This window comes from Miscanthus floridulus, chromosome 2 (assembly GCF_019320115.1).
Source record: "Miscanthus floridulus cultivar M001 chromosome 2, ASM1932011v1, whole genome shotgun sequence".
In the NCBI taxonomy this organism is placed as follows: Eukaryota; Viridiplantae; Streptophyta; class Magnoliopsida; order Poales; family Poaceae; genus Miscanthus; species Miscanthus floridulus.
This window is the reverse complement of record NC_089581.1, coordinates 128,593,473-128,665,561: the sequence shown is the minus strand read 5'-3', so window position 1 is coordinate 128,665,561 and position 72,089 is coordinate 128,593,473. Positions and strand designations below refer to the sequence as shown.

Sequence of the window (72,089 nt, the reverse complement as noted above, 5' to 3'; positions counted from 1 at the left end):
GGTCAGTTTCCTTGCTGCCCTCACCAACCTCAGTGTTATATTTGACATCAGCAGCACTAGTGAAGCCATGGCCCTCTATCTTAGCAACCACACTATTAGCTTGGTTCACCCCAAGTGGCTCACTAGACCCTAGGGCATACCTACTAGTGGCCATAGCACTACCAAAAATGGTCTCCATCTCAGTGTAGAACCTGATAGGTGTGTTGAGGAACTCAGCATCCTTAGGGTGGTCCTACAGTCAATGTATTGGATTAAATAAACAAGGAAGAAGAGAAATAGTGACTACAAGTGTGCATGACTCAGTTTCTACCTTGCAATGGCCTAGGTAGTGCTCAGGTGAAAGGTCCTTGTTTAGTTTTAGTAATTGAGTGACAACCTAGGTGGACTAATTGTGTTTAATGTGAGACACATAGGTAATTAGTCCATAGGTACATGTGTGTGAGCAACATATGCCATGGAGATAAAAATGGTTCGAAGATGTTGCAAAGCTCACACATGTGATGAAGGATCTCATTGCATACGAGACATGACATTGAGTCATGTGACTAAGGTGGAGAAGATCAAGACAAGACTTGGCTCGACGGACCGGTTGCAAATATGAAGGCCAAGTTGAGTGATGACTTGGCACCGATGGACCAAAGCAACAGAGAAGAGCAAGTGAAGTTAAGATCAATGAACCAATACAGTCATGTGATGATATAAAGTGGATCATATCATTTGTGATTGATTGGTGCATATGTTGCATCAACATTAGAGGAGATGGAGTGAAATGTGCAAGGCAAAAGTATATTTGTAGGGCATTTCATTTCACCGGTCAAAGGTTGTGTAGAGAAGTTTATGACCGGGTTTAGGATAGATGGCCGTACTATTAAGAGGGGTAAACTTGTTTGCATATCGGTCATCTAGTGCCACTCGAGTGATCTAACTTTGCATCGTTGCTAGGATCGAGTGGCATGGTAAAAAGAGTGCTAACCCTTTGGAAAAATATTTGTGAAAAGCCAACACCTTGTGCACGTGTGTTACTTGTTAGCAATCTAAATTAAATCAAGTACTTAGGTTCGCTAGCTCATGAATAAACTCATACACTACCACTAGATTCAACTAATCATTCAATCAATTGTGGTAGGCTATGAATTTTAAAATTTTATTTGTCATGCATGATCCTATAAAGCATGTACTATATGCACTAACTGTATACTAGTAAGGGGTGAAAATGATCATACACATTACAATGAAACATTTGCTATGTTGGAGTAGAGGATAGTCACATAGATTTCAATTCATCACTCCAAAAGCAATGTGAAGTCCAATTATTAGCATGGTGAAGACCAATCATCAATATAAAGTACATTCTTCACCCATATGAATTGAAACCACTAATGATCAAGTACACTATCTTATTGTGGTTGGCTTGCTTCTTTTCTTGATCAATGCTTGTATGAGAGCATCAATGTGAAAATACTACTTGAAATATCATGATTAACTCACTTTTGGATGTTGCTTGCTTTTCTTAATCAACCCTTTTGATTATTTCAACTAAGCATCTCAAATGTTCCTCGGATCACCACTTCCATATTAGCCTTTCAAGAACCACACTTGGTTTACCTACACATAGGCGGCAAGTCCCTACACTAGGGAGAAATGACCTCTCTCTAAAGAACCATTCTAGATACTCACTTGAATTGACTTTGTTTGATTGATCCAAGTGATGGACTTAACTTGATGAGTAATCATGAAACCTTCTTTAAGTCATTTTCTTTCTATTTGTTTACGTTCATTTTTTTCTACCAAATGATTTCCAATTGTCATTAGAACTTAACCTTCATCTTCATCTTGAGCTTGGTCTTGATCTTCCATTTGAGTACTAAATGTGTGCCAAGTACAACATTGGCAAGATAACCCTTGTAAGAGATGTGAAGAAGCTTATCATTGGTTCAAACCGGACTTGGAAGCTAAGGCAAATCAATTTAGTTCAAGTCATCTTAGAAGCTCATGATAAGTAACAAGAGTACAAGCATAAGACAATAATGCAAATGGATATCTAGTTTGGATTGTTTCAAGTGGCATCTAGACTCAAGTATTTCATCAAGAATTCACAAGTGGTGTCTAGATTAACTTACAAGTGATATCCTATAAGTAGTACTCATAAAGATAGCAAATGTTCAAGAAATATTTTTTATTGACAAATCAATCATAAACGTGGTATCACATCTCTACACATGGTATCATTCATACAAGATGGTGGTTACACAAGTGATCCTCAACTTTAAGTGATCATCAAATGAAGAATGCTTTCATCATCTAGAAGAGCTCAAGATTATCAAGTGAATGACCCATGCTTGGACATAGGGGGAGGAGCCCCACTATAGTTGGTATCAAGGTCATAAGATCCTACACATGGTGTCTAAAGAGCTATACAAGTGGTGTTCATAAAAAATGCAAGATTCTAGCCTCAACCATCTTTGCATCAATAAGATGCACACCTTTTATGGAAATTGATAACAAAGGGGAAGAGATTGTACAAAGATATGAAAGCTTTGGGAGAGTTTGAGACAAAGAAGTAGAGGTTGGACATGGACATGGATAAAGAGGAAGCAACATTGAGGAATTGAGAAGGATCAAAATTCTTGGACAAGAGAAGCACATAAGTAGGGGGGCAAGCTCATGAACTTGTGTTTGATTGCATTTGATAAGTGCATATTCTTGTGCTTGCTTGCATTACATAAGTTTTTAAATTTAATATGCATGATTGTGTGTTGTATGTTAGTTGTAGAATTTGAATGATGAAACGATAACTAGCATGCATAGGATGGTAGCTAGACTTGTTTTTCTACATGTGGTACTAGAACCTTGCTTATAATGTTGATCTCATGGGGTTTCTAGTATTTTTGTTGTCTAGCTACTCATGGTGCTAAGGATGAACTTATAAGTGCAACTCTGATTGGTATCACGCTTCAAAGGTTAGTTCTTTACACCTTAGCATCATTGGTAGTAATTACTCTCCCACAATTCCAATCTATAGCATATGTACGAGCTTCAAACCAAACACTCTAGCACTATCTGTAGGAGGAGCTAATACTACCATTTTGGATTTGTGGTACTTGTTCAAAATCTTTACACATGGTAAAATTGCTTGGGCAAGCAACATAAATCCAAAAGTGCTTAATTTCCATATCTTTATAGAGTTGTCATCAATTATCAAAAAGGGAAAGATTGAAAGGTTCTTGTTTAGGTTTTGGTAATTGAGTGACAACATAGGTGGACTAATTGTGTTTAATGTGAGACACACAGGTAATTAGTCTATAAGTACATGTGTGTGAGCAACATATGCCATGGAGGTGAAAATGATTCAGAGATGTTGCAAAGCTCACACATGTGATGAAGGAGCTCATTGCATATGAGAAATGACATCGAGTCATGTGACTAAGGTGGAGAAGATCAAGACAAGACTTGGCTCGACGGACCGGTTGCAAGTGTGAAGGGCAAGTTGAGTGATGACTTGGCACTAATGGACCAAAGTAATGGAGAAGAGCAAGTGAAGTCAAGATCGATGAACCAATATGGTCATGTGATGATATGAAGTGGATCATATCATTTGTGATTGGTTGGTGCATGTGTTGCATCAACATTGGAGGAGATGGAATGGAATGCGCAAGGCAAAGGTATATTTGTAGGGCATTTCATTTCACTGGTCAAAGGTTGTGTAGAGAAGTTTATGACCAGGTTTAGGATAGATGGCCGTACTATCAAGAGGGACAAACTTGTTTACATATCGGTCATCTAGTGCCACTCGAGTGATCTAACTTTACATCATTGCTAGGATCAAGTGGCATGGTGAAAAGAGTGCTAACCCTTTAGAAAAATATTTGTGAAAAGCTAACACACGTGCATAAGGTGTTGCTCACTTGGTGGTGTTAGCATATTTGCAAAGATAAAGAAGTTGGTGAAGAAGTCGAGGCAAAATCGGGCTTGGGGTGCTGCCCTGGGGGCACCGCTACCCCCTGTCTCGTGCACCGCCACCCCTATAGAGGTGACCGGCTAGGAGGCTGAGAGCAGCATGTTGCCCTAAGGGCACCGCCACCCCTAGGGTGGTGCCCACCTAGACTTGGTGAAGTATAGCAGGAGCCGGGTGGTCACCGGAAGTGGCGGTGCACACCACCATGGTGAGGGCGGTGCACCACCAGGTGTAGTTCGATGCCACCGCCTCTTTTTGGCAGAGAGCGAGGGAGCAGGGTTGGTCACTGCCATGGTGACGACGGTGCACTGCCCTATTTTTCTCGAGAGTAAGGTTTTCACGGGGTTGGCTTGGGAGGTCACCGCCTTTCTAGCCATTAGAATTCGATCATTGGAAGGGGCACCGCTATGTCCGATGCCAGGCACCGTCATGTCCGGTTCCCTCGTAGAAACCAACAGCTTTGCTCCAACAGCTCTATTTGGCTTGGAGGCTATAAATAGAGGTGGAGCACGAGCTTGGGCTGGTTGCTGAGCACCCTTAAGCCTTGGTGGCTTGTGTAGGTGTGCTTGGGAGCCCTCTAACTCACTTGTGCTTGATAGTGATTATCCGATCGAGTGAGTGAGCGATTCTAGTGCGATTGCATCATGAGGTTGCATCGAGTGGCACTACGTGATTGAGTTGTAAACTAGTGGTGCTTGTTACTCTTGGAGGTTGCCACCTCCTAGACAGCTTGGTGGCTTGTGACTCCGTTGAAGCACGCGAGAAGATTATGCGATGCTTCGGAGGAGGATTTGTGAGGGGAGATTGTGCTCACCCCACTGGGGATCACGAAGAGCAACTCTAGTAGAGCGAGATGCGAAGGGCGATAAGTGGTCCAGCTGGGATCAAGTGCTAGAGCTTGTGGTAAGCACTCCACGTGGGAGAGTGTGACTTGCGGGTCACCACTAGCAAGAGGACCGGTGGCAACCTTGGAGCTTGTCTTAACAGGTGACTGGCTTGTTGTCAACCAAGTGAACCACAGGATAAAAATCACCATGTCATCCTTGTCTTCCCGTTGGTTTGTATTCCCCTTACACAAGCTTGTAATTACATTTATATACATTGTGCTTGTGTAGTTGCTCTTGTAATTAGTTAGCTTGAGTAGCTCGCTAGTTACCTTCTTGCTTGTGTAGCATAGAAGGCGCTCCCTTGCGCAACTAATTTGGCTTGAGTAGCCTTGTTAGTTGCATTGCTTAGTTTGTGTAGCTAAGTAATTTGAGCTCTATAATTTGGCTTGTGTAGCCTTGTTATTGAGCATTGCTAGTGAACTTAGGGGCTTTGTACGCTTTGCATCACTAGTTGTGTAAGAGTTCCCTTGGTTGCTTAAAGTACTAGTTGCATAGGTTTATGTGACCTTGCAAGCTAGAATTGTTAGGTGAGCTCTAGCTAGCCCAGCACCTTTGTTGCCTATTTAGGATCTTTGTAAGGTGCTTGAAACTTAGATAGAGGGGTGTAGTCTTGGCTAGACTGATAGTTTTAATTCCACATTTGTTTCGGTTAGCCGGTGCATTTAATTTTTAGAAAGGACTATTCACCCTCTCTAGTCCACCATCTCGACCCTACATCAGGTTCCAGCATTATGGCATTGGTCTCATGATCAAACAGTGCACTACTAAGGTCCTTCAACTTGCACACCCTAGCCCACTTTTGCCTCCACTTCCTCAAGTGATTGTACACTTGAGTAGGGCTGACAGCTTCACCACTATACTCCCTAAGAGCCTTTGCCACACAGTTGACATCCTTATCCTTGAAGCACTTGTCAGTCCTACTGCCATCAGATACTATCTGGGACATCCTCCTAAGGACAAACCCAGAGATGTTGTTATTCCACCTCATGGAGGGCCTAGCACTAGCAGCACCCCCTAGGTAGGCACTACCTCAAGTGCATCAGCTCCCTCATCAACCACCTTAGGTGCAGCAACACCCCCTAGCTAGCCCAGCACCAGCCACACTAGCCATGTCAACAACTAGCACAAATCCAGCCATCCTAATAAGGTCACCATACATGACATCAAGCCAAGTATCAACAACAGATAGAAGATGAACAAGAGATACAAGATGAACAATAGATAGAAGAATTACAGCAGGTTAGTCTCAATCATGTCTATGATAACAGAAACATCATAAATATTACAGTAGGATTGGTCTCAATCATGTCCATTAGTTATTACACATGAGCAGTACACCACATGAGTTCCATATCCAGGGTCTACAAGCTAAAATCATACATGAATGGAAAGCATGAATCAAATCCTAGCAGTACCCCTAGTAGCCCACATGGCATTGTAAATGCCATCCCTCTTATTAGACATGCCAGTTGAGTCCTGGGAAAATATATCTCCCACATGCTAGGTTTCATGTGCCTTAGGCTGGCTCCCTAGAAAGCCCTCCTCTCCTAGGACAACGTCATCAGTGTCAAACCCAAGGATCTAATTATAGAGAATGCAATAGGGCAGTACAAGCTTCACTTGTGTCTTGTATGTGTGGAATGGTTTGTTGTCTAGTATACGAAATCTGTTCTTGAGTGCACTAAAAGCTCTCTCCATTGTCACCCTAAGGGATGAGTACCTTAGGGTTAACAACTCCTTAGCATTGGTAGGATAATTGCGGCTCCCATATTCAGACATGTGGTACCTCACCCTTCTATAGGGAGGGAGGAAACCAGTGCGACAAGCATAGCCAGCATCTACAAGGTAAAACTTCCCTACAAGTGCACCAAAAGATATACTACAGTGAATGTGTGTGACTGTTTAAGGACAATAGTGCATGGACTAATGAATCAACACTACATGGACTAATGAATTTAGTTACCTTCTGGTACAATGAACCCATCATTTCTCTCAATTGCATCAGCTAGGATGAGGGCATCATGGGCTGATCCCTCCCATCTAGCAAGTACATATGTGAACTTGAGGTCAAAGTCCACAGCAGCCATCACATTTTATGTGGGGTTGTGCTTTCTACCCCTAAAAGCCTACTACATGTGTCTAGGCACCCTTGCCAACACATGTGTGCCATCAAAATGGCACTAACACAGTCCTATAAATGTTTTAAATAGGGGATAAGTCCACAGATGAACAATTGGTTGAACCTAAGGCATATAAGCAAGTTTAACGAGTACCTGCATAAAAGGGTACCATCTTTGGCTACCCATGATTTTGGGATGTGTGGCAGTGCTTGGAGGTCTGATCATATTAGTCCTAAGCTCACCAACAGCATAAAGAACTTGGTGGAAGACTCTACTAACTGTCTTAATAGACCTCCTAAAGGACTGGTGAACTACCCTGAACCTCTAGTTGTGACCAACCACATGGAGGAACATTGCAACCTGCTCCTCAATAGAACACCCACTAATTTCTGGAACAAGGTCTCTACCTCTAAAAAGATTGCATAGAGCAAAAAAAAGGGAGCTCTGGTCATACACAACATAGGCACTCATCATCAGCCTATTATATATCATTTGGAGGGTTCCTAGCCTATGCTACTGGCCTAAAGACCTAGGACCATAAGGTATAGGCTCATGTTGGGCCCTAATTCTTCTAAGTCTAGTGATGAAAAAGATAGCATCACCACAACCATGGCAGCTGCTTGCCTAGGACATCATCTCACGCTGTTCAGTTGGATCCATCTACATGCATTTAACATTCAAATGTATAACTCAGTTCTAGTAGATCCTGGCTGGCCTCAACATGAAAGTGTTAGCATTCACAGCAAGATAAAATAGCATGGCTATATAAGAAAAAATGCCTCTTGTGCATTGGACATATTCATCATTGACCATATCAAACTACTAACAATTCAGCATACACGCGAAGCTACTACAAAAACGTATTCTTAGCAACAAGACCAACATCATTGACCAAGATTAACATTCCACAGACACAAATCGAAACCAACAAGGGCAAGAGGAAACCCTGGAATCAAATTAATGGGGGATAGGGGTCGATTTCACCTCGGGGGAGTTGACGGTTAGTTGAAGTGGCGCTAGACGGAGAAGAAGAAGAGCCAATGGTGAAGAAGTAGCAGATCTGGTACGGGACGAAGTAGATCCACCCGAACCAACACCAGACACACCACCGCAACATGGAGAAGACGAAGGAGGAAGACGACCGCCTCTGCAGTGCCCAGCAGGAGACGCAGCAGCATCGCGGCCAAGCGGATCCCAACCGGGGAACGGAGACCAAGCTCGGAGAGGAAGAAGACAGGCGCGCCTCATACCACTGCACCATCACCGCCGGTCACTCAACGCGAACGTTGTAGGGAGAGATGGGGACGACAGAGCGAGAGGAAGGAGAAGGAGCCAGCGGGGGAGGGCGACAGCTTATAAATATGGCAGTTTTCACCGGGGAGGAGCGCGCGCGGAAGTTTCAGGGTTCCCGCGCGAGCCGCTGCTGTCGCCCCAAAATCGCCCTGCGTGAGGACGGAGCGAGCTGATCCCGGGAGAAACGAACCCTAGGGGCATTTCCCCGGGTGCAGGAGAGAGGGGATTTTGCACGCCGCGAGTCGGGCCGGAAGCTGAGCCAAGTGAATCAAACAAGCCCGTCTGCAGCTGGAGGACGTAGGGCCACCCCAAAGCCCAATATCAAACACGCCCATAGTATATTGTATTAACTAACTATTGAGCTGCCAATTGATTCGATTCCCTGATCACACGAAGCAATGCAAGTACATGCTCTTGATTTGGGGCACGCGGTTACCTGCTTAGCACATTTGTTTACTTGGAGCGTATATGCATGTTGGTACGCTGCTGATACTTCGAAATTAGATCAAGCAAAGCACGCATGCATGGGGCAGAGAAATCAACAAAGGAATCGTATCGATCGATCTGTACAAAAATGGCCACTGACAGCTGCAGTAGCTTTCTTCTTCGAAAACAAGGAGGGAGGGGAAAAAAGGCTACACCTACACAGGTTTCGCCGTGGCTTCCCGTACACCGCCGGTGCCCAAAGTCTCGGCTTACCGTACACATGAGAGCAGAGCAACACACTTCCCTGCACCGGCGGTGTACGGGAAGGCGTGCTCTGTTCCATGGTCCATGGACCATGTCCAAGGCTCGTCTGCTAGCTCCTGGGACCTGGCCACCTGGGGTGCATCACCTGTCAATTCAATTTACCATCGACTCGCGGTGCACGGCCCAGATCATCCGCCATGACATGGACGCGTGGACCGGCTCCACGGGCTCAGCCACTGCACGCCGGCCGCCACAGCGAGCAGAACGACACCGGCTGCCCCTTCCACCGCAGCGCCACCGCGCCGGCCGCCCCCGACGCCAACATCTCCCAACCGCCGTCGTACTTCCTCAGCAGCGACTTGGCCGACTCCACCGCCTCGTCCCCGAACGCGGACTCCTCGAACCCAGCCGCCGCCATGCGCTCCCGCCACGCCTCCCTCCCTGCCCCCGCCGCCTCCGACGCGACGGACGTGCCGGCCTCGGCCTCCAGCAGGCGCCTCTCCTCCCCGTCCCTCCCCTTGAACGCCGCGGACGTCGACTCCAGGAACCGCCACAGCAGCTCCAGCCTCGCCGTGAACTCGCCCGCCGCGGTGCCGTCGCCCCCGCCGTCGAGCTCCGAGACCACCACCAGCTCCGGGTTGAGGCCTCGGACCTTCCTTAGGATCTCTGTCCGCTCGTCGGCGCCGGCGTGGCCGAGCCGGAACTGGAGACACACGACGAGGGCCTCGCCCGGCGGGGAGGCCAACCCATGATGCACGGAGTCCAGGGAGGCCGCGCGGCTGATGGCGAGCTGCAGGTTGATGGACTTGGCGTACCGGAGGAGGTGCGGCGAGAAGTCGTACCCCGGAGGCGACGACGAGAAGGGCGCCGGCGGAGTGGCCGCGGGGCCCGCGACGGTGAGGCGGACGGAGGGCGGCGCGCGCCCACCGGGCAGCCGGGTCAGCGACTCCAGCAGCGTCGGCCACTGCACGCCGTGCGAGACGCCGAGGTCGACGACGTGGAGCGGCCGGGGCTCCGCGGAGCCGCCGCGCGACGCGGCCTGCGCGATGGCGGCGTTGGCCAGCGCGTTCGGGAGCGCGAACCACGGGCTCACCTCGTGGAACCTGATGAGCGACGCGCGGAACAGCCGCAGCTCCGCGCCCGCGAACGCCGGCGTCGGGCACTCGCACGTCGGCACCCGCACGGTCGCTGCGGCCGCGGGGCCAACGGCGGCGGGGAGCCTGCGGGCGAGCGCGCGCAGCCCGTGCGCGGCCAGCCGGTGGTTGGCGTCGCCGGAGAAGGAGGCGAGCTCGCCGAGCACGTAGAACAGGTGCTGCACGCGCGACAGGTTGCCGGCCTCGACGGCGGCCGTGCACGGGTTCAGAAGCTGCTCCGCCCACCTCGTGTCCCGGTCGGATCCCGCTCCCCCGCCCTTGGAGCTGCCCTTCTTGCTGCCGCTGCCGCTACCGGCACCTGGCCTGTCCTGGTCCGCGCGGCGACGCTGGTTGCTGCCACTGTGGGCGGACGCCCTGTGCGCCGGGGACTTGCGCTTCCTGAACGAAGGTTCCGACGGTGACGACACGGCCGGTGACGCAATGCTTGGCGAGGTGTGCGCCAGGGGCGGACTGGTCGTCGTCAGCAGCGGCGCCGGGGGCGAGAGCGTCTGCGCCACGACGCTGCCAATATCATCTTGCTGCGCCGCCGCGGGATTGGACCACCACCCATAGCCGGCGCCGGCGATGTCGACATCCGCGGTGAGGAAGGAGATGGAATCCTCAAGCCAGTTGAAGCCGCTGTTGGTCGTGGTGGCGGCGAGCTCCGGGTGCTCCTGCTCGTGGCAGCTCATGGGCTTCATGCATGCAATCTTGCAAGAAGATGAGATGTGCATGGACATGCACCAAAAGCAACTACAGGTGGGAGTGGATCCGCTTGGCGTTTGCGTCTTAGTTAGGCCTTTGCTTTGATTTGTGAAGCTTAATCTAGGGTTTGATGAATTGATTGGAGGTTAATGAGGACGGAGCAGAGATCAGTGGCCTTGTTTATGCATTGGTGGGGTTATTTTAGGGTTCTGCCCTCGTGGAACTGACATATTCCCTACATTTTGGTGGCATATGGCTCTGTGAAGTACACCATACAATACCTCTCGAGATTCTGAGCTCGTCGTAATTAACAAAAGGACCTCAGCAAACTTCGCTTAACATAAGGCAAGCTTGATTGGCTGAATTTGAATGTTCAACTCCAACTTCTTATGCTTCTCAACTGCTGTTCTAGATGACTAGATAAACCATGTATGTCCCCATTATGAAGCAGAGTATTAAGGCCCGTTTGGCACGGTTTCTCTATCGGCTTCTGGAGCTATTTAGAGTCATTTTGTGCCAAACGGGGTAAAATAAAATGGCTTCACCTATGAAGTCCCTTAAATCGTGCTCTTACATATGTTTGAGGTGGGATGGAGCCAAAAATAGTGGATTGAGGTGGGATGGAGCTAAAAATAACGGCTTCACCTTTGTCCTGGTGAGCCTCATGAGGTTCTGCGAGAGCATGTTTTAAAAAGTTTTATATGCGGAGCTGTTTTACCAACAGTTTACCAAAACGGCTCAACCAATGAAGTTGCTCACGGAGGTGAAGAAAAAAAAAATCATTTTCACTGGCAAAGTGAAACCGTGCCAAATGGGATCTAAACATAGTCTTACAAGAATCTAATAAAGAAAAAAAAGAGAGAGGCAATTTTGACGGACAAAATTGAACCATGACCGGAAATTCCTGAGTGTTCTGTTTTTTAATTTTTTGCGAGGAGAGTGTTCTCATTACGGTTCAGTACCATTTTTACTACTAGTGTTCTGATACTCCATCTATCTATTTTGAAACGGAATCTCAAGCTTTGAACTCCCTTCTTTCTTATAATATGAAGCATTGCTCTTGACTCGGTTCATTCAACCCTTGCTTTGGTGACAATTGTATATTTACTCTGTCTTTGAGACATCACGGTTGCTGGGAAACATTGCGACAGTAATGCCGAAGCAGTTTAATGGTGGAATTGCCGCCCCCATTGGATGGGAGCCGGAGAAGGGCGGCTGTCACAGCATTTCGGTACAGGGATTAAGAGTTTGGTTGGAGGGCGACAGGAACGGCCACTACTCGTTAGTTGGTACGCCTATGTAACTTGTTGCTTGGATCCATACTAAATCTCAAATGATTGGGATCCAAATGACACCATCACAGGTGCATGCGGCCTGATGTGGGGACACCCATCCCTGCCCTGCAAATGCTTATACTGCTGCTGCTGCCTCGATTGCTCTTTGTTTAGTTTTTGCTGACAGGTCGGATGAGCTCACTTCGATCTATCAGCGGTCGACAGATGTTCATCCTGAAAACTGCGATGCGTATTTTAGTTGATTCTCTCTTTATTCTTTCTGAGTATTGGTATGTGCAGACCCCAGAATTTAAATTAAAATACAATGCGCTATTAAGAGGTGTGACTTGCAAGCTTGAAATTTTCTGCTTCTTCTGCATAATTTTGGAGACACAAGAGCGCGCATTGGTCATCTGAAATGAAAAATAGCACTATGCTTCTAGTTGGTATGCAAGCGCGCGCGGCAAACCCAAATGTGTGCGTTTGAAGTTTTCAAACAACTCTTGTTTTCCATGAAAGGCCACACAGCTGGACTCTTTTAGTGCTTGCAAAAGGTAACTGCAGGCTGATTGGTTCCTGTCATAAGCACAAATTCAGCAAGCTGGACGATTTTTTGCTTTCTGGAATGCTTACAACTCCACTAATATACTTATTCAATTGTGAAACTGTACGGATGGTGATGGTAAAATTGTCATGGAAGATGCACACAAGCAGTAATGCAGTACTATTCAGACGGCAGCATGTCTTTTATATTGCTCCGTCCAGACATATCTTACTCCAAATCCATCAGTCCTGTGTCTTGGCCACAACACTGGATACTGTACTAAGATAGCTGTTCCTTTGTTCTATTGTGATGGATGCTATGGTAGTTTTCACTGATCTAGCCAGCAATTTTATCCATATGCCTAACTCCAATTCCCTTCTTATCGTCTTCTCAGATTTCTCATTGAGTTTCTTTTTTTTTAAAGTAAAATACCAGGAGCTTTCTCTTTCAAATTAAGACAGGAAAGGGAGCTTTTAGACAAAATACAATTTACAGCCAAGGCTGCAGCAGCACAGCAAACCGGGACGAAGATAAGGCTTAGACAGGCCTCGAACACAACCAAAGCAAGCAAAGCGAACTGCATGGGGTGATCTCGTCCATGTTGAAATATGAAGTGAATTAGCCATCTTCTCCATGAGCTTAAGGTTTTCGATTGAATTGGTCGGTGCATACAACTCAATATGATATCAATGGTTGCTCGATCTTGTTCGACATCGGAGACTTGGGGAAGCCCCATGTGAGAGGGAGTATTGAAATATAAAGTAAATTGCTCATGTTCCCTATTAAGTTAAGCTTTTGGATTGAACTGGTCAGTGCATGCAATTTAATAGTCCAAAAATATGGAAGACAGTCATGTCTATTGATTGGTGACTAGTAGGGAAATTGCATGTAATTATACAAATTCTGATAATAATCATTCGATATCATTGCACAAAAAAATTGATAAATATTTTCGCAGCTTTCAGTGGCTCCACCTCTTCCTTGTATAATTCCACTTGGAGGTTGTTGACCTATCGGTACTCTTCTTGATATAAGCTACATGCTAGCAATTGACCTGTTTTATTTCGAGTGTCCTTCTAGATATCAGTGCAAAATATGTTATTTGCTTGTGTTTTAACTAATTCTTTGGTGTAAGTAGTTGACAAATAAACGATGCTTTCCTTTTTATGATCTGCAGGAGGTTACGTAGATCTAATTTAGATTCTGACAAATTGTATATAAACAATGGTTTCCTATGTATGATTTGCAGGAGGTTGCGTAGATCTAATTTAGATTCTGACAAATTGTATGCATCTCAGCACATCTGGCGTAAGCTTTAAACTTTCAGACTAGTTGCCTGTTTTTATATTGCCAATCCCAAAGTAGGGATACTTCGCAACTTGTATGCAGTTAAAAAGAACCAAGTGACAGTGATATCTTTGACTCTTCAGTCTTGATCATTTCAGTGCCTGCTAAACTATGCACCTTCATGCAGGTTACTTATTGAATCTTTCGGCGTGAATGCTTTGCATTAATTTGCACTGCACTTTACGTTGATCTGAATTTATCATCTCCTGTTTCTATCAAACCTGTTGTCTACCTCAGCTCCACATGTTCAGACTTCAGACTGAACTCAGTCTTCATGCTATCCAAATTCATGGGGGAAATTGTGGAGCTGTAGTAAGAACACAATCCAGTGCAATGATTCGTCGAACTTAGACGCAATAATGGTACTGCGATTAAACAAAACATGTCCTTGTCCATATCCTAAGCATTGAGACAACATAACACAATTAAATTAGACCACAGACAGTAACCGCCTCGCATTTTTCTTCCACTCACAATCATCCATGTCACTGGAGCCTTGGCAGCAAGGGAGCTCCTGTCCACTTGAAACCCAGGACCACATCTATGAAAACCATACAAACAATTTTGATATAATAGTCTCCATGTTGCGTTGGGCGAATGCAAGGTTGGCACACAAGACCTCATCACCTCAGTGTAAGCAACAGACTAAATTATTCAAGATTCTTGTGGTGACGTAGCGGGGCAGGAATATACCCCTATCAAATCCCTTGTGCCTTCATAATAAAAATGGAATTTGGTTTCAGAGCAGAAATCTTATATCTTGACGTTGGCGATGTGGATGTGCCCATTGTTTATAGGGCGTATTCTGCAAGTACCTGAAAGAGGAAAGAGATAGTACTCTTTTTTTTTTCTGAAACGAACAAAGAGATAGTACTTTCCTTCCCTCATCGATTGATCTGGATTTAAAAACCTGCAAATTGCACCGTTTTGTCATTTGTGGTGTGGTTAAGGCAAGTGTAGTACAACCTTGCAGCAAGTACAAAAGCTGAATCACAAGAGGCTTGTACTGATGAAACCAGAACAAAAATGAGAAGCACGTTCAGTGAAAAAGTCCGTAAGGTAGACAGCTAACAGATGGAGTTTAATAATTTCCTTTGACGTAATATATGTTTCTTGGAACAATTCAGCCTGAGCAATGAGTGACACCATCTTGTGGCAAGTAGCTGTCCTTAGAAAGCACTGCACATACAATATTGGCTGAAACACAATAGTGTTAATTGTGTTTCAGTCAATAATACACTGTATACGTCGCCTTCTGAAATTAGATATGTTTTTCTCCCTTCTCTCAGTGCTCACACGCCAACTTGCAGAGACCAGCAATGCTGGTTGTTTTCTCGACCAGAAACATCGGTTGACACCACAGGGTTAGGGTTAGCTGAAGTCGGCTGCCCTTCCCTGCCCATGAAATCGACGGAAACCATAAGCAATGAGTGCTGATGACAGACCAGTGAAGAAGGTCAGACTAACTTTGGATGGGTGAAAGCAAAGTTAATCTCTTCTAAACGCTGAGTGAGAGAGCGAACAATCAATGATTCGCTGATGGCCTATTGACCACGGAGTAGTGAACAGAACAGCATATGAGGTAAGCAGGTAAGCTTGCTTGAATCTATCATGCATGTTTCTTGAACCATCCTTGTGATGTTGCCTCGAGTCAGCACTAATGCACCATCATAAGCATAAATAGCATCCAGAGATGTCGCTGTCGGAGAGGCATCTTGCCCCATTCATTGTCGTAAGCAAATTGAAGAGCTCTGAATAGCTTAATCAAGTTTGCATGACTGCATAAGAAACCAAGCCACCTGGCCAGTGGAATGGAAACACGAAGTAAGCTGCCCCTTGCCTCTAGCTTCTTGTGACTTTACAGATCTGGCCTCCTCTTCTTTTGTTAATTTATTTACTTCTTTGCCCAGCTCTTTGGTGATAGCACAAGATTACTCTGTATACTTTGGCAGGTTGCGGTGGCAGGCAAAATGAGTCTGCATCTCAACTTTTGCAACATTCTAACATCTATAGATGCACTGTGGATATGCATCATTCAGAAATTTTCAAACTTCTAGGTCTATGTTTGTACGGCGTCCTCTTTTTTTAGTCAAACAGGAGGGGTAAAAACACCCCTACTGGACTTTTATTAAAGAGAGTAAAAACAGAAGTCCAAAAAGAACGAAGTTATGAAACAAAAGAAAGAGAAAGAAAATGAGAAAGATTACATCCGAGCTTCTAACCATAGACTAATAAGGGGGAAGTATTTCTGCTTTGCCGGATGGATAACCATGGCAAACTCCTTCCTAAAGACACACTTGGCTTGCTCCACCGTGGGCACAATTCTTTGGAAGATAGCATCATTACGAATTAGCCAAATACTCCAGCAGAGAAGTATAATAATATCCATGAAGAAAGGAACTCTTAACTGGTGTTTAAAGGTTGTGAGCACATGTATGACAGAATGAAGAATTGATTATTACCGTCAAAGTGGATATTAACAAAGTTCCAGCAGGCAAGAGCAAAAGGGCATTGAAGAAACAGGTGGTCCAGAGACTCTTCATGATCAGTAGCAAAGAACGCAAGTGTAAGACTGCAACTCCACATTCCTCCTTTTCAACAAATTTCTTATCCAAAAACGAACCTTTTGAAGAAGCCAGAAGAAAACCCTGTGCTTCGGTTGACAAGAGCATTTCCCAAGCCATGAGAAAACACCATAGCAAAAGGTTACTGAAGGTCTGAAGCTGCCTTCGAGCTGCATTAGTTTTCCTTGTTTATCACAACTTTAGCTAACGGCATAAAGTTTGCTGCTTTTGTGATAGAAAAGGAAACAATACAACATTTGTTCTTTGAATGCCATTATGCCCATTTTCTTTGGCGCGCAGTCCATGTTGTGTTTGGTATCAAGCCGCCCCGACATTCTTACCATCTATTTGGCAGTTGGTCGAACTTCGGGGGCAAAAACCATAATATAACCTTATTGACTAGGGCTGCAGCTCCTTGCTGGGTAATTTGGCTAACAAAGAATGATACAGTGTTTAATAAATGTCATCAAAAAACGTTTTTGCAGGTCGGGACGTACTGGCTTCGGTTCTAGGCTCTGTTGTAGCTCATGGATGATCACAAACATGGGATGCTTGAGGCGTGTCAAGTCATAGAATCTTGTGCCATGGAGTTCTTCATATCCAATAGATGGCCTTTCATTTTCCATTTACAATAATATTGTGGAACTGTTGTAAGTGTTTAAAGTGAGTGTATTTGTTTAACTTCGGACAAATGCCTTTAAAAAAAAAGATGACTGAAGTTGGAAATTTCCATTATAAAAAAAAAAGACTAACGGCTGACCGCGGATTGTCTTCATCTGGTTCATTTGCGACCTGGTACGAAGCTGGATAAGAAATGTGATGCTAGAGCCTAGAGCTGGTATGGTTAAAAGAGCGAGAAGAGATTTCAACAAAAAGGCTTACTGATGGATTGCTGCTGATCTTGCACTGGAAACAGGCTGCTATAACAGTAGAGAAAGATGCACCAGAAAGCCGAGAGGCCCATGGGCCAACATGATTGTTCAAGGAAAGTATGAAGACTGAAGAGCGAGAGCTCAGAACGGTTGCATTGACTGTTACAGGCCCAGGCATCTCATGTAGTTCTTGCTAAACCAGCAATGCATGTCTTGTAAACAAAATTTAAATCTCGTGCTGTTTTTCCAGGCATAGGGTGTTAATCTAATCTTTGAATTGATTACTATCAGAATGTTATGTGCTTTTGTGTTAAACTTTGTAGTCTGTGTACACTGATATGCAGAGATTGGGAGTGCTTTCAAGAGTGCTGTATCAACTCAATGTAACTGTCTTGAATTTTAAAATCTTCCTAGAAATAGCAGCAAAAGTGGCCCCCATTCTGAAACATACATCTAGAAATAGCAGCAAAAGTGGCCCCCATTCTGCATATATACACGAGTGAGTACATTACTTTAGAAATAGCAGCAAAAGTGGCAGCACAGAAAGACCATGCAAGAATGTACACTATTATACAAACACGCAGCAGCAGCAGCAGAAGTTGATAGCTTGATAGTTGAAGCAATACCAAAAGGAACCCTATTACCATGCCATAGCCTGATTGCATATTGCTTATTGCTCTTCTTATCTAGCAGTACTGCAGTAGTTCTTCTACACCTTCAAAATGTACATACAGGTCGGTTCTAGTTCTCGTTGCAGGACAATTGCTGAAAGGCGTCCTTGATCGCTGCTATGGCCGCTAGGTACTTGCTCCTGCGCTCCAGGTACAGTCCCCTCCCGCACCAACCGCTGCCCGGTGTCGTCCATCTGCAGCAGCGTCTGCTGCTCCAAGCGGTCATCGATGAACAAGCGTGCGACGAGGAACGAGAGCGAAGCAGCGGTATGTAGGCTGTGGAGCTGATCGCCCTGATGATACGGCAGTGGTTTCTGGTTCAGCTTGTCCGAAAGCATGGCCACATTCTTGAGGTGCTGTTCCACCTGCTGCATCAGGCTACCCAAGTCACCCTGTGGCACAGAGTCAGAGCCTTGGTGGTGGTGGTCACTCAGCACCTGGATCCTTGCAACCACATAGGGCTTTGTCCTGACGATGTCGATTACCCGGAAAGCGGTCTTTGCCCACGCAGGTGAGGAAGAAGCGGTCGTCGGTGAGCCTCTCGCACTCCACGACATGGACGACGCACCCGACGTCCGCCATCCTCCCGCTGTTGCCCGCCGAGCAGATGACCCCGAACCAGAGGCCCTGCTGGAGCAGGGTGTGCATCATGATGCGGTGCCTGAACTCGAACGCCTGCAGCTGGAGCGTGGCGCCAGGGAAGACGACCGATGGGTACATGAGGATGGGGATCTCGGCGGTCTGGTCTTTCGGGGTCTGAACAACCTCGTCCATGCAGCCGTGCAGATTGGCCTTGCATTTCAGCAATGGTGTACGGAGCTGCTGCTTCTTCGTGGTCGTGGCAATGGCAACTCTTGTTTGTTGTGGTGGGTCGGGTCTTGGAGGAAGCTTTGGCTGGTGAGGAGACAAGGACGATGGACTGAAGCTGTGGCTGTTTGGCCTTGCCAATTTGGATGGAAGGTGCAGGGTCCTGAGGGCCATTGTATATGTGTTTCCTTCACTCAGAGAGTAAGAGTAGCCTGATCAACTCTGCACAAAACAAAAGGAGTTGGTATATGTCAGGTGGCGGAATTTCCAGCAACAATCTTACACAATCAACTAGTACAAGTAAAAGGACAACTCACAAAAGACAATTCACAATTTTTGTTTCTATAACAAAACAATGAGAAAATTGCATGTTGCCTGAACATCCAAAAAAAACCAGACAACTGAACGTGCATAAACAAAAGAAGAGATACATATACAATAGTATATATATTCAGTAAAAAGATTTAGCAACAAAAGGATTACCCTTTGCATACAGATTGAGAACATATGCCTGTTCGCTTGCTGATAAGCCATGGCTGACAGTACTGTTGGCTGATTTGTTGTAAGAGAAAAATATTCGTTGGCTGGAAAAGTACGGCTTATAAGGGGTGATAATCCTATGTCTGATTACAGGGAAGCCATGAAACATGTATCTATGATGATTGCAGCAGGTTTGTTTGAGTTGCAGAGATGGAAGTTTTTAGAGTTGTTGGAAAGCCTGCACCTATGTGCAGTTGGTACCGATTGCGGGAAAGAAAGAAGAAAAAAGAAAAGAAAAATGTCTGTTGTGCCTATCATCATATAAATAAATAAATAGATGAAAACCACTGCTAGTCCTCCTGAAGTGAGTAGCTTGCAATTGCAAGTGAAGCAGGCTGAACATTTGAGTTAGGTGTTGTTGGATAAGGAGTCGTCCTCGGATGATGTAGACGGCGCGGGGAACTAAATAATCGAGTACGAGTAGCAGCTCCGAGGCTAGGCTGCACATACTTAAAATGGCGTGGCGTGTTGGTTTGTTGGGTTAAGAGGAATCGAAGGGCCGATCCGTAGTAAAACACACACACTCGGACTAGGCGCGACAGAAACAAAACAAGATGCAGCAAAACTAGGCGCGCAGGCAGGATCTTGAGACCTGGTTTAGTTGCAGAACAAAGGTTTGCCGTTTGCCGGGGACACGGGCGGAAGCACGCAGGAAATGGAGGAAACGGGTGGTGTAGGGATAGGGGTTGTTTACCTTGGTGGTAGTCTGACGGACGGCGATGAGGATCCAGGTCGTTGCCGGGTTGCAGTTGCAGCACGCAGCAGAGAGCCGAGGGGACGATGGACGAAGAGTGGAGAGAGCACAAAGCAGGGAGGGGAGGTGGGCGGAGAAAGAGGAAGGTAGGCAGGCGAATGGATAAAGAGCAGAGGAAGATCCGATTCCTCCGATGATAATAATAATTTATACTTCTAGATAGATAAAGGCTCGCACTTATACATCCCAAACGCTAGTAAATTCTCCAATTGCAAGCAAGGACCGGCAGTCGCTGGCGGTGGTCCCGTCCCGTACTGGTCGCTTCAATCCAATCCACGCCTCCAAGGCTCCAAGTAGTGGGATAGGAATAGGATGGGTTAACGGCTGGTCGCCATCTTTGGCGGCAGCACAAAACGTCGGCGTAGACAAAAACAGGGTGCCGTGCCACCTATCTGTTGGCGCCGGCTGCCGTGCCGGCCGTGGTGGCTGCCTCTGGGCCTTTGCCACCTTTGCCGGGACTCTCTGCCTCTGACGAGTCCCCAACAGCCAGCTGGCCAGCCATTATGACGTGGACAGAGAAAAAAAAATAGAAAGAGAAATAGTCACTAACGATAAATAAATAGCTGATCTATTTCACATAATCTAATAATCTAAATTAATTCCCACTGACTTGACTTGGGTCCCTTGTAACTTCACATCACATGATCGTTCAATTCATTCGCAGTGGGATTCCATTTTCAGACAGCGATCTCCCCTATCTCAGACACAGCAACATCTCCATCGCTCACCCTTTCTATTATTAAAGCGTCTAAAAAATAGATGCATGCTAGTGCTCTCCAGGTCCGGACCGCTACGTTGCTCCAAACATCTACGCCAAATATCTTCACCAGAATCTAAAAAGCACAGGGAGGGGAGCGCTTTTGCCTACTTTTGCCTTGATGTTTCTTTAATAATGGACAAAGTATCTAGCTTCATTCTCTAAAGAGATAAATCAGACCAAATTATTACAAGTTAACTACGGCAACAACCGAACCACGTTTACATAAAAATCTGACCCATAATTCAATTCTTGAAATAAATGGCTATCCAAAGAATAGAAGACATGCATAGCCGCATTCTCTAACTTGCTGCATGTCTCTAACACCAACTCCTTCTGCTCCTCATGCCGTTGTATGTGGGTTCATAAATGAAGCTAGTGTGTTTCCCTGAATAGGACCTGCAAAAGAGTTTTTTTTGTCGATATTTATCAAACACAAATTCATTCTTGTTAGCCATATAGACCAATAGTTTAGCGACCACGATAGCTCCAGGCCAACGGAATGTCCACAATCTCCAAAAGGACCAAAACAAAGCACAACAAACTTTACCAAAGAGTCTGTCTACCCAACAACCATGTGTTTTATTCAGTTTCAACACATGAATTTTTTTGCACCATCGAATTAAGATTCAACAGCCTCCATCCTCCTTCTACCTCCGGTCTTTTTCTACCTCCAGCCTTCTTCTACCTCTAGACAATCATAAATCACAAGATCATAGATCCACAAATCATAAGAAATATTTTTTTCTATGCAAGGACAAAAAAAAATCCCAGTCGGCAGTTACCTCTGCAGGCCGGTGTAGCTTGGCAAGAACTCTGCGGTCTGGCAGTTGCTGTCGCAGGCTAGCAGAAGCTGTTGTGCAGGTGTGGTGTAGCGTCGCGCAAGGCAACAAAGGTGTTGCTGTTGAGCACCGCAGCACGCACGACGCACTCCGTCACGTCGACTACAGTTGAAAAGAGAGGGAGAGACGGACAAAAAAATCCATGTGTTTTTTTTTGCTAAAACACATGTGTGTTGTATAGCATTTCTATTACCAAAAGAAGATAAGGCCACAGAAAGGGTCGAATCAGTCGAAGGGACCAAGAAGATCCCATTGTTCCATGAAAAACCTCAACCTCATGGCTCTCCAATGTGGTTCTCGTCAAAAAAAGGAAAGTGGCGAATGTTCATGAACTTCTCCTGCCTAGACAAGGCATGCCTGAAGGACAACTTCCCACTGCCTAGAATCGACAAGCTGAGTTGTTTAGAGTGCCATTTGGTCCTTGGACTCCATATACAAGATATGACAACTCCCCAATGGACTGGAGATGTGGCATCTGGCCAAGCTCGACAGAGCACTGACCCTTCGAATCACTCCATTCGAGAAACACAAGCTGAGAAGCTGAAACAGTAGCACTAAGTAGGTCACTAAAACCTCGTTCCATGCCATCAACTTATGCTTAATTGGTAATATAAATGCTATAAACTATAGTCATAGGACTTACTTCTAACCATTACCACAAGTTTTGATGGCTATGTGAGTGGAGGAACAAGGTGACTATGGACATGATAAAAACACTTCATCAAATGCCCATTTTGACTACACCACGTCAAAGAGCTCGCCAAGAACATGAAATCAAGCTTTGGTTCACTCAATTCAGAGTTCAGACGATAAAGTTACGCCTTCTAAAAGATTGCAACACGGGTGGGACTGGAATTGGACACAGAGGGAGATTGGGCGACCCTAATTAGGCTTGGGCGACTTGGACCTATGTCCAATGGCCATCAAACTTGGTCCAAAGCCTCTTCACTCAACAAGAAGCCCAAGGAAAAGCATTGGTCACACCAGAGGCCCACATGGGGCGTTGGGCGACCCAACCCGGGCTCATCCACATCATCGATCATCTCCATCAATGAAGAAACACACTTAGGAGGCATCCCACACGTTCATTCAATGACGGTTCACATCAAGAGATCAAATGGATCCATGTGGCCTCTCCCAAAGATCCATGGGCCCACCAACCGAAGGAAAATAATTCCACCATGATGACACTTCATACCCAAGCAAAAGGAGAACCAAGGATTAGTGCACTGTCCCAAGATTGACGACAAATGTGCTAGGGTGGCGTCGGGTGACCCCACCTAGGTCAACCAATCTAGGGGCCCCACCAAACTGCCTTGGGCTCCTTCCAACCGATTCCAGGAAGCCCCCTTAACCGTTGGATGGAAAGTCGGTGGAATGGAGGGTCAGCCAACCCTCAACGAGGTTGTCCTAACCCCACCATGTCAGCTCCACCGATGTAACACCCCAAAATACATTTTATATGTCAAGAAGCGTAAAATGGTAAAAGGTACGATGGGAGTTTTATAGAGTGTGAAGGCACTAGTTTGGTTTTGGATAATTGATGAAACCTTGTGTACTAACCCTTGTCCTTAAGTGTTATGATTAAGATAGGGTTGTACACACCAACTGGTGGACCTAGATGATGGTCATGGTGATGGTGGTGGCCAAACTTGAAGATCAAGAGCTCCAACTTGGAAAAGAAGAAATAGAAAAACAAAAACTAAGTGTTGATCAAGGTAAAGGTAACAAATAGGTTTTTGTTTTGGTGATCAAGACACTATAGAGAGTGTGATCACATTTAGGATCGATAGCTGTACTATTAAGAGAGGAAATCTTTGGCTAAACGGTTATCGAGTGCCACTAGGTGACATGATTCTTGCATACGTACTAGGGACCTAGTGTGCTAACTATTAACCCTTGTAAAATGCTTTGAAAATGCTAACACACATGCAAAATGATGATACACAATGTGCTTAGCACTTGGGAGCAAGGGTAAAGAAATACAAGTTGTTTTGGAGGTGAAAAGGTCAACATGACCCTGGTGGAGAGCAACAGGACCATTGTGGATGGTCCTATTGGTCTATGTTGAACATTGATGGTTCTTGGATGGGAATTCTGTATTGATCCTTTATTCTTTGGACCAAATATGCATTTGGGATGTGTAGCCCTCTGCATAAGCTTTCCAAAATATCCAAGATCATAGAAATCGGAGTTTGGAGCTAAGAGTTATCGTCGTTTTAGCGCTTAGGACTCGGGCTTAGGACCGGGTCCAGACCATGTCATCTAGGTCTGGTTCTACGGTTCGGACCATGTCACTGTAACACCCTAGTGCTACATTGTAACGTTTTGCTGAAACATTTCGTAAGCATCTGATTTATGTGCATTGGTGTATGATAGGTTTTATAATCCATGTTTGGCTTGGAAACATTTTTACGAAACGGGAAAGCATAAGGTTATGTTTCGTGTCACATAACGCGTTTATTACCTTAATTGAATTATTGTTAACGCTAAATGTTATAAAACGTTTCGTGAATGACGATAAAAAGGTTGCGGCCGATGACATGGATGGCTAGCGCGTATGTTCCGGGGGTCAGGTTTGGGGATTCGACGCAAAACCTTTCAAATCGACGTCCTCCGCGTAAGTGTTTGAAGTGGTCGACGAAGCCATCTTCGGCATTAGTTGTAGAACAATTGGTCTAAGAAGGAGAGCAATGTCGCGACTGATGGTGATGGCTAGGTGTACTCCTATTCGCATCGAGTAATTAGATTAGCGTTTGGAACATGGCGTACGAAATTTCTAGTTGCTTTAAAAATCGTGCACGCCATCTGGCTGAGCGCTGGGCGTGGTCACCACCTCGGGTGGCTTGCCAGCGCGCTCTGCCGCGCGGGCCTGAGCCACTGCTGCGCTCGGCTGCGCTCATGACGCCGTCCACACGCACGAACCGCGCGTACTGACCACCTGCTCGCTGCTACCGCCTGTGCGCTCTGCCTCGCTGCTGCTCGCCTCGCCAACCGACGCGTCGCGCTCGGACACCGGCCGTGCTCTGCCTACCTTGCCCTGCCCCCGCTGTGGCCATGGTAGGGCGGGGTCCCGCGTCCGCGTCGCTAGCGGCTGCGCTCGGCACCGCTCAGTTGACCCTTTGGCCACTTGCGTGTTTAGAAAATTGCCGTTGCGCTGTCGCCTCGGCGTCGCGTCCGCCGTGTCCTTGCCTGACGCCGACCGCAGACGTGCCATGCCAAGGCTCGTCGTTTGCTACAGCGGCCATGCGGACGGCTGTCAGGAGCACGCCCTGGGGTTCCCCTTAGCCAAGCACAGCTGTACCTCGTGTTGACGATCGCAGACGAGCCATGCCGCGCCAGGTGTTCCTCTGTCTCCGCTGTCCCCTTGCCGTCGTCACGTTTCTTTCCAATTCACCGATGCGGTTGCACCACGTTCCAATTGGTCTTGCCTGTAGCTCCATTGGGCAGCCGGTAACCCTTCCCGTCCCTCATGGCAGCCTGTAGCGCTGTCCTATGCGCCAATTTTGAAGGGCCGAGCTCTCGGGCCATTAAGACCCGAGGTGCTGCGCCGTCGGTTTTCATCGCCCCCATAGCCGCTCGGCCAAATTCCTTGCGCCACTAGCCTCCCCTTCTGTCGGTTGTCACCATGCTCGCCCTATCCTAGACCCTACCGCCGTAGTGCATCCCGTGGCGTGGCCGTGCCATTGCCATGCTCTGCTGCTCTCATCGCGCGCACGTGGCCGGCTTGGCCTGAGCCATCTCCGATCGCTTCTTCCCATCTTCCAGTTCTGTGGTGAGTCGCTGGTACTCGTCCACTCCTTGTTTTGTCCCAGCAGTGTTATTGTTCACTGGAACAACATCGCCGTCCTTGCAGGTTGCCCACCGTCGTGGTCCATGCTCGCTGCGACGTCTCGGCGCCTGTGTCTCCGCCGGGTGGGTTGCGTTCGCACGTAGGTGAGTATCGGCCCTTTATTTTGGTATGGAGAGGACCGGGGTGGCCGGCGTAGGCATCCAGTGCCGCGCCGTCATGCCGGTGTGTGCTCTGGATGGCCAGGGACCTCCTCGCGGTGAAGAAGATGAAGTGGGAGGGTGCTGGTGTAAAATGGTAGACTAGCGAAACAGTACCGTTGAGCTCATGGTAAATGCTGAGTTCGTCAGGGGTGTTCGTGCATTTTTACCGCTGCGCGCAGGCCTTCCCCTTCGCGGGCCGTTGGCCATCTGGGCCATGCCTCCACGTGGGCCGCGCGCCTGACTACTGTCGTGTGCGGGCAGGATGACGAGTTGGATCGGGCCACGCGTCTTGGGCCGGCCAAGAACGTTTCGATTTCTCTATTTCATTGTATTAGAAATTGTTTATCTATTTAGGTTATGAGCTAAACTTCAATAATTAGTAGTAAATTGCATGGTTGTCCAAAAATAGCGAAACAAAGTTTGTTAGGTTCGCAAAAATGTCGACTACATGTTATTACAGTTGGTTCCCCATTAGTGGTTAGGATGGTAGGCCCATAAGCTTAAAGTAGAGGGCTTAGCGGTATATCGATCTTTAATTGCAAGAATTGTTGTGGTGAACCGACGATAACTTTAGCTTTGAAATCGTTACCGTAGGTTCCTTAGGCATTTATATACTTGCTATACAAATGGTAATCATAGAACGAGTCGTTGGATGACGTAGTTGTTATCCTTGATTTATCATAAACTGACATTAGGAGTATGAATATCCGTAGTCATCGTAAGAATGTAGGACACGGTCATACTTGTTAGTAGTACTGGTATGTGGCTGAGACTTTAATAGGTAGACCTCACTTAGTAATGTAATGGAGGTACTTTTGCATTGAGAATTGTTGTTGCCATAGTGTAATCATTGCATCGTCATTTCATGTAGATCACGAATAGGTAGACTTCATACCCGTCGGTGATCCGGAGTACGACGAGGTGATCGAGGAGTACGAGGAGGAGCTTTTCACACAGGAGGGAGCCTAGGAGCCTGTTGGTACTGACCTTGCTGACCCGGCACCTGCCCAAGGCAAGCCCCGGTGCATAACCCCTATTTTTAAATGATCACTGAATATATTTATTTGATGTGCATTTACATTACAGGCACTTTATGGAAACTACATACATAGATATATCCACCCTGAGTCCTACTAGTGTAGGTCGAGTAGCTGCTATGCTCAGGATGTCGGTAGCGTGAGTAACCTGACGTTACTCGCAAATAGGGATTACACTATGATATCATGATGAAATAATGAAAAGGGAAAATGGTGACCGGACAGGGATATGGATTTGGTACTGGTGGGTGTGAGGGGTTGTGTCCTGCAGCCAACAGGGCATAGCCCGGTTACACTTTTTCCCTATCTGTGTCAGTTAAGGACCGGTCGTTGCATATGACTCTAGGCAAGTCACAGACTTTTGTCCCGAGCACATACTTGGGTATGGGCGCAGGGAAGACTTGCCGCTCTCTTGTCGTAGATCCGGCTCTTTCTGGACCGACTGATGGGAAGAGGAGGTGGTGGAGGTCCTTGTGCCACACTGAGTCCGGGATTCAGAGGTGGGGGCTTGGAGTCCAAGTTTGGACGGGGACCTGGACACCCGGGACAGGAGAGTGGTGGGTTAGTTCTGCTTGTGCCCAGGGTACAAGCGGGGCGTGTGTCTTCGAGGCACCTAGCTGGGCACATTGATTCGCGAATCACCGGGTTATCCGGTACGGCTTGTCTGCGGTTTAGCACCGTAGTAAGAATTGGAAGTGGAAAAGGAAAAGGAACAATATCGATTGCTCAACTCTTGCTTGAAAGTAGCACAGGTGCTTATATAGCTTGACTAGATAAAAACTTAATACGGCTGATGATAATAATATATAAATAAGGACTCACTATTAGTACTGCTTTTGGCTAAAGGAGAACCAGCAACCATAAAGCCTAGCATATTCCTTGGAGTCAGGAAAGTATTCCCACTATCGGATAAGTCTTGCGAGTACATTGTGTACTCAGGGTTTACTTACCCCTGTTGCAGGAAATGCTTGAGGAGTACCTTGTATGGAGGATTCTTCTGGTGGGCTCAGACGAAATCCTCGTTATCTTATCGCTAGATGTTATCTTTTAATATTCCGCTGTTTATCATTCCGAACTCTGTATTTGGTATTGTAATAATGTACTTTTTAGAAACTCTAATGTATGAGATGGACTGGTGTTGTAACTCGTTTTCATTATTGAATCCTTGGGGAAAAATGTGGATCTTTTGAGCTCTCCCTCTAGGTGTGTCCGACGGATATCGCTCGCGCTAGTGGCTTTTGAGGTGCTTAGTGTCTGGTGGAAGATGAGCGCCTCCATAAGTACGCTATTTCGGGTGGTTCTGCCACAGTTGGTATCAGAGCCAATAATGGTCACGAGTTCCTCACTCTTTTACAAAACTAAAAGTTGACCAACAAAAGTTTTGCGAAAAGTAGGATGCGATTAAGTACGTTATATAAGTATAAGCCCTAGCTATATGGTATATCTAGGATAGCGGCACTGGTTTTACCTAATCAGTTTTCTGCAGGTACACTGACTTACGTTGCGTAAGAAATCGCTTAGTATACGGAAAGCGAGTGTGCGGTGTGCCGAAAATTTTACGAACGCCGCTATATTCTAGCTTGAGTGAACGTATAGGTCAAAGCATGCATCATATAATAACATCTTATTGAACTAGGAGTCCCCCTTCACGTATAATGAAAGTAGTAAATTGGTAGGACTAACTTAATGAATGCCTTAATAAATGTGCTGCCATCTCTTTAATCCCTAGATTCTAATCGGGAGGGTGTCCTAATGGATGGTTCGTCTCTCTTATAGATGAATATGAGGTCTGGACGTGGGAGCACCAGTTCGGGAGCGGCCAACGAGGGCCATGGTGACAGTGCGCGGGCTTTTGAGCGTGACAACGAGGGAGCTCGGGAGGTTCCACCTTTGGTTCCTCATCCTTTCCCGCCGCCACCACCGCCTCCGCCGCTGTCCGCCACAGAGGTCATGGTGGAGTTGTTGGCTGCTCGTCGGGAGTCAGCCGCTGCTCGATAGGAGACTGCTCGTGCCTTGGAGTTTATGGCACAGGCCGTCGCGGGTCTCACCCATGGAGGCCCCGGAGGCAATGGTGGGATTGGGGGTGGTGCTCGCCGTCCTGAGGGACAGTCCTCTTACCAGGACTTCCTCAAGACCCACCCACCCACGTTCACACCGTCAGACGATCCATTGGAGGCGGAGCACTGGCTTCGCATGCTGGAGCAGAAGTTTCAGCTGCTCAGAGTGGCCAACGAGCAGAAGGTGCACTTTGTGTCCCAGCAGCTTTTGGGGTCCGCAGGTGCCTGGTGGGAGACTTTCCTGGCCGTGGAGCTACCGGATCATCCGGCAATGTGGCAGGAGTTCTCCGCAGCCTTCTGTGAGTTCTTCATACCTACTGGCGTTATCCACCAGAAGGTGACCGAGTTCATGGAGTTGCGTCAGGGAAGCAGGACGGTAATGGAGTATGTGAATCAGTTCAATCACTTGGCTTAGTATGCTGGTAGTCAGGTGGACACGGATGACAAGAAGAAGGATCGCTTCTTTCGTGGTCTCACTCCTGCTCTACAGGAGAAACTGTACCTAGGGAACTATCAGACCTTTGGGGCTCTGATGAACGCCGCCATTGCTCTTGAGGGTTTTCAGCGGGCATCTCAGGCGGATTGGAAGCGAAGGAGGGTGGCAGCTAGATCCTCCAGCCACCCTCATACTCAGAAGGTGCAAATTGTGAGGCGGGGGTCCTATCAACCATCCAGCAGGCCTCCATTCCGATCACCCCAGCAGACCTCACAGACTACCGCTACTCAGTACAAGGCACCTCAGCAGCAGGTGCAGCCCCAACAGACTCAGGGACAGCAGATCCCACCTCGTCAAGGATTTGGGAACAAGCCTGGTGCTTGTTTCAAGTGTGGCAAGGAGGGCCACTATGCCAGGGAGTGCCCTCAGCAGCAGACAGCTCAGCCGTCTCAGCCGTCTGCAAATTCTAGGATGATTAAGAGGACTTTCATCAAGAGGAAGGTGCCTAGCAGATCTGGTCAGGTGCACTTCACGGATGCTCAGCAGGTTGTGCATCAGGAGACAGTTGTGGCTGGTATGTTTACCATCGAATCCCATCCAGCTTTGGTGTTGTTTGATTCTGGTGCATCGCATTCCTTTATGAGCATGGGGTTTGTAGAGCAGCACAACTTATCACTTGTGGCTATACCGTATTCCTATAAGATCCGTACAGCGGGTTCTCAGATGTTTATCAATACCCGTACGGATACTGTAAGTTTGGTATTAGCTACCCACACTTACCGTCTATAGTTCATAATAATGCCTTGGCGGGGCATTGATGTTATTCTTAGGATGAACTGGTTGCGGGTGTATGGGGTAGTATTGGATATGAAGAGAAGAAGTGTAGAGTTATGGCTTCCGTCTTCTGAGGATAGGATGTCTCTCATCATACCCTCAGAACCGGTCTTACCTGTTGCTGCCCATGCTGAAGCCATTCCTGATCTTACCTCCATTCTAGTAGTATGTGAGTTCCTTGATGTTTTCCCTAAGGATCTTCCTAGATTGCCACCGGACCGTGAGGTAGAATTCTCCATTGAGCTTGAGCCTGGTACTGCTCCTATCTCTAGACATCCGTACCACATGGCTCCAAGAGAGCTAGCAGAAATGAAGAAGCAACTGGAGGAGTTGATGGACAAGGGTTTCATCTGCCCAATTTCTTCACCATGGGGTTGCCCAGCGATTTTCATGAAGAAGAAGGATGGTACACTGCAGATGTGTGTGGATTATCGCCTCCTCAATGCGGTAATAGTTAAGAACAAGTATCCCTTGCCCCGCATTGATACTTTGTTTGATCAGTTAGCTGGTGCCATGGTGTTCTCAAAGATAGATCTCCGATCAGGCTATCATCAGATCAAGATCAGGCCACGAGATATACCAAGGACAACTTTCGCTACTGGGTATGGGCTATATGAATACCTAGTGATGTCTTTCGGCCTCACCAATGCCCTGGCCTTCTTCATGTACCTGATGAACTCAGTTTTTATGTCGGAGCTAGATAAGTTTGTGGTAGTTTTCATTGATGACATCTTAATCTATTCCAAGAATGAGAAAGAGCATGCCTGTCACCTCTGGATAATACTGACTCGGCTAAGGGAGCACTAGCTGTATGCTAAATTCAGCAAGTGCGAGTTTTGGCTTGATCGAGTGTAGTTTTTGGGACATGTGTTGACACCTGAGGGCATTTCTATGGATCTTAGCAAGATGCAAGATGTATTAGATTGGAAGTCTCCAAGGTCTGTGCACCAGATCCGTCAGTTCCTTGGACTAGCTGGATACTATCGACATTTCATCCCTAATTTCTCCAAGATAGCCCAGCCCATGACTAAGCTGCTCCAGAAAGAAGCTAAGTTTGTTTGGAGTCCAGCTTGTGAAGAAGCTTTTCAGTCCCTGAAGACTTTTCTGACCACTGCTCCTGTGTTGGCTCAACCTGATATTGAGAGGCCCTTTGATGTTTACTATGATGCCTCGAAGATGGGATTGGGGTGTGTGCTTATGCAAGAAGGGCGTGTGATAGCTTATGCTTCGCGCCAACTGAAGAAGCACGAGGTGAACTACCCTACCCATGATTTAGAGCTAGCTGCTGTAGTTCACTCTCTAAAGATTTGGAGGCATTATTTGTTGGGCAACAAAGTGCATATCTTCACGGACCATAAGAGCCTTAAGTATATTTTCACTCAGTTTGAGTTGAACATGAGACAAAGGAGATGGTTAGAGTTGATTAAGGATTATGATTTGGAAGTCCACTATCATCCAGGAAAAGCCAATGTGGTGGCTGATGCTTTGAGTCGTAAGTCGCATCAGGTTGAGGAAATACCCTTGTCACTCCACCACACTGAGGTGCTAGCTCAGATTGCATTAACCTCAGAATTGCTGGAGCAAATTATTCAGGAACAGAAGGGAGATCATGGAGAGGTTCCTCATATCAAGAAGTTGCTAGCAGAAGGGTGTGGACCTCATTTTAGCATTGATGAGCAGGGAGTCATAAGATACAAGGATAGACTAGTAGTTCCATCCAATGAAGAGCTGAAAAGAAAGATTTTGCAAGAAGGCCATCATTCCAAGCTGTCTATCTACCCTGGTAGCAACAAGATGTATCATGATCTACGCAGGCTGTACTGGTGGTCATACATGAAGCAAGATATCACCTAGTTCGCTGCAGAATGTGACACTTGTGGCAGAGTCAAGGCAGATCATATGCATACTCCTGGATATCTGCAGCCCTTGCCCATTCCTGTTTGGAAATGGGAGGATATTTCCCTAGATTTCATTGTGGGTTTACCCCGCACCGCCTCTGGTTTTGATTCTATTTGGGTCATCGTGGACCGTCTCACCAAGTTTGCCCACTTCCTTCCGGTGGACACTAGATACAATGCCAAGAAGTATGCGGAGTTATACTTTGATCGGATTGTGACCCTACATGGAGTTCCTCTTACCATCATCTCTGATAGAGGGTCAGTTTTTGTCTCTCGTTTCTGGGAGAAACTCCAGGAGTGTTTGGGTACTCGTCTTCTCAGAAGTTTGGCATACCACCCCCAAACGGATGGTCAAACTGAAAGGGTGAACTAGGTGCTCGAGGATATGCTGCGGGCTTGTACCATCTCTTTTCCTGAGAAGTGGGATCATTGTTTGAAGCTGGCAGAATTTTCATATAATAACAGCTATCAAGAGAGTATCCGCATGGCGCCATTTGAAGCTTTATATGGACAAAAGTGTAGGACACCCCTAAACTGGGTTGAAGTAGGAGACCGTGGGTACTTCAGGCCTGATTTCATAAAGGAGGCTCGAGAGAAAGTAAATATAATTCGTGCACACTTGAAGTCAGCTTAGAGTCGACAGAAGGCTTACGTAGACAAACAAAGAAGGCCTTTAGAATTTGCAGCTGGAGATTTTGTGTATCTCAAGGTATCTCCTATGAGAGGAGTATATCGGTTTGGTGTCCATGGCAAGTTAGCCCCTCGGTATGTGGGTCCATACAAGGTGTTGCAACAATGTGGCCCCGTTGCTTATCGTCTCCAACTCCCTGAAATTCTCTCGGCAGTTCACAATGTATTTCATGTCTCGCAACTGAAGAAATGCCTATGAGTTCCTAAAGAATCTGTGGAAATAGAAGGACTTCCGCTACAACTTGATCTATCCTATGTGGAGCATCCTATAAAAATCTTGGATGAGAAGGAGAGAGTGACCAGGAACAGGGTGATAAAGTTTTACAAGGTACAATGGCAAAACCATTCAGAGGGCGAAGCCACCTGGGAGCAAGAGAACTACTTAACAAAGCATTACCCCCATCTCCTCTCGGGGTCGGATAGTTAGTTTTGTGCATGAATGTACTCCATACCTCTTTCTCACACTAGGCACATGAAATCTCGGGTCGAGATTTTGTTTTAGGGGGTAGATTTGTAACACTCTAGTGTTACATTGTAACGTTTTGCTGAAACATTTCATAAGCATCTGATTTATGTGCATTGGTGTATGATAGGTTTTATAATCCATGTTTGGCTTGGAAACATTTTTACGAAACGAGAAAGCATAAGGTTATGTTTCGTGTCACATAACGTGTTTATTACCTTAATTGAATTATTGTTAACGCTAAATGTTATAAAATGTTTCGTGAATGATGATAAAAAGGTTGCGGCCAATGACATGGATGGCTAGCGCGTACGTTCCGGGGGTCGGGTTTGGGGATTCGACGCGAAACCTTTTAAATCGACGTCCTCCGCGTAAGTGTTTGAAGTGGTCGACGAAGCCATCTTTGGCATTAGTTGTAGAACAATTGGTCTAAGAAGGAGAGCAATGTCGCGACTGATGGTGATGGCTAGGTGTACTCCTATTCGCATCGAGTAATTAGATTAGCGTTTGGAACATGGCGTACGAAATTTCTAGCTGCTTTAAAAATCGTGCACGCCATCTGGCTGAGCGCTGGGCGTGGTCACCACCTCGGGTGGCTTGCCAGCGCGCTCTGCCGCGCAGGCCTGAGCCACTGCCGCGCTCGGCTACGCTCATGATGCCGTCCACGTGCACGAACCGCGCGTCCTGACCACCTGCTCGCTGCTGCCGCCTGCGTGCTCTGCCTCGCTGCTGCTCGCCCTCGCCAACCGACGTGTCGCGCTCGAACACTGGCCGTGCTCTGCCTGTAATCAGTTTTCTGCAGGTACACTGACTTACGTTGCGTAAGAAATCGCTTAGTATACGGAAAGCGAGTGTGCGGTGTGCCGAAAATTTTACGAACGCCGCTATATTCTAGCTTGAGTGAACGTATAGGTCAAAGCATGCATCATATAATAACATCTTATTGAACTAGGAGTCCCCCTTCACGTATAATGAAAGTAGTAAATTGGTAGGACTAACTTAATGAATGCCTTAATAAATGTGCTGCCATCTCTTTAATCCCTAGATTCTAATCGGGAGGGTGTCCTAATGGATGGTTCGTCTCTCTTATAGATGAATATGAGGTCTGGACGTGGGAGCACCAGTTCGGGAGCGGCCAACGAGGGCCATGGTGACAGTGCGCGGGCTTTTGAGCGTGACAACGAGGGAGCTCGGGAGGTTCCACCTTTGGTTCCTCATCCTTTCCCGCCGCCACCACCGCCTCCGCCGCTGTCCGCCACAGAGGTCATGGTGGAGTTGTTGGCTGCTCGTCGGGAGTCAGCCGCTGCTCGATAGGAGACTGCTCGTGCCTTGGAGTTTATGGCACAGGCCGTCGCGGGTCTCACCCATGGAGGCCCCGGAGGCAATGGTGGGATTGGGGGTGGTGCTCGCCGTCCTGAGGGACAGTCCTCTTACCAGGACTTCCTCAAGACCCACCCACCCACGTTCACACCGTCAGACGATCCATTGGAGGCGGAGCACTGGCTTCGCATGCTGGAGCAGAAGTTTCAGCTGCTCAGAGTGGCCAACGAGCAGAAGGTGCACTTTGTGTCCCAGCAGCTTTTGGGGTCCGCAGGTGCCTGGTGGGAGACTTTCCTGGCCGTGGAGCTACCGGATCATCCGGCAATGTGGCAGGAGTTCTCCGCAGCCTTCTGTGAGTTCTTCATACCTACTGGCGTTATCCACCAGAAGGTGACCGAGTTCATGGAGTTGCGTCAGGGAAGCAGGACGGTAATGGAGTATGTGAATCAGTTCAATCACTTGGCTTAGTATGCTGGTAGTCAGGTGGACACGGATGACAAGAAGAAGGATCGCTTCTTTCGTGGTCTCACTCCTGCTCTACAGGAGAAACTGTACCTAGGGAACTATCAGACCTTTGGGGCTCTGATGAACGCCGCCATTGCTCTTGAGGGTTTTCAGCGGGCATCTCAGGCGGATTGGAAGCGAAGGAGGGTGGCAGCTAGATCCTCCAGCCACCCTCATACTCAGAAGGTGCAAATTGTGAGGCGGGGGTCCTATCAACCATCCAGCAGGCCTCCATTCCGATCACCCCAGCAGACCTCACAGACTACCGCTACTCAGTACAAGGCACCTCAGCAGCAGGTGCAGCCCCAACAGACTCAGGGACAGCAGATCCCACCTCGTCAAGGATTTGGGAACAAGCCTGGTGCTTGTTTCAAGTGTGGCAAGGAGGGCCACTATGCCAGGGAGTGCCCTCAGCAGCAGACAGCTCAGCCGTCTCAGCCGTCTGCAAATTCTAGGATGATTAAGAGGACTTTCATCAAGAGGAAGGTGCCTAGCAGATCTGGTCAGGTGCACTTCACGGATGCTCAGCAGGTTGTGCATCAGGAGACAGTTGTGGCTGGTATGTTTACCATCGAATCCCATCCAGCTTTGGTGTTGTTTGATTCTGGTGCATCGCATTCCTTTATGAGCATGGGGTTTGTAGAGCAGCACAACTTATCACTTGTGGCTATACCGTATTCCTATAAGATCCGTACAGCGGGTTCTCAGATGTTTATCAATACCCGTACGGATACTGTAAGTTTGGTATTAGCTACCCACACTTACCGTCTATAGTTCATAATAATGCCTTGGCGGGGCATTGATGTTATTCTTAGGATGAACTGGTTGCGGGTGTATGGGGTAGTATTGGATATGAAGAGAAGAAGTGTAGAGTTATGGCTTCCGTCTTCTGAGGATAGGATGTCTCTCATCATACCCTCAGAACCGGTCTTACCTGTTGCTGCCCATGCTGAAGCCATTCCTGATCTTACCTCCATTCTAGTAGTATGTGAGTTCCTTGATGTTTTCCCTAAGGATCTTCCTAGATTGCCACCGGACCGTGAGGTAGAATTCTCCATTGAGCTTGAGCCTGGTACTGCTCCTATCTCTAGACATCCGTACCACATGGCTCCAAGAGAGCTAGCAGAAATGAAGAAGCAACTGGAGGAGTTGATGGACAAGGGTTTCATCTGCCCAATTTCTTCACCATGGGGTTGCCCAGCGATTTTCATGAAGAAGAAGGATGGTACACTGCAGATGTGTGTGGATTATCGCCTCCTCAATGCGGTAATAGTTAAGAACAAGTATCCCTTGCCCCGCATTGATACTTTGTTTGATCAGTTAGCTGGTGCCATGGTGTTCTCAAAGATAGATCTCCGATCAGGCTATCATCAGATCAAGATCAGGCCACGAGATATACCAAGGACAACTTTCGCTACTGGGTATGGGCTATATGAATACCTAGTGATGTCTTTCGGCCTCACCAATGCCCTGGCCTTCTTCATGTACCTGATGAACTCAGTTTTTATGTCGGAGCTAGATAAGTTTGTGGTAGTTTTCATTGATGACATCTTAATCTATTCCAAGAATGAGAAAGAGCATGCCTGTCACCTCTGGATAATACTGACTCGGCTAAGGGAGCACTAGCTGTATGCTAAATTCAGCAAGTGCGAGTTTTGGCTTGATCGAGTGTAGTTTTTGGGACATGTGTTGACACCTGAGGGCATTTCTATGGATCTTAGCAAGATGCAAGATGTATTAGATTGGAAGTCTCCAAGGTCTGTGCACCAGATCCGTCAGTTCCTTGGACTAGCTGGATACTATCGACATTTCATCCCTAATTTCTCCAAGATAGCCCAGCCCATGACTAAGCTGCTCCAGAAAGAAGCTAAGTTTGTTTGGAGTCCAGCTTGTGAAGAAGCTTTTCAGTCCCTGAAGACTTTTCTGACCACTGCTCCTGTGTTGGCTCAACCTGATATTGAGAGGCCCTTTGATGTTTACTATGATGCCTCGAAGATGGGATTGGGGTGTGTGCTTATGCAAGAAGGGCGTGTGATAGCTTATGCTTCGCGCCAACTGAAGAAGCACGAGGTGAACTACCCTACCCATGATTTAGAGCTAGCTGCTGTAGTTCACTCTCTAAAGATTTGGAGGCATTATTTGTTGGGCAACAAAGTGCATATCTTCACGGACCATAAGAGCCTTAAGTATATTTTCACTCAGTTTGAGTTGAACATGAGACAAAGGAGATGGTTAGAGTTGATTAAGGATTATGATTTGGAAGTCCACTATCATCCAGGAAAAGCCAATGTGGTGGCTGATGCTTTGAGTCGTAAGTCGCATCAGGTTGAGGAAATACCCTTGTCACTCCACCACACTGAGGTGCTAGCTCAGATTGCATTAACCTCAGAATTGCTGGAGCAAATTATTCAGGAACAGAAGGGAGATCATGGAGAGGTTCCTCATATCAAGAAGTTGCTAGCAGAAGGGTGTGGACCTCATTTTAGCATTGATGAGCAGGGAGTCATAAGATACAAGGATAGACTAGTAGTTCCATCCAATGAAGAGCTGAAAAGAAAGATTTTGCAAGAAGGCCATCATTCCAAGCTGTCTATCTACCCTGGTAGCAACAAGATGTATCATGATCTACGCAGGCTGTACTGGTGGTCATACATGAAGCAAGATATCACCTAGTTCGCTGCAGAATGTGACACTTGTGGCAGAGTCAAGGCAGATCATATGCATACTCCTGGATATCTGCAGCCCTTGCCCATTCCTGTTTGGAAATGGGAGGATATTTCCCTAGATTTCATTGTGGGTTTACCCCGCACCGCCTCTGGTTTTGATTCTATTTGGGTCATCGTGGACCGTCTCACCAAGTTTGCCCACTTCCTTCCGGTGGACACTAGATACAATGCCAAGAAGTATGCGGAGTTATACTTTGATCGGATTGTGACCCTACATGGAGTTCCTCTTACCATCATCTCTGATAGAGGGTCAGTTTTTGTCTCTCGTTTCTGGGAGAAACTCCAGGAGTGTTTGGGTACTCGTCTTCTCAGAAGTTTGGCATACCACCCCCAAACGGATGGTCAAACTGAAAGGGTGAACTAGGTGCTCGAGGATATGCTGCGGGCTTGTACCATCTCTTTTCCTGAGAAGTGGGATCATTGTTTGAAGCTGGCAGAATTTTCATATAATAACAGCTATCAAGAGAGTATCCGCATGGCGCCATTTGAAGCTTTATATGGACAAAAGTGTAGGACACCCCTAAACTGGGTTGAAGTAGGAGACCGTGGGTACTTCAGGCCTGATTTCATAAAGGAGGCTCGAGAGAAAGTAAATATAATTCGTGCACACTTGAAGTCAGCTTAGAGTCGACAGAAGGCTTACGTAGACAAACAAAGAAGGCCTTTAGAATTTGCAGCTGGAGATTTTGTGTATCTCAAGGTATCTCCTATGAGAGGAGTATATCGGTTTGGTGTCCATGGCAAGTTAGCCCCTCGGTATGTGGGTCCATACAAGGTGTTGCAACAATGTGGCCCCGTTGCTTATCGTCTCCAACTCCCTGAAATTCTCTCGGCAGTTCACAATGTATTTCATGTCTCGCAACTGAAGAAATGCCTATGAGTTCCTAAAGAATCTGTGGAAATAGAAGGACTTCCGCTACAACTTGATCTATCCTATGTGGAGCATCCTATAAAAATCTTGGATGAGAAGGAGAGAGTGACCAGGAACAGGGTGATAAAGTTTTACAAGGTACAATGGCAAAACCATTCAGAGGGCGAAGCCACCTGGGAGCAAGAGAACTACTTAACAAAGCATTACCCCCATCTCCTCTCGGGGTCGGATAGTTAGTTTTGTGCATGAATGTACTCCATACCTCTTTCTCACACTAGGCACATGAAATCTCGGGTCGAGATTTTGTTTTAGGGGGTAGATTTGTAACACTCTAGTGTTACATTGTAACGTTTTGCTGAAACATTTCATAAGCATCTGATTTATGTGCATTGGTGTATGATAGGTTTTATAATCCATGTTTGGCTTGGAAACATTTTTACGAAACGAGAAAGCATAAGGTTATGTTTCGTGTCACATAACGTGTTTATTACCTTAATTGAATTATTGTTAACGCTAAATGTTATAAAATGTTTCGTGAATGATGATAAAAAGGTTGCGGCCAATGACATGGATGGCTAGCGCGTACGTTCCGGGGGTCGGGTTTGGGGATTCGACGCGAAACCTTTTAAATCGACGTCCTCCGCGTAAGTGTTTGAAGTGGTCGACGAAGCCATCTTTGGCATTAGTTGTAGAACAATTGGTCTAAGAAGGAGAGCAATGTCGCGACTGATGGTGATGGCTAGGTGTACTCCTATTCGCATCGAGTAATTAGATTAGCGTTTGGAACATGGCGTACGAAATTTCTAGCTGCTTTAAAAATCGTGCACGCCATCTGGCTGAGCGCTGGGCGTGGTCACCACCTCGGGTGGCTTGCCAGCGCGCTCTGCCGCGCAGGCCTGAGCCACTGCCGCGCTCGGCTACGCTCATGATGCCGTCCACGTGCACGAACCGCGCGTCCTGACCACCTGCTCGCTGCTGCCGCCTGCGTGCTCTGCCTCGCTGCTGCTCGCCTCGCCAACCGACGTGTCGCGCTCGAACACTGGCCGTGCTCTGCCTGCCTTGCCCTGCCCCCATTGTGGCCGTGGTAGGGCGGGGTCCCGCGTCCGCATTGCTAGCGGCTGCGCTCGGCACCGCTCAGTTGACCCTTTGGCCGCTTGCGCGTTTAGAAAATTGCCGCTATGCTGTCGCCTCAGTGTCGCGTCCGCCGTGTCCTTGCCTGACGCCGGCCGCAGACGTGCCATGCCAAGGCTCGTCGTTTGCTATAGTGGCCATGCAGACGGCTGTCAGGAGCATGCCCTGGGGTTCCCCTTGGCCAAGCACGGTTGTACCTCGCATTGACGATCACAGACAAGCCATGCCGCGCCGGGTGTTCCTCTGTCTCCGCTGTCCCCTTACCGCCGTCACGTTTCTTTCCAATTCACCGATGCGGTTGCACCACATTCCAATTGGTCTTGCCCGTAGCTCCATTGGATAGCCGGTAACCCTTCCTGCCCCTCATGGCAGCCTGTAGTGCTGTCCTGTGCGCCAATTTTGAAGGGCCGAGCTCTCGGGCCATTAAGACCCGAGGTGTTGCGCTGTCGGTTTTCATCGCCCCCATAGCCGCTCGGCCAAATTCCTCACGCCACTAGCCTCCCCTTCTGTCGGTTGTCACCATGCTTGCCCTATCCTAGACCCTACCGCCGTAGTGCATCCCGTGGCGTGGCCATGCCATTGCCGTGCTCTGCTGCTCTCATCGCGCGCACGTGGCTGGCTTGGCCTGAGCCATCTCTGATCGCTTCTTCTCATCTTCCAGTTCCATGGTGAGTCGCTGGTACTCATCCACTCCTTGTTTTGTCCTGGCAGTGCTATTGTTCACCGGAACGGCATCGCCGTCCTTGTAGGTTGCCCACCGTCGTGGTCCATGCTCGCTGCGACGTCTCGGCGCCTGTGTCTCCGCCGAGTGGGTTGCGTTCGCACATAGGTGAGTATCGGCCCTTTATTTTGGTATGGAGAGGACTGGGGTGGCCGGTGTAGGCGTCCAGTGCCGCGCCGTCGTGTCGGTGCATGCTCTGGATGGCCAGGGACCTCCTCACAGTGAAGAAGATGAAGTGGGAGGGTGCTGGTGTAAAACGGTAGACTAGCGAAACAGTACCGTTGAGCTTGTGGTAAATGCTGAGTTCGTCGGGGGTGTTCGTGCATTTTTACCACCGCGCGTAGGCCTTCCCTTCGTGGGCCATTGGCCATCTGGGCCGCGCCTCTGCGTGGGCCGCGCGCCTAACTACTATCGCGTGCGGGCGGGATGACGAGTTGGATCGGGCCACGCGTCTTGGGCCAGCCAAGAATGTTTCGGTTTCTCTATTTCATTGTATTAGAAATTGTTTATCTATTTAGGTTATGAGCTGAACTTCAATAATTAGTAGTAAATTGCATGGTTGTCCAAAAATAGCGAAACAAAGTTTGTTAGGTTCGCAAAAATGTCGACTACCTGTTATTACAGTTGGTTCCCCATTAGTGGTTAGGATGGTAGGCCCATAAGCTTGAAGTAGAGGGCTTAGCGGTATATCGATCTTTAATTGCAAGAATTGTTGTGGTGAACCGACGATAACTTTAGCTTTGAAATCGTTACCGTAGGTTCCTTAGGCATTTATATACTTGCTGTACAAATGGTAATCATAGAACAAGTCGTTGGATGACGTAGTTGTTATCCTTGATTTATCATAAGCTGACATTAGGAGTATGAATATCCGTAGTCATCGTAAGAATGTAGGACATGGTCATACTTGTTAGTAGTACTGGTATGTGGCTGAGACTTTAATAGGTAGACCTCACTTAGTAATGTAATGGAGGTACTTTTGCATTGAGAATTGCTGTTGCCATAGTGTAATCATTGCATCGTCATTTCATGTAGATCACGAACAGGTAGACTTCGTACCCGTCGGTGATCCGGAGTATGGTGAGGTGATCGAGGAGTACGAGGAGGAGCTTTTCGCATAGGAGGGAGCCCAAGAGCCTGTTGGTACTGACCTTGCTGACCCGACACCTGCCCAAGGCAAGCCCCGGTGCATAACCCCTATTTTTAAATGATCACTGAATATATTTATTTGATGTGCATTTACGTTACAGGCACTTTATGGAAACTACATGCATAGATATATCCACCCTGAGTCCTACTAGTGTAGGTCGAGTAGCTGCTATGCTCAGGATGTCGGTAGCGTGAGTAACCTGACGTTACTTGCAAATAGGGATTACACTATGATATCATGATGAAATAATGAAAAGGGAAAATGGTGACCGGACAGGGATATGGATTTGGTACTGGTGGGTGTGAGGGGTTGTGTCCTGCGGTCAACAGGGCATAGCCCGGTTACACTTTTTCCCTATCAATGTCGGTTAAGGACCGGTCGTTGCATATGACTCTAGGCAAGTCACAGACTTTTGTCCCGAGCACATACTTGGGTATGGGCGCAGGGAAGACTTGCCACTCTCTTGTCGCGGATCCGGCTCTTTCCGGACCGACTGATGGGAAGAGGAGGTGGTGGAGGTCCTTGCGCTGCACTGAGTCTGGGATTTAGAGGCGGGGGCTTAGAGTCCAAGTTTGGACGGAGACCTAGACACCCGGGACAGGAGAGTGGTGGGTTAGTTCCGCTTGTGCCTGGGGTACAAGCGGGGCGTGTGTCTTCGGGGCACCCAGCTGGGCACATTGATTCGCAAATCGCCAGGTTATGCGGTACGGCTTGTCTGCGGTTTAGCACCGTAGTAAGAACTGGAAGTGGAAAAGGAGAAGGAACAATATTGATTGCTCAACTCTTGCTTGAAAGTAGCACAGGTGCTTATATAGCTTGACTAGATAAAAACTTAATACGGCTGATGATAATAATATATAAATAAGGACTCACTATTAGTACTGCTTTTGGCTAAAGGAGAACCAGCAACCATAAAGCCTAGCATATTCCTTGGAGTCGGGAAAGTATTCCCACTATCAGATAAGTCTTGCGAGTACATTGTGTACTCAGGGTTTACTTACCCCTGTTGCAGGAAATGCTTGAGGAGTACCTTGTGTGGAGGATTCTTCTGGTGGGCTCAGACAAAATCCTCGTTATCTTATCGCTAGATGTTATCTTTTAATATTCCGCTGTTTATCATTCCGAACTATGTATTTGGTATTGTAATAATGTACTTTTTAGAAACTCTAATGTATGAGATGGACTGGTGTTGTAACTCGTTTTCATTATTGGATCCTTGGGGAAAAATGTGGATCTTTCGGGCTCTCCCTCTGAGTGTGTCCGACGGATACCGCTCGCAGTAGTGGCTTTCGGGGTGCTTAGTGTCTGGTGGAAGACGAGCGCCTCCATAAGTATGCTATTTCGGGTGGTTCTGCCACAGTCACCTAGGTCCAAACCATGTTTTCTGGGTCCGATTGAGCGTTGGTCTATGTTGAACATTGATGGTTCTTGGATAGAATTCTGTATTGATCCTTTATCTTTTGGACCAAATATGCATTTGGGATGTGTAGCCCTCTGCATAAGCTTTCTAAAATATCCAAGATCATAGAAATCGGAGTTTAGAGCTAAGAGTTATCGTTGTTTTAGTGCTTAGGACTCGGGCTCAGGACCGGGTCCAGACCATGTCATCTGGGTCCGGTTCTACGGTTCGGACCATGTCACTTGGGTTCGGTTGAGCGTTTTTACATGTGTTTGAAGGGATAGGACCCTGAGTTGGTCTGGTTGTTGGGTCCGGTCCAGGTCCAGAGGGAAAACCCCTCTCTAGATTGAACAGGACCGAGGGTTCATTGGTCTTGTCGCTCGGTCCGGTTCTACGCAGTGTGACGCGGTTTTTAGTGACCGTTGAGATCTAATGAGCGCATTTGAACATGGGGACATATGGCAAGATTCAGGGGTCTAGACCTTCACTATAAATGGTTCGGAACCATGGTCTAGAGCCTCCGTCCGGACCTCCCTGAGGGCATAACAGCTGTAACTTTTCGGGGGCTCCATAAATAGAGCTTGGGCGTGTTTGGCTCACTCTCTTGGTCATTCTTACATGTGATAGCATCCTTGATTCATCATCTTTGTGAGATTAGAAGTGATTCCTAGTGCATTTGCTTGAGTAATTGCATCTAGTGATACTTGGGGATCGTTGTGGCTATGGATTTCTTGTTACTCTTGGTGTTTGTCAACACCTAGATGGCTTAGAGCAGTGGAGGGCATTGGCATGAGTTGGTGATTGTTTGTGGCCATCTCCTAGTGATTGTGAGGGGTCTTGTACCTTCCCTGGCAGAGAGCCGAAAGGTAACTCTAGTAGGTTGCTCATGTCATTGAGTTACCTCACTTGTGGGTAGGTTCTTGTGGTGCCTAATTGTTGGGGCTAGATGTGTGATACCTATTTGCCACCGAACCACAAAGTGTTGATCAACACAACGAGGACTAGCGTGCCGGCAAGCTAAAAGGTTCTTGTTTAATTTTGGTAATTGAGTGACAACCTAGGTGGACTAATTGTGTTTAATGTGAGATACACAGGTGATTAGTCCATAGGTACATCATATGTGAGCAACCTTTGCCATGGAGGTGAAATGGTTTGGAGATGTTGCAAAGCTCACACATGTGATGAAGGAGCTCATTGCACATGAGACAAGACATTAAGTCATGTGATCAAGGTGGAGAAGATCAAGACAAGGCTTGGCTCGATGGACCGGTTGCAAGTATAAAGGGCAAGTTAAGTGATGACTTGGCACCAATGGACCGAAGCAATGGTGAAGAGCAAGTGAAGTCAAGATTGATGAACCAATATAATCATGTAATGATATAGAGTGGATCATATCATTTGGTGATTGGTTGATGCATGTGTTGCATCGACATCGAAGGAGATAAAATGGAATGCACAAGGCAAAGGTATAACCTAGGGCATTTCATTTCACTGGTCATAGGCGTATAGAGAAGTTGATGACTGGGTTTAGGATAGATGGCCATACTATTAAGAGGAGCAAACTTGTTTGCATATCGGTCATCTAGTGCTACTTGAGCGATCTAACTTTGCATACGTGTTAGGATTGAGTGGCATTGAGAAAAGAGTGCCAATCCTTTAGAAAAATGTTTGTTAAAAGCTAACACACATGCACAAGGTGGTGATCACTTGGTGGTGTTAGCACATTTGCAAAGGAGAAGTGGTGGAGTTGTTGTGGATCAACTTGGCGAAGAAACGAAGGCAAGAAAGTTTCACTATTAGTGACCAGACGCTGGCCTCGAGAGGACCTGCACGTCCAATCAAGTGCAGCTAAGAGCACGCGGTCTCGGTCTTGTGATCGGATGTTGGTGCGAAGAGTGACCTGACACATAGGGGCCACGTCTAGTCATCTCTGACGTTCGCTGACGCAGTGGCACGGGCTTAGTGTTGACACGTGGTAGGTGGTGAAGGACCGGACTCAAGTGCTGTGTCTGATCGTGACTCACCTGACACATCCGTTCACAAAACAGAGGCTCGAGGAGCTCTCTAGAAATTGTAGGGTTGAGATGGCGGACTAGAGGAGGGTGAATAATCCTTTCTAAAATTTAAACGTGTTGGCTAACTGAAGCAAATGCGGAATTAAAACTATCGGTCCAACCAAGACTACATCCCTTTATCTAAGTTCACAAGCACCTTATAAAGATCCTAATTATGCAACAAAGGTGTCGGGCTAGCTAGAGCTCACCTAAACAATTCTAGAGCAAGATCGCACAAACCTATGCACTAGTACTCAAGCAACCAAGGGAGCTCCTACACAACTAGTGATGCAAAAGCACAGAGCCACCTAAGCTCACTAGCAGTGCTCAATAACAACTTAACAAGGCTACACAAGCTAAATTAGAGAGCGCAAATTACTTAGCTACACAAACTAAGCAATATGACTAACAAGGTTACTAAAACCAAATTAGTTACGCAAGAGAGCTACTTCTATGCTACATAAGTAAGAAGGCAACTAGCAAGCTACTAAAGCTAAACTAGTCACAAGAGCAACTACACAAGCACAATATAAATGAAAGTAATACAAGCTTGTGTTTCACAAAAAGCAAACCACTGAGAAGATGGTGAAGACAATGTTAACATGGTGATTTTCTCCCCAAGGTTCACTTGGTTGCCACCAAGCCACGTCCCTGTTGTGTCGACTGCTCACTTGGTGGTTTGGTAGCTAATTGGCATCACCTACCAAGCCTACACGTCAGGCACCGCAAGAACCTACCCTGAAAGTGAGGGTAGCTCAATGACACACTCAACTAGAGTTGCTCTTCATGATCCCTGCAGGGTGAGCACAATCCCCCTCACAAAATACTCCTCTGGAGCACCGCATAATCTACTCGTGTGCTTCAACGGAGTCACAATCCACCAAGCTATCTAAGAATTGGCAACCTCCAAGAGTAACAAGCACCATTGGCTTGCAACATGATCACCTAGTGGCACTCGATGCAACCTCATGATGCAATCACACTAGAATCGCTCACTCACTCGATCGGATGATCACTATCAAGCTCAAGTGAGTTAGAGGGCTCCCAAGCACCACCACACAAGCAACCAAGGCTCTAGTGTGCTCAACAACTAGCCCAAGGCTGGACATGGGGGTATTTATAAGCCCCCACACAAAATAGAGCCATTGCTCTAAAGATTCCATTTTCTACGAGGGCACCGAACATGACGGTGGTGGCACCGGACATGGTGTGGTGGTGCCCCCAACGGTTGAATCCAACGGCTAGTTTGACTAGCCGTGGCCACCAAATAGGCAGCGGTGGCATTGGATAGGGGGTGATGGTGGCACTGCCATAGGGTGGCGGTGACCACCCAGGCCAACCCACAAAACAGCCCCTCTCCGGATAAAAGGGGCGGTGCACCAGACATGGCACGACAGTGCCCATGGCGGTGCACACCACCGCTTCTAGTGCCAACCCCAGCACCAGCTCTCCTTGGCCATGTCCAAGTGGGCACCGCCCTAGGGTTGGCAGTGCCACTAGACAAGGGGTGGCGGTGTCCCCAGAGCAACCTGCTGCTCTCGGCCTCCTAGCCGGTCACCGTCATAGGGGTGGCGGTGCACCGGACAGGGGGTGGTGGTGCCCCTGGGGCTCCACTCTGAGCCTGGTTTTGCCTCCTTTCTTCACCTTTTGACTTCTCCTTTGCCAGTGTGCTAACACCACCAAGTGTTCACCAACTTGTGCACGTGTGTTAGCTTTTCACAAACATTTTTTCAAAGGATTAGCACTCTTTTCTAAACACCACTCGATCCTAACATGTATGCAAAGTTAGATCGCTCAAGTGGAACTAGATGACCGATATGCAAACAAGTTTGCTCCTCTTAATTGTATGGCCATCTATCCTAAACCCGGTCATGCACTTCTCTATACAACCTTTGACCGATGAAATGAAATGCCCTACAAATATACCTTTGCCTTGTGCATTTCATTTCATCTCCTCCATCATTGATGCAACACATGCACCAACCAATCACCAAATGATATGATCCACTTCATATCATCACGTGACCGTATTGGTTCATCGATCTTGACTTCACTTGCTCTTCACCATTGCTTTGGTCCATCGGCGCCAAGTCATTACTCAACTTGCCCTTCACACTTGCAAGGTCCATTGAGCCAAGTCTTGTCTTGATCTTCTCCACCTTGATCACATGACTCCACATCATGTCTCATATGCAATGAGCTCCTTCATCACATGTGTGAGCTTTGCAACATCTCCATGCCATTTCACCTCCATGGCAAAAGTTGCTCACACATGATGTACCTGTTGACTAATCACCTATGTATCTCACATTAAAAAAAATTAGTCCACCTAGGTTGTCACTCAATTACCAAAACCAAACAAGGACCTTTTAATCTCTCCCTTTTTGGTAATTGATGACAGCTCAACAAAAATATGGAATTACCAAAACCAAACAAGGATCTTTCAATCTCCCCTTTTAAGGCATGTCCGGTCAGGTCTTGGTTGCGTGCGCGGGAGCGATCTGACATGGCTCGGGTGCGTCAGGTCATGGGCTTGGCACATCTCGTCGTCTTTGACCGTTGGCGTGTGAAGTTACTATTGAGATCGAGCGGCTCTGGTTGAACATAGAGCGACACGTGGACATCGTAGCACGATCGGATGCTAGGTCGGTGCGTCCGGTCATTGCGACCAGCATGTCCGGTCAGCCCAAAAAATGCCCAATGAAGGGGTAACGGCTAGTTTAGCCCTTGGGGCTATAAATAGAAGTGGTGGCCGGCCTTGGGCCGGTTGCTGAGCACCCTTAAGCCTTGGTGGCTTGTATAAATGTGCTTGGGAGTCCTCTAACTCACTTGTTCTTGCAAAAGTGTGATCCAATTGCGAGTGAGTGTGAGTCTAGTGCGTTGCATCATGAGGTTGTATCGAGTGGCACTAGGTGATTAAGTTGCAAGCCAGTGGTGCTTGTTACTATTGTAGGTTGCCACCTCCTAGATGGCTTGGTGGCTTGTGACTCCATTGAAGCATGTGAGAAGATTGTGCGGTGCTCCGAAGGAGGATTTGTGATGGGGTTGTGCTCACCCCATGGGGATCGTGGAGAGCAAGTCTAGTCGAGCATGTCAATAAGCTACCCTCACTTGGCTTGTGAGGTTCTTGTGGTGTCCAACGTGTGGACGAGATTCGTGCAACACCTCTTAGCCGCCGAACCACCAAGTGAGCGGTCGACACAACAGGGACATAGCTTGGTGGCAACCAAGTGAACCTTGGGAGAAAATCACCGTGTCAACATTGTCTTCATCATCTTCTTAGTGGTTTGCATTACGCGTAACACAAGCTTGTATTACTTTCATTTACATTGTGCTTGTGTAGTTGCTCTGGTGACTAGTTTAGCTTTAGTAGCTTGCTAGTTACCTTCTTGCTTGTGTAGCATATAAGTAGCTCCCTTGCATGGCTAATTTAGTTTTAGTAACCTTGTTAGTCACATTGCTTAGTTTATATAGTTAAGTAATTTGCACTCTCTAATTTGTCTTGTGTAGCCTTGTTATTGAGCATTGCTAGTGAGCTTAGGTGGCTTTGTGCTTTTGCATCACTAGTTGTGTAGGAGCTCCCTCGGTTGCTTGAGTATTAGTGCATAGGTTTGTGTGACCTTGCTCTAGAATTATTTAGGTCAGATCTAGCTAGCCCGACACCTTTGTTGCATAATTAGGATCTTTTATAAGGTGCTTGTGAACTTAGATAGAGGGGTGCAGTCTTGACTAAACCGATAGTTTTTTTTCCGTATTTGTTTCGGTTAGCCGACGCGTTTAAATTTTAGAAAGGACTATTCACCCCACTCTAGTCCGTCATCTCGATCCTACACAAGCACGTGAACCTCGACAGAAAAATTGTGTGTCACTTGTCTCTTGGATTTCTCCCGGTGATTGATTTGGTATTCATTGATTGGTTCATCTCTCTCCTACCACGGCGATATAACCAATTCACTCACTCTCTTGCATTTACAATGATTACTTTCTTGCCTAGTAAAGCTCTTTAGTGTAGTTAGTCTTGAGAGCTTATTAGTTTGGTTAGTGAGGCTCTTTAGTTAGTCTTTGAGAGCTCACTAGCTTAGAGAGTAGTGACTTAGCCTTTGTGTGAATTTAGAGAACATAGATTATTAGAATTGTTGGAATAGGTGGCTTCCAACCCTTGTAGAGCTAAAGCAAAATTGCATTTTGCTATTTAGGTTTCTAACCTTTTGCTCTAGTGCTTTTGTAGAGATTTTCTATTGGATATTCACCCCCCCCCCTCTAGCCATTTAGGACCTTTCAGAGTGGCAAAAAAATGATTTTTTATACGTAGCTCGGATGGATGATCAGAGACCATAGATGCGTAGAGGTCGTTGAATGCATTCTGTTTGACTACTCATACATGTTGTTTGGAGTTCCTCATACATGTTGTTTGGAGTTCGAATCAGTATAGTATTGTCTTTGGAAGATTGGAGGGGAAGAAATAGCATGAATGGTACCTAGCGGGGTTTTTCCCCTTTCCCTAGCCTTTTCCCCTCCCACAAAACCTAATTCCCTTCATGTTCTATTGAGCCACCGTCTCTCTCACGCATCGGAGAAAATACAAGAGAAGACTGGAGGATGGAGAAGAGAGAGGGAGAGAGTTAGGGCTTGATCCTCGTTCGTTGCTCGTATGCCTTCCTCCTCATAAATTGGTGGGTCATCTTCTACTCCTCTTTTTTCCCTCAATTCCATGCTTGGCGTCGTCGTTCTTGATGGTGTGTGTACGGGCGGAGTAGATCAAGACGACGAGAGGTAGAGCCGCGAGAATCGCCATGAGGGAGAAGGATAGTGGGAAGTCAATCATTGTGGATCTTCATAACGCTTGCTTTTGGGATAAGATTTGTGTTTTCCTCCATAGTTTTTTATGTGAATCTATGATAGGGTTCACCGAATTTGATGGATTAGTGAACGTGTTTAGGGCTCTGATCTCATAATTAAACTCTGCTGTTTTCAGATTGTGCTGTTCTGGTTTATGTACTATTTAAGGTTATTTTTATATGCTAAAAAATTATAGAAAAATAATATTTCAGTATTAGACATCAATACCTTTCTTTTGGCATAAATATCACCTTCGTAGCCCCTGTAGTTTGGAAGATATGCTCGTTGTTTGATGCAGCAGCTGTGCTGTCAAATTTCTGGACAGTTTTAGTGTGTTCCACTTTATCATATTTTGAGTCCAGAATCTCATAGAATGATCTAAATGGAAGTTGTATAGAATTTTGTAAGCTTTACAAATTGTTAAATATCATAAACTTTGGATCAGCATATGTCGAGTTATGATTGTTTCAGTGCTCTGCTGTTGTTTAGTCGTCAGAAACGTTCACTTGTTTTGCGGTCATGTTTTGTGTGTCTTAGGCTCTTCAAACTCAAAAAGTTATAACACAAAAGTTGTATAATTTTTATTACCTTTTCATATTGGTAAACTTTATAATTTTTGGATTAACATATGTCCAATTATGAATTTTTGAAGTTGGCTATCCTTTTTTGCTGTCGGATTACAGTTCAGTTTTGATATTCAGTTTGTCATGTTGGTTTAGGGGTTCATTGAGGCCGATTTGGTCTAGTGCATTGTGGAGTTTTTTTTGTAGTACATTATATGAACTTTGCACCAAGTATTTAAACTCTATTTTTGGTTGGATGGTTTTGGAGATATGGTTTTTGGTTTAAAATGTCGCTGTTGTTAAAGACAGAACATGTCTGTCAGTTTGTAGGCAGTTTTAAAAGTAGTAGATGGTGGAATTTGAAATTTGTTTGAATACCAAAGTTGTAGCTTGTTCTGTGTAGATGCTTGTCGAGTATTCACTTTCTATCATTGTTGTTACGGTTTTAAAGATACAAGAACCACAAACAGCATTCTGCTGTTTTACCGGGGTCAAGTGGGGAAGTTTTGCTGATTGTTTATTTGAATGTAGGAAAGCTTTATATTTTATTTATGAGTGGATATTTGGAGTATTTGTTCTGAGTTCATTGTTCTAAAACAGGTGTTAGTGCTCGATCTGGAACACGCCTTGTACTTTTTCTTCTTCGTCATAGGCAAGTAAATGTAGCGGTGGTTGCTACAGCTTGACTTGTTTATTTCTACCTACACTTTGTCATAACATTAATTGAACCAATATGATATACCCAATTATGAATTCACTTATCCTCTAAAGTAAAGTATATATGATCATAATTGTTGGATCTCATTTGTCTATCATCAGAAAGTAAGTGTTTTATTATTCTGGAGGTGTATGACATATGTGGTATGTATTTATCTATCATCGGAAGGTAAGTGATATGTTTCATGATTGTGGAGGTATACGACCTATGTGTTAAGTATTATTGTAGTTGCAGCATCTTATTGCATCATGTGCATTCTTGTCATAAGCATATGTGTCGAGTTAGGTCGGTGAGAAAGTCATATAACTATTCCGAAGTGCTCTTGACCCAGGTCGATGGGAAAGTTATATGACTATTCCGAAGTGTTCTTGTGGATTATTCATTGACTTGTGGTCCGACCCTCAAGAGGGGCATTGAAGTTTTACGTTGGCATGAAGTGGAGACTAGGAGTACTGTTTTTATTATGAGGAGTATTACTTTATTCATATATGGAGCTGGTTTATTTATTGTATATCATGCCATTTACTTCATTATGGAAATAATGTTGGTTACTTATTTATGGAAATGTCATTAGATAAATAAATTGACTATTAATTATTATTTTCACATGGTGTACATTCTTCTATGATTAAATTAATGTCTAATTAAATTTTAGCTTGAGTGACATGTTCAGGCAGTTTGCTTGCTGAGATTTATACTCTGGCATGAGGGAAGGGACGTTAGTGACATCTTGGGCTTTTGTGACGCCTGGGGTGTTACAACTGACCTTGCTCAACTACAAATACGCCCCTACTCCTATATACACTATAAGGGGTGTTGGTTCACTTGTAATACACACACTTGGAGCTCCACTCTCTTCATCATACTTGTAGTAGTAGTGGTAGTGTCTCTTTGGATGTCTCTCATCCAATTGTAGTATCTAGAAATGGGGAGAGAGGTGAGGAGAGAACTGGGGAGGAGCTGGGCCTATCGGATCCTCCTTGACCTTGTACCTCGGCGGGTGTAGCTAGTCATCAAGGAACATCTAGAATATTATATTACTCTGGTATCTCTAGCTTTTCTATTTAATTAAATTCAACATTTACTTTACTTTACTTAGGGATCTCTGCTCGTATGGAGTGCTCTAGTTTTAATGTTAAATTAGAGTAGTAAGCATTAGCATAGACGCGGTGTCTAGGCTAGTGTTTACTTGAGTTTACGCCTAATCCCACGGATAGTTGTAGTAGTCTCAGAGGTGACAGCTCTATCAGGTCTTCGTAATCCACCATGTTCGAATTGGTGTTATGTAGAGCTTTCGGCGGCCTTAGCCTCACCACCATTTTCTCACCCCTCTGGAGGGTCGAAGAAGAACTGCTGCTCTGAAGTAAGAAAGTTAAGTAATAATCATGATCCTTGATTATCTAGGTATCTAGGGAAACCTGAGGAAATCCCTCTCTAGCCACCAAAAATATTTCATCGTTCCTATCCTAGGACATTCTTGATTCTTTGCTAGTTCACTTCGCGTTCCTCGTGGAAATCGATACCTTGAAATACTCTCGAAAGCTACATCGATATTTGTGCTCTTTTAGAGAGTTATAGTTCTCAATATAGTCTACAACTTTGTAGTTGAAAAGTTATTTATTTGAAGTCATTTAGAGTCCCAAATATATGTTTTAAGTTGATAGATTTTAAAATTTAAAATTTAGAATTCTAAATGACCTCGAATGTTCACAAAGTTAATACCAAAGTTGTAGTGGCCGACTTGAGCTATATGTTTCCTATTGATAAAGGACGTACCCAGTGCAGAGAGTTCCCACTCTATGCGGGGTCTAGGGAAGGGTGTCAGTGGCAAGCCTTACCCTCGTCTATGCAATGCGAGGAGACCGTAACTCGAACCCAGAACCTTCCGGTCACAGGATGTAAGGCTCTACTGCTTGCACCATGCTTGCCCTTCATATGTTTGTCGCTGATAAGTTTTTTTATTTGAAGTCGTTTAGAGCCTCAAATATTTGTTTCAAATTTACATATTTTGAGATTCAAATTTTTAAAATTTTCAAACAATCTCGAATAGAGAGACATCCTATACCAAAGTTGTAGTGCTTGACAAGATTTAAAACTTTGTAGCTAAAAGTATTTTCATTTGAGTTTATTTAGTAGGCTTTTTCAATATAAGATTACACAATGTTGATATAAAAGAATAGCATATTATATATGAACATGAATATTTGTTTGGTGTAGTGGTAGAGATGTGCTGGTGCTAAGTGGTAGGCTGTGGGTCCGATTACTTGAGGTCACAAGTCTTTTTGTTGTTTTTTGGTTTTTTGAAAGACCATTAATGGAGGCGGGCATGTTAAGGTGTCCGCCATATCCATATTAAAACAATTTTAGAAAATAGATATTCTAAGCCATGTTTTTTTGAGGGAACTAAGCCATGTTTGTGGCTCAGCACTTCTCATTCTAATGTCGGGCCCTTGGGCCAAAGCTTGCCCGTGCAATTTATATAGATTTGGTATATCTCTACTTCACTGATGAAACAATTTCTTGTCTTTAATTTTTTGTTTTGCTTTGGATCTGAAGATGTTTCATAAAACAATTGGTCAAACTTCTCATAGTATATCTGGGAGAGAGAGAGAGAGAGAGAGAGAGAGAGAGAGAGCTGAGACCAGCTTCAACTCTACCCGGCATCCACCTCTTGTAAGATCGTGTCTTAAGGAGCTCTACTTGATCAATTTTATTGGTTTGGCAAAAAATAGCACCAAACAGAAGCTACTCCTGTTAGGCCCCATTCGTTTGACCGGGAATGAGCCTAGAAAGAATTCAAGGCCGGTTTCTTTACTCAATTTACAGAAGCATTCACTGGCCGGATTAATTCCTGGCGTCCTAATGACCCAACCGAACGAGCTCTTAGAGAAGCCATGCTAAACGAGACTTTATCTATACTCTATACCTATATATATATAATATTAAAGACGTAAAATTTCTTTCTACCTAATTTTCGTCCGTCCATCTTCTTTTTCTCTCCCGAGTCACGAATGCATCCTCACATCGGCTCCGTCTCCTATCAATGTATGTAACGTAGTCCAATCCGGATGCCTGTTTCTATACGTTCTGATTTCTTTTTCCTTCAATAGCATGTTCTTTTTTTCCTATTTATTGGCTGGTCCCATATAGAGGAGAGCACACGTTCTCTTTTTAAATATTTTTTTTGTTCTCCCTTTCCCTTATGGTATCCTGTCTGGTTTTGGTTCCTCTATTTCTTTGTTACAAACTCGTGTTTAGATTTCTCAATGATTTTGTTTCCTTTTTCCATGTTCAAGTAATAAATATGAAAATAGAAATAGAGATAGAAATACAAATAACAATAACAATATAATAATAATGAATATATTCAAGAGCACGTTCTTTTTCCTATTTATTGGCTGGTCCCGGATAGAGCAGAGAGCACACGTTCTCTCTTTTTTATATTTTTTGTTCTCCCTTTCTCCTATCGCTTCCTGTTTGGACGGTTCCTATATTTCTTTGTTACAAATGTTACAAACTCGTGTTTGGATTTCTCATGATTTTTTTTCCTTTTTTCCATATTCAAGTTGAAAGCATCTAGGCCTTTAGTTGGGTTTCGATGATTAATGACAACACGAGATTACTATGACTAACGTATGTTTTGTAGAGACAATTTGAGTTAGGTCATGGTAATATAAATTAATTGGGCAATCATAGTTGTCATGCCCCTGTCGATGAAAATCATTTCGGTTTTTAAAGGGTGGACGACAAGGTTAAGGATGGATTAGTTCTAAGTGTCGTTTGGTGTTGGAGATACATTCAGAGTAATTTAGGACTTTATTTTTCCTTTGGCCGTACTAATAAGGGGGTATAGACTAGTAGCTTAACTTAGGTGAGTCTAATGGATTAGGTATTGTGTACACTTGTCAAACTTAGCACTAGGTAGCTCAGATTTAGCCTTAAGATCGATAGAAGTCAACTTCATTCACGAAGAAATTCAAATTTGAAGTAAATGGAGGGTCAAATGACTGACCGGACGCTGGTTTGGTTGTGACCGGACGTAGCTTGGAGAGTCCGGTCAATTCATTTGTTCGGCAGCAACAGTCAGAGTGCGACCAGACGCTGGACACCAGTGCTCACCGGACGCGACGCTAGCCGTATCTGTAGCAACATGGACAAGCTGCTGACCACGGACCGGACGCTGAACAAAGAAGTGACCGGACTCTGAGTGCCAGCATCCGGTAAACATCAGTAAGGTTCCAGATAGGGTTTTTGATGATCGGACGCGTCCGGTGGGTGCTGACCGGACGTAGGCCAGAGTCCGGTTAGAGCAAACGGCTCTTTTCTGACACGCTGACGTATTACACTGACCGGTGCGTTCGGTCACCTTGACCGGAGCGTCCAGTCATCCCGATATTTGCTGAGTTGGACATCAACCGTTATGTTTTGAATGGGGGGTATAAATACATATCTCACTCGTCCATTTGAGGTCTTTTGCCCATTTGTTTAGCTGAGAAATACCTTTAGAGTGCAAGGGAGAGCAAGAGCCTAGTGGGGTGATTGAGATTTGATAATCCAAGATTAATGACCTCATTAGTGCATAGGGAGTAGCAAATGTGCATCCACCTTACTCATTAGGCTTGTTTTGGTCAAGTGAGAGTTTGTGCTTGTTACTCTTGGTGATCGCCATCACCTAGATGGCTCGGTGATGATTGAGAGATTGGTGATCATCCGGTGGAGCGTGTGGATGACCCAAGTCACTTTGTAAGTGTCGATGCGGGACCCACAGGATACCCCGCAAGGGAGAGAGAATATCTAGTCCAACCAGGACTCTCCCCATGTAATCTTAGTAGTATAGCTATTAAGTAATCCTACTAGGAAATCTCATTGTAAACGGACTAGGACTCTGGCCTCCTGACTATATAAAGGAGGGCAGGACTCCTGGGACAGGACACACGACCATTGTACAACACAACACTTGACAATCAATCCAACGCAAAAGGCTAACGCCGACTGGACGTAAGGTTATTACTCGATCTACGATCGAGGGCCTGAACCAGGATAAATCGACTGTGTCTTGCGTTAACCATCGAGTTCGGCATACGCCGAAGCCCGAACATACTGCCCCGGGTACCCCCGTGGCAGGTTATCGGTGGTAAAACATCGACAGCTGGCGCGCCAGGTAGGGGATTTCGGCGACTTTGCATCCGAGAACTCGATGGACCTCGACAACATAATCTTCCCGACGGGATCAACTTTCATCTTCGGCTCGTGGATCTGCGAGGCGGACAACAACGGCAAGCTTCAGGGCCATCTCCTCAAAGATCCAGATCATCATAAAGAATTTCATATTTCACCAACTACAATGGATCAGCTCACCAGAAGATTCGCACAGCTCACAGTATCCGATTCAAATCAGATCTCACGGCCACTCATATCCGATTCGAATTCAAACATCAAGGCGAAGTTTTATCCGAGTGCTTTCAAAAAACCGAGTTCTTTTTTGGCAAGATTCCAGAGCACAACCCAAAACAACTCGGATTACCCTCAGAGTTCTTCCAAGAAGTCGAGTTCTTTTCCATTTGGGCTCGACAACATGGCAAAATCCTATCTGGGACAGTTCGAAAGATCTTTCAATCCAAGATGCGGGATACCACTGACAGGAGCTCAGAAGGGTCTCGTGCTAACAATAACATCCCAAGACTACATCGTCCACTGGCCAGGTTCTGTTCCTGAGGACAGCGGTACCCAACTAGTCGGCACGACGACGACAGCAATTCTACCCTACCAAGAAGGAGACTCGATCTACGACACCGAGGCATCCACTAAAGTTATTAGCAACTCCGACAGCATGAAAACTAACGCCAATAACAGAACGACTCATGCGCGAGAAGTGCTCATGGTTCGACGACCGCGGTCACCATTAAATCCCCCAGAAGTACCCGATGTCAGATCATCAGATGAATCAGAATCCAACATATCACCTTTTGCCCAAGGCTACGACGGAGAAACAGATAGTCAGAAACAAGCTAGAGAAAGAAAAAACAAGTTGAAGCAAGGGCGTCAACACCGTGCTAGGCAGCGCAGGGAAGCTTGGATCAGATACGAGTCAGAATTGGCAGAGTACGACAAAAGAAAATCACAACGAGAAGTCGAGGGGAGACGCACGGCGAATACACCTTACGATAAGATTCGAGAAGCATTAGAAGAACTCGGAAAAACTTCACATCCCAGTGAGAAGTATGAACAGCTCCAGGACTTGCTCCGACTGACGATCCCGAAAACGCATGAAGAGAGAGCTCGATCAAGACTACCCGCCAGATCAACAACCCACAGGCAAGAAGATCAAAATCAAAGGAAATCCGCTTTCGAAAGACTTGGGCCGGGTGGAAGCCATGACGAAGGAAGTAGGAAGGAACATAATCAAGGCCACCGATTTGAACAACCAAAGAAGACTAGGAGTATGGTACCTACCTAGACAATCTCGCAAGATTATTCCCATCAGAACGATAGTTGGCCAGAAGAAGGTGCCGAATCCGAATTCAAAGAAACCAAGACGCACGACAGATTCCCCTGTTTCGCAAACAGGCTTGCATTGGTACGATTACCTCACAACTCGCCGGGATGATTACACCAACAAGCACACCTTTTTACGGAATAGTACCCGGCAAAGCAGCCATGCCACTCGGACAAATTACTTTACCTGTTACCTTTGGAACTCCTTCAAACTACCGAACAGAGTTTATCAAATTCGAAGTCGCCGACTTCGATTCATCATATCATGCAATCCTAGGACGTCCAGCACTGGCCAAATTCATGGCAATACCACATTATCCGTACTTACTGCTTAAGATGCCAGGACTCCACGGTATCCTTTCTCTTCGAAGCGATTTAAAGCGCGCTTTTGACTGCGACGTTCAGGCGATCCAAATTGCAGCTAAAGCACAAGCTGACAATGGAAGAAAAGAAATAGCCGCAATCGCTGCAGAAACAAGCCAAGAAGAATTAGAAATACCGGCTAAAAAACCCAGTATCATCGCACCACCAAAAGAAGCCGACGTCAAGCAAATCGACTTAGGCACAGGCGACACCTCCAAGACAGCAACTATCAGTGCTCACCTCTCGGCAAAATAGAACTCGCGCTCACCAACTTTCTTCGGGACAACAAAGATATCTTCGCCTAGAAGCCAGCCAACATGCCAGGAGTCCCAAGGGAGTTGGGTGAGCACAGAATTGATGTTAACGAAGGCTCCAAACCTGTAAAACAACGGTTACAACGATTCTCACCCGACAAGAAGGCAGCAATTAAAAAGGAAATAACAAAACTGATGGCAGCCGGATTCATCAAGGAAATCCTTCATCCAGATTGGCTAGCCAATCCGGTCCTTGTACAGAAGAAAAACACGGACGAGTGGCGTATGTGCGTCAATTACATAGATCTCAACAAACATTGCCCAAAAGATCCGTTCGGGCTACCACGCATTGACCAGATAGTTGACTCAACAGCAGGATCTGCGTTATTATCTTTTCTTGATTGCTATTCAGGGTATCACCAGATCGCACTAAAAGAAGAAGACCAGAGCAAGACATCTTTCATCACCCCATTTGGCACCTACTGCTACAAGACCATGTCGTTTGGACTAAAGAACGCCGGCACCACGTACCAAAGAGCTATCCAGACTTGCCTTGGGAATCAAATAGGTGAAAATGTGGAAGCATACGTGGACGATGTGGTGGTGAAAACAAAGAACCCAGACACTCTAATTGAAGATTTAAAGCAAACCTTCAAAAACTTGAAGAAATGGAGATGGAAATTGAACCCAAATAAATGTGTATTTGGAGTTCCCTCAGGACAACTACTCGGATTTTTGGTTAGTCAGCGCAGGATCGAAGCCAGCACCAAGCAAATTCAAGCTATAACAGAAATGGGCCCACCTAGGAGTGTCAAAGATGTGCAGAAACTAACAGGATGCATGGCGGCCCTCAACCGTTTTATATCAAGACTCGGCGAAAAGGGGTTACCTTTCTTTAAACTACTAAAGAAGACAGACAAGTTCGAGTGGACAATAGAAGCCGACGAAGCTTTCAAAAAACTTAAAGAATACCTCACTTCATCGCCCATCCTGACACCTCCAAAGAAAGATGAAGATATGATGCTATATATCGCGGCAACTCCCACCGTAATCAGTACAGCAATAGTCATAGAAAGAGAAGAACAAGGGCGCGTGTATAAAGTGCAACGTCCAGTATACTACATCAGCGAAGTACTGTCAGAATCCAAAATCCGGTACCCACACGTACAAAAACTACTCTACGCTCTACTCATTACCTCACAGAAGCTTCGCCACTATTTCGAAAGCCACAAGATTACCGTAGTGATAGATTTTCCACTCGGAGACATCCTACACAATAAAGACGCCACAGGGCACATATCCAAATGGGCAGTTGAAATTGGAGCTCTTGATATCAATTTCACCCCACGGAAAGCAATCAAATCTCAAGCCCTCGCCGATTTTGTGGCCGAATGGACAGAGATTCAACAGCTCTTATCAGATACAATCCTCGACCACTGGAAAATGTACTTTGATGGATCACTCAAACTAGGTGGGGCCGGTGCAGGCGTTCTCCTCATTTCTCCAGAAGGAAAACAACTCAAGTACGTCCTTCAGATATTATGGCAAGCTACAAATAACGAAGCAGAATATGAAGCCCTCATCCACGGGCTACAAGTCGCGATTACCCTCGGAATAAAAAGATTACTCGTATACGGCGATTCAGCAGTGGTCATCAACCAAGTCAACAAAGATTGGGACTGCACCAAAGAAAACATGGGTGCTTATTGTGCTGAAATACGGAAACTTGAAAAACACTTCCAAGGATTAGAAATTTTACACGTCCTACGCGATTCTAACATTGCAGCAGATGTCCTTGCCAAGCTCGGATCAGATAGAGCAAAGGTTCCACCCGGCGTATTCATAGAAGAGCTATCAGTTCCCTCTATCAAACAACCCGGTGAAACAACACATGAAATTCAGGCTAAAAGCGTTCAGATCTTGACAATCAACACTTCATGGACCCAAGATTTCATTGAATATATCAAAGAAAATAAACTGCCAGCAGATAAAGCAGAGGCCACACAAGTTGTTCGCAGAAGCAAAAACTATGTTTTAGTAGGGAATAAACTCTACAGAAGAGCAGCATCATCAGGAGTATTACTAAAATGTGTCTCATTTGAAGAAGGCAAAGAAATCCTAAATGAAATACACTCAGGTTGCTGTGGAAATCATGCCGCCTCAAGGACACTGGTTGGCAAAGCATTTCGCATCGGATTCTACTGGCCAACCGCTTTGAAAGACGCCGAAGAGCTTGTCAGAAAATGCAAAGGTTGCCAAATGTTTGCAAGACAAGCCCATATACCAGCTCACAATCTTATCTGCATCCCACTCGCTTGGCCTTTTTCCTGCTGGGGGCTAGATCAAGTAGGACCCTTGAAAAAAGCAAAAGGCGGTTTCGAGTACATCTTCGTAGCAATCGACAAATTCACCAAGTGGATTGAATACAAACCACTCGCGAAGTACAGCGCAACCAAAGCAGTTGAGTTCATCCAAGACATTATGCACCGCTTCGGCATGCCTAATCGAATCATCACAGATCTAGGCTCCCCCTTCACGGCTACAGAATTCAAGAGCTGGGCACAAGACTGTGGTTTTAGTATAGACTATGCGTCCGTTGCACATCCAGAAGCCAACGGACAAGTAGAAAGGGCTAACGGACTCATACTAGCCGGATTAAAACCAAGGTTATACGAAGAACTAGTGGACTATGGGTCCAAATGGATTGAAGAATTACCGAAAGTAGTATGGGGGCTACGAACTCAAATAAGCAGAGCAACAGGCCACTCACCCTTCTTCCTAGTTTACGGGTCAGAGGCCGTACTACCCGCCGACTTGATCTGGACTTCCCCAAAAATAGAACAATATGATGAAGGAGAAGCAGAACACACAAGAAGATTAGAACTCGACAGCTCAGAAGAAGTCAGAATAAACGCTACCCTCCAATCAGCCAGATACCTACAAGGTTTAAGACGGCACTACAACAAGAGTACCCAACCGCGATCACTACAAGTTGGAGACTTAGTACTAAGAAGGATACAAAAGACTGATGGACGACATAAGCTACTCAGTCCATGGGAAGGCCCGTTCATTGTCACAAAAGTCACCGGACCAGGCACATACAAGTTGATGACCGAAGATGAAAAAGAAGTCAGCAATACATGGCACATCAGCCAGCTAAGAAGATTCTACGCGTAAAAACAACTCAAGAAAAAACAGATATGCAAGCCACAAGGGACCTACAATCAACGAAAGACAATACTCTTCAACAACATATGTATTAGTTTATACTCATGATCAATAAAGATAATATTCATCCACAGCATGTCTTGTCATGAACTCCAACGAGTTGTTTTCACGAAAAAGCAAAATGGCTGAAAACATGCCTGAGGATTCCGGCCGAGAGCAAAATAGCTGAAAAGATGCTTGAGCCCGCCGATGAGGGTAGCTAAAAGCTAACACCCGAAACAAAAAGCAAAATGGCTGAAAACATGCCTGAGCATTCCGGCCGAGAGCAAAATAGCTGAAAAAACGCTTGAGCCCGCCGATGAGGGTAGCTAAAAAGCTAACACCCGAAACAAAAAGCAAAATGGCTGAAAACATGCCTAAGCATTCCGGCCGAGAGCAAAATAGCTGAAAAGATGCTTGAGCCCGCCGATGAGGGTAGCTAAAAGCTAACACCCGAAACAAAAAGCAAAATGGCTGAAAACATGCCTGAGCATTCCGGCCGAGAGCAAAATAGCTGAAAAAATGCTTGAGCCCGCCGATGAGGGTAGCTAAAAGCTAACACCCAAAACAAAAAGCAAAATGGCTGAAAACATGCCTGAGCATTCCGGCCGAGAGCAAAATAGCTGAAAAGATGCTTGAGCCCGCCGATGAGGGTAGCTAAAAGCTAACACCCGAAACAAAAAGCAAAATGGCTGAAAACATGCCTGAGCATTCCGGCCAAGAGCAAAATAGCTGAAAAAACGCTTGAGCCCGCCGATGAGGGTAGCTAAAAAGCTAACACCCGAAACAAAAAGCAAAATGGCTAAAAACATGCCTGAGCATCCCGGCCAAGAGCAAAATAGCTAAAAAAACGCTTGAACTCGCCAATGAGGGTAGCTAAAAGCTAACAAAAAGCAAATTAGCTGAGTCGACCGAAATTTAACTTCAAAAGATCCTCCAGCACTTCGTTCCGAAAAGCAAGAGGCTCGGGGGCTACATCCAGATAGGAATACTTTTTCCTCACAAAAGCACAAGCACCACTCAAGAAAGCACTCAGACACCGAAGTTTGTCGAGGCAACATTCTATACCGAGTCATTTTACATAGCGCAGGCGAAAGGTTGTTAACACAAAGATCTACATCTAACAAGTCATAGCACGAACAAAGCACTCGACGAATCACAAAGGAAAGAAGAAAATAAAAGTACTCGACAAATCGAGGGGCCTCGTCAGAATAACGCACAGAGTTGTCTTACGGAGCAGAGACGGGAACAAGACAAGGTACTCAGCAAGTCAAGTAACTTCAACCGCACCCATGCAAAGAATACATCGACAAAGATAAAGAATCTTCATTTGAAAAGAAGTGTAATATTACAAGAGGACGCTCAACCAAGTCAGGCGTTGTCATCAGAAAGGGAAATATCAATATTTAGACTATCTACAACCCTACTGGCTAAATCTTCAACCTCGGGTTCCATCCTTTCAACGGCGTCAAGATATTCTTGGCTTTCAGCTTCTTCTGCTATTTTGGAGAGAGGCGCTTCTGGAGCAAGGACCCGGACCTGGGCCAGCACATTCTTGGTACATACTTGAGCACACCTCTTCGCGAACTCTTGGAAACGAGTCGGAATCTGGGGAATGAACTGCGCCCAAGATTGCCCGTCATCCGCTGGAGTCCGAAGGACATCGGCCACCGAGCGAAAAGATTTCCACAAGGCATTCCAATTCTCGGTAGCCATCGCCAGCTTCCCGGACAAGCCTTCAATGGTTTTTTGGGCCTGCACAAGATCTCTGTCAGCTCCACGCCTAATCAGCCTAGCAAGGGCGAGTTCTTCCTCAGCATGAGTATTTACCTCCTCAGCTCTATTATGACTAGAACGGACAAGGGCCTTCATTTCATCAATACTCTCCGAGAGCTTTTGTATCTCAACTCGGAGAGCTAGATAGAACACCAAAGAACAAGTCAGCGGAAAAAGAAGTCAAAATACAAGAAGAAACAGGCAGAACCCGCGGCACCTTTGCATTCATTCTTTGCAGACTCCACCATAGCATCTCTCTGTTTCTCCGTCTCCACTACCCGGGCGCGAAGGGCTTTCTCCTCCTTTTGGTGTAATTGACGCTATGTCTCCAACTCAACCCGGAGAAGGTCAAGATCGGCTTTTAGAGCATCCACCTCTGAAGACAACTTCCTCTCATTTTCAGATGAGAAAAAGAAGCCAGAATGATCACGAGAAAAAGACTGAGCAGAAAGAGGCAAAGAGAAACAAGGCGTAAGGATAGAAGAAAAACAAGCATGCAAAAGAGAAGTGGCAGTAAAACTTACCTGGAGCTTTTCACCAAAAGAAGTCGCGAGGGTCGACAAGCTTCCCCAGGCTACGGTCAGCTCCGATAACCGATGAGTGGCATCGAACTGTTGCACCACGTCATCGGATAGGGAGGGGCCGCCGGAGGCAAAAGAAGGGGAAAGAGAAGCCGGCTGGGGCGAAGTAGGAGCGACCAGAGCAACCTCCAGGGAAGCCGGAGCCAAACCCCCAGAAGAACCCAGCGCGACGGCCACAGTTACCTCTGGAGCGACCAAGTCCGCGACTCCGCCAGGTAGCTCTGAAGCCCCCGCCGCGACTTCATCAACAGAATGTTGTGAGTCTCGAGGCTCAGAACTCGTTGGCACGGTGGGAGGCAGAGAAGAAGTCGATGAAGAAATTAGAGAAGACGAAACACTAAAAAGTGATAAAAGGAAGCACCAATAAGAACCAGAGGAAGGAAGATAAAAGCCAAAAAGATGAAACAAGAATCTACTCACCCGACTACTTTTTTCTTTGCGAAGCCAAGAGAAGGCCTCGCAGGGGGAACCACGACGGCGAAGACGTCCCCGCCACCCAGCGACAGGAGCGGGACAGCCGACAACGGAGCCGCGGAAGAAGCCGGAGCTGGAGCCGTGGAAGAACTCCGCACCGAAGGAGCAGTACAGCTCGGGGCAGAGGCAACCAAAGAACTCGACCCCAGAGCTTCGGAAGAAGTCAGCGCGAGAGCCTCGGAAGAACTCACACCCGACCTCCGATTACTTCAAAAAAGTTCAAGACTAAAATTAAAAACAAAGAGGAAAAATTCAATGCGACAAGAATATGAAAAACAACTCACCGCCGCATGATGAGGGGAACTTCATCATCCTCTTCTTCCTCAGCCAGCGAAACCAGAGCACCTGCTGAAAAAGAGATGAAAAGTACTCGGTTCAAGAGAGAAACATGAAAATAAAAGAACAAATAGTACTAAATGTGCTCACCTAAGAGCATGCTAGCAACAACTGGAGTACCTGAGGGAGTACTTGGTTTGCGAGGCTTCTTGGAGACAGGCAAGCCAGATGAAGACCCGTCCATTCGCCCCCTCTTCGGGACACTGCGAGGACCGCGAGGGACTAGATGAGGAACATACTCTTCATATACATCATCAAATCTGAAAGAAACCTCAGAAAGGGCTGTAAAAGTTTGAGACTTACTAATTGCAGAAGTACCGGCTAGATGATCCCCAGTCTCCGCCACAGCAGGGAGAACATCAAGGGGGATCGGATCAACAAAGTTCCGCCCAAGCTCCTGCGAAAAAAGACAAAACACCAAGACAAGGAAAAGCTAAGCAAGAACGGACGCAGCAAGAGTACATAAAGAACTCAAATAAAAAAAAGGATAGACAACTCACAGCTGGGGGCGGGTTGTTGGCCGAGTACTCAGGGACGGCAGGAGGAATGACGCTCACTCCTTTCAGCATCTTCTGGAGATGCTCGAGTACCTCCTCACCGGTCAGCTCAAGAGCTGGGACCATGCGTGAAGGATCCTCGGCCCCAGAATACTCAAAGCCGAGATGTTCCCGCTCTTTCAAGGGCTGAACCCGGCGATAAAGAAAACTTGAGACAATACCAAAGCCGGTCAATCCCTACTGTTTCAGCGTGCTAATCCTATCAAGGAGTGGCTGGATCGCTTGAATCTCAGCAGGAGACTCAAGCTTCTTGTCCCACCGGTCATTCGCCACAGGACCGGATCCGGAGTGAACAACAAGAGAAGGGATCAAATTGGCAGCGTAAAACCACTCGGCGCGCCAATCCTTGACAGAATCGACCAGGTCATAATCAAAAAACTTGATTTTGAGACCCTGGCGAAACTGAATCCCGCAACCGCCGAGGGCACTGGTTTCCTCGCGGCGGGGTTGAGGTTTCAGGCGAAAGAAAAAACGAAAAAGAGATAGAGAAGGAGGGATCCCAAGGAAGGCTTCGCAAAGGTGAACAAAAACAGAAAGATGGAGAACGGCATTGGGGGTTAGATGGTTCAAACTAACCCCGAAATACCCAAAAAACTGATGAAGGAAGACGGAAGCAGGAAGACAAAGACCAGCGCGGACAAAAGAAACAAAAAGGACAATCTCACCAGGACCCGGGGCCAGAACCCGATGCTCGCCCGGAACTCTCCATTCAGCGATGACTTTGCTTTGGATCAAGCCATCACTAACGAGCTCGCGCAGCTGGTCTTCGCTGGTTGTTGGAGCCGGCCAAACCTTCTGAGTTGCCCTCATGGCCACGAACTCCTGGTTTTCAATCAAAGACAGCGATGACTCCTCGTCCACGAAGGTCGCCTGAGATTTGCTTGCGGTCTTCTTCTTTCCCATGAACTGGCGGAAGCAACAAAGGTGCTAAGGAGGATGAAGCTAGAATGATGGTGCTCGGGCGATAACGACAATGACGGCGGCGGTTTTCTGAGAACTAGGGTTTAAAGGCAAGAGCTGGGTGACAAGGGAAAGGAAGATAAAAGGTCTTTAAATAGATTTCTCAGTGATACAAACGGCCCATAAGGCCCGTTAAAGCACAGCGTGGGAACGCAACGGTCCATTTACCGACGCAGCTAAAACGACGGAGGGCACGAATCCACACAACGGTACAAACCAACGGGCAGATTTTAGACTTATCCGCGCAGCACCACAACAGGGTTATCAGATAGCCACAAGAACAACTCGTTGAACCAAGAAGAAAAAAAAGGGCTACCTCACGAGGAACAAAAGAACCCGGTTATGTAAGAAAGAACTCGGTAGTCTCATGAACGACAGGGATCACAACAGAAAAGTCAAAGACAACTCAGAAGACAAGATTCGTTACATTACAAGTGACTTCAAAAATAGAAGATTACAAATCATACAAGACCCAATGAACTCGGCACCACGAAAAGCAAAGTAGCAAAGAGGAACACGGACACGACTAGGCTCTGGAACGACTATGTGTCCCAAATTGCTACTCGGAAGGACAGACCGCCATCAGCTACACTATTTTCTTCAAAGGACGAACGCAGTGCATCCAAGGCGGAAATCGGTAGCACGGCAGGGCAACATGGAGCAGAGAAGGCCGGCGGGCATCTGTCTACCCAAGACCGATGTGATGCTGGATATGGTGTTGATCTGCACCGGACGGTCTCAAGACAGGCGACGAGGATCAACCCAGAACTACCGGATGAAGGAACGAAGCCCACATCACAAGACTTCCTCCAACTACCACCACGTACATCCTGGCACAATGCTGACACAGGATTAGCCTACCTCTAATCCCTATCACAAGACTTCCTCCAGCTACGGCAAGACACACAGAAACTACAAAACATGCCCGGGGGCTGCTCTACTTCACAAACTACCATGTTCATGACCACCAAGGCTTCAACAGAGTATCCAATGAATGAAAACAAGCACTCCGAGACAGTATTTATAGACCAAAGGATCGGCGCACATGGACTAGGAGTACCAACGAAATAAGCCTAACAAAGGACACAGTGAAAAGACAGGACACAATAATGGACGACTCAGGCGAGAAGAGGCAGTACTCGAAGACGGGCATATTCGGAAGAATATACCAGCACAGTACAACCCGTGAACAAAAGGCATTTACACTCAACCACCACCATACAACTACATCTGACAACAGCAGACTATCAAAGAATATGCCAAGACCTCGCATCCGAGTTCTTCACGAACAAAACAACACGGATATACGCTCGGGGCCTCGACCAACATCATAGCTTAATCAACACTAAGCTAGGGAGCTTGGCCTTTCATTTCGACTACCCCCCGGAAGCTCGGAACCAAAGACAAAGGACCAAGAATACAAGAAGCTCAAGACTACAACGACAACAACACATCAAGACTCTTCATCCGACTTCTTTTCTAAAAGAGAAAAACTCGGAGAAAGCAGGATACATAGCCATAGAATTTTTTGAAGACAAGAATCAAGACCCTCCAACTTTTTGTTCCAAATAGCAAGAGGCTCGGGGGCTACACTCAGTGAGTGCACTTTTTCTTCGAAAAAGCGCACGTCACCAAAAGACTTCCTCAACGCAGATCACTTCAAGACACTACGACAAAAAGAACCCGGAACGAGCCATATTCGAGTTCTTTTTTCATAAAACTTCAACGAACAATCAGAGCAACTTCAAGACAAGATCCTCCAGCTCCTTGTTCCAAATAGCGAGAGGCTCGGGGGCTACAACCAGGTGGATGTACTTTTTCTTCAAAAAGCACTCACCACTCGAAGATCCCAAGAAGCGCTACAAGGATTCACTCCAGAAAGTACTCGGATGACATTTTGTTCCTACTCAACAAGACTTGAAGAAGCAAAGCGAGACTTTCGGAGCTCAACCATGAAGTGCTCGGGGGCTTGTCGATGCGGGACCCACAGGATACCTCGCAAGGGAGAGAGAATATCTAGTCCAACCAGGACTCTCCCCATGTAATCTTAGTAGTATAGCTATTAAGTAATCCTACTAGGAAATCTCATTGTAAACGGACTAGGAATCTGGCCTCCTGACTATATAAAGGAGGGCAGGACTCCTGGGACAGGACACACGACCATTGTACAACACAACACTTGACAATCAATCCAACGCAAAAGGCTAACGCCGACTGGACGTAAGGTTATTACTTGATCTACGATCGAGGGCCTGAACCAGGATAAATCGACTGTGTCTTGCGTTAACCATCGAATTCGGCATACGCCGAAGCCCGAACATACTGCCCCGGGTACCCCCGTGGCAGGCTATCGGTGGTAAAACATCGACAGTAAGCGGTTGGGGGCGATTCACCGCGACGGAGTATCAAAGAATCAGCCCGTAGAGAGCACTGTATCCTTGCACGGATCAAGAAGGAGCTACACCCTTGTGCGGGTGCTCCAACGAGGACTAGTAGAAAGTGGGGACTCGCCGATACCTCAGAAAACATCGTCATATTCCTTTCCCTCTCTTTACTTTGAGCATTTATATTTGAGCAATTTATTTCATGTCTTTATGTTCCTAGAATTGACATGCTAAAGTAGAATTGGAACCTAGGGTGTAAAACTTTTGTACAGGAGAATAATAGAAACATATTTTAGACACAATAGGTGAAATGGGCTAAGTGTAGGACTTAATTATTGAAAAAAATTAGAATTAGTCTGATTCATCCTCTTCTTATACATCTTGATCCTTTCACAAGTAATAACCATAAAAATGAAAATAAAAACACAACTAACAATATAATAATGAATATATATATGCACACACCTTAAAGGCTTCGTTTGGCACCAAGCGACCAGAACTCACGTGGTAGACTGTCCACGTGGGGATTGGGTGATCCGTTGCCCTCCACCCGATCCCCACCCATCTGGTGCTCTAATCCCTTCAATCCGTTGGTCATTTGGAGGCACGGTGTTTAGCTTTGGATTGGCAAATTGCCGCAGCGTTTGTTGCACTGAACCGTGGGAGACCTCAAAAATCAGGAAACGAGCTCTAAAATTTAAGAAAATACTAGTAAAATCCATGTCTAAAATTCAAAAAAATAACAGAAAATAAGCAAGACAAACCATTTAAAAATTCATAAAAAGTGCACGACCATTCTAAAATTCATCTCTAAAATCACAAAAATATTAGAATAGAAAGATGAACGAAAAAATAATCTCGAAACAACTAAAAATCATCAGAAAATTCAGCAAAAATACAAATTGCGAATCTGAAATGTGCTGGCTCCATTTAATTCAATCCAGCAAGGAACATCTGGATATAAAACAACTTATCATGCTGGTTCATGCTAGATATAGGCAGCACACATATTCTTTCATCTGGATATAAAATCATAGTTGAAATGTGCTCTAGACTATATGCATACCGTTATATCTCTCCAATATCATTATAAAATATTCTAGAAATTTAAAAATAAAAATTACAAGACTGAACATGACTTAAATTGTATGGAACGTATCCTTGGTCCCAACCTGCACATTCAGCATACAATGGTCCCAACCTGCACATTCTTACAAGACTGAACATGATTGAAATTTTGCCACGGTGTACCACAAGACAAGAGCAAGGGAGTCACAGAAGTAAAGTCAGCAAAAGCAACATTACCCTAAGAGCCCACATATAACCCGCACCATATATGTAGCAGCACTAATAGCAGTATGATAACTTAATTCTCTTACTATATATAGAAAGTATGACTGTAGCTAAAAAGGATGCAATATGTATGTCTGCATTGCAATATGATAATATCAATCTATGTTGTGCCCTTATGTTGCAGAAGCATCTTTCATTCCTTTAGCTCCTTGTACCTATTCCAAAAGGCAAGCATCAAAGAAAAGTAGGTTATATGTCTGAAATTTAGTGGCTAAACCTCCCACAATAATTCATAAAAATAATGTCTTAATTGTCAAAGACAAGTACGACTTATATCTAATCTAAATAAATATATAAAGGTACAATATATAATTAGCATAGTATGCAACACATTGGTGATGCATTAGCTGCAGCCGGTTGTTACATACATAAAACAACATATATAAAGTTTGCTAATTTGCTATATATTGCTAGCTAGACGGTGACTCTTCATGTCTCATACATGTAGCTCGAGTTCATCGAGTCCATTTGTCATTCACCAACAGGGCAACAGGACATGTAGCCTGATTTTGCTCTGGATTTCACATAGTGGAGCACAGCAAAAATATAGCAAGCCGGAAAATTTCATGTAGTGGAGCACAGCAAAAATATAGCAAACTGGAAAATAGAATTCAAACTTTGTATTGATACAACAAATATATCCTCTGACATGCGAACAAGAAGCCAGCAGCAGACAACATGACATGAGCAGTTTTGGAGGTGTCCGTGCATTCATACATAAAGTTGTTCAGTGAGAAGAGATTGGTTGTTCAGTGAAAACATGGCATTCACACAATTTCTGCAGATTTTCTGCAAACATGGCAATTTCTCAATTGGACTCCAAGTTAGAAACATGAAACATCACTAGTGACGTGCAGGTACAAACATGGCATCACACGCAAATCACTATTTGAAAAACAGTTCGTAGCAACGGGGCTTTTTTTTCTTTAAGGGCGGCTAGCATTGGAGCCGCCCTTACAGTGACGTGCTCGGGCTCCAGCACAGCAGCCGTCCCTGCAAATGGCACAGTAGGGGCGGCTGATAATACGAGCCGCTCCTACAAATGCGTCGATTTATAGAGGCGGCTAAATCACCAACCGCTCCTACAAATGCCCGCTGTATATATAGCGGACACCTTCAGGAAAATTCTCTCCCCCTCCTCTCTCAGTCTCTCTCCTCTTCGTTCCCTCTCTCCCTCGATGCGGACAGGGCGCCTTTCTCCACCTCCTCCTCCCCCCATCGCGTCATTCTGTGTCGGTTGGTCCCTCGCCGCTGGCGGCGACCGACTGCGCCCCCGGGCTGCAGTGTAGCGTCGGCCATGGGACCCGGCGGTGCCCGTCTCCGTCCATGGCGCCGCGCGAGCGGGCCTCGCCGGTGGCCGCCGGTGTGCCTCCCACCCCTTGCTGCCTCCTCGTGTCGGTCAGTGTCTGCTTCTGTGCTCCATGAAACCCTAGCCCCTCTCTCTCCCTCCCTCTCCTCTCCTCCCCTCCGTCACATCCCCTCCGCCGCCTCCCCTCCTCGATCGCTCCTCGCCGCGGCACGCCGGATGTGCACCACCGCGACCTCCTCCCCGCGATGTGCGCTGCTGGGCTCCAGTGCACGCGTCGCCCCTCTCCATCGCCAGTGAAAGGATCAAGATGCCCAAGAGGGGGGGTGAATTGGGCTAATTCTAAATTTTCTTGCAATAATCAAATCCTACGGATAGCCCAATTAACCCCTTGTGCCTAGAAAAGTGTTTCTATCAAACTAACGCACAACGGACTTACAACCTATGTTCCAAACTTACTCTAGCATGATAATTCTATGAATGTAAAGATAAGTATTGAATTGCTTGAAGTAAATACTCAAAGTAAATGCTCAAAGTAAATAGAGAGAGAGGAACGCGGCGATGTTTTGCCGAGGTATCGGAGAGTCGCCACTCCCCACTAGTCCTCGTTGGAGCACCCGCGCAAGGGTGTAGCTCCCCCTTGATCCGCGCAAGGATCAAGTGCTCTCTACGGGTTGATTCTTCGACACTCCATCGTGGCAAATCACCCAAAGCCGCTCACAACTTGAGTTGGGTCACCCACAAGCTCCGCCAGGTGATCACCAAGCTCCCAATCACCACCAAGCCGTCTAGGTGATAGCGATCACCAAGAGTAACAAGCACGAACTCTCACTTGACCACGCGAAGCCTAATGAGAAGATGGATGCACACTTGGCTACTCTTGA

The 72,089-nt window shown here is 46.2% G+C and overlaps 3 protein-coding genes and 1 pseudogene across 3 annotated transcripts; 2 read left to right on the top strand and 2 right to left on the bottom strand.

Annotated features, from left to right (window-relative positions):
* Nucleotides 1–8,799: 8,799 nt before the first annotated feature.
* Nucleotides 8,800–11,003, bottom strand: LOC136539649 (protein NODULATION SIGNALING PATHWAY 1-like). The gene has a single exon (XM_066531608.1). It carries the CDS (start codon nucleotides 10,816–10,818, stop codon nucleotides 9,175–9,177), a length of 1,644 nt encoding a protein of 547 aa, XP_066387705.1. The 5' UTR covers nucleotides 10,819–11,003; the 3' UTR covers nucleotides 8,800–9,174.
* A 6,869-nt stretch (nucleotides 11,004–17,872) lies between these two features.
* LOC136539648 (uncharacterized) lies at nucleotides 17,873–20,281 on the bottom strand (annotated as a pseudogene).
* Nucleotides 20,282–28,807: 8,526 nt separating this feature from the next.
* Nucleotides 28,808–29,257, top strand: LOC136537048 (uncharacterized). Its single transcript, XM_066529144.1, has one exon. The coding sequence runs from the start codon at nucleotides 28,808–28,810 to the stop codon at nucleotides 29,255–29,257; it is 450 nt and encodes a 149-aa protein (XP_066385241.1).
* Nucleotides 29,258–34,501: 5,244 nt separating this feature from the next.
* On the top strand, nucleotides 34,502–34,951 carry LOC136537047 (uncharacterized). Its single transcript, XM_066529143.1, has one exon. The coding sequence runs from the start codon at nucleotides 34,502–34,504 to the stop codon at nucleotides 34,949–34,951; it is 450 nt and encodes a 149-aa protein (XP_066385240.1).
* Nucleotides 34,952–72,089: the final 37,138 nt, after the last annotated feature.

Excerpts from the sequence above, each read along its gene's own strand:
- LOC136539649 (XM_066531608.1), bottom strand. The coding sequence starts at position 10,818 with ATGTCCATGCACATCTCATCTTCTTGCAAGATTGCATGCATGAAGCCC.
- LOC136537048 (XM_066529144.1), top strand. The coding sequence starts at position 28,808 with ATGGCACAGGCCGTCGCGGGTCTCACCCATGGAGGCCCCGGAGGCAAT.
- LOC136537047 (XM_066529143.1), top strand. The coding sequence starts at position 34,502 with ATGGCACAGGCCGTCGCGGGTCTCACCCATGGAGGCCCCGGAGGCAAT.